Source organism: Abramis brama, assembly GCF_963993115.1.
Source record: "Abramis brama genome assembly, chromosome: 4".
In the NCBI taxonomy this organism is placed as follows: Eukaryota; Metazoa; Chordata; class Actinopteri; order Cypriniformes; family Leuciscidae; genus Abramis; species Abramis brama.
The window spans coordinates 31,035,303-31,096,250 of record NC_139966.1 but is presented as its reverse complement, the minus strand read 5'-3'; the positions used below and the strand labels follow the sequence as shown (position 1 = coordinate 31,096,250).

Genomic DNA, 60,948 nt, shown 5'->3' with positions numbered 1-60,948 from the left:
ACTAACGGTAACTCTAGGCTTGGAGTCCCTCTTATGACGTCACGCCCAGCCTAGTGGAAGAGAGAGGGAGTGCTTAAAACCACAGTAAAAAGTACCAACATTTCATATTATATTCAGCATTTTGGTATAAAAAACATACAAAACAATAGTGGGTGGTTCTCATCTTTATGTTTAATAAGCACATTGCATTATCTTCGTGAAAAAATGTAACCTGCAATTTACACTTTAACCCTTAAAAAATAACTGTCATGCTGGTGTATTATATAGCCCTCCAGTCCGTGTGGTTGATTCAATATGTTAAATTTTTATTATGCCCCCTTCTCTTTTATTTTGTTATTGATTGTTATTACTTGTGTTAATAATAATAAATAAATAAAAACTTTTAAGCCTAAAAATCCTGGATCATGTCAAATCGTCAACAATGAATTCCAGCTAGTTGTGTAATCCACATACAAAGAACGGACCCTAGATTTCACAGAATGAGCCCCAAAAGTAGCCATAATCAAGTTCAGATTGACAACCTGTTCAATCTACCGCTAAATTAAATAATGAACATTGCCCTGAATTTTTTAATTCATCTTTAGTTTGTCCTTTCATTCATATTGTGGTATTTCATAGCAAAACAGAAGTTACTAATACTAACTAATATTTTGAGTTGTTAATATACACAATGGAGCGACGGCTCAATACTACTGAAATTAGAAAGTGTCTACTGCAACTGCTAAATATTAGAAACTGTAACTGCAAAGTATAAAGAACACAGGAAAGCAAGTAAGAGTAGTGTTATAGAACATGGATGATCAGATGTGGCCCACATTCAGTGGCAGTGTGAACATTGCCTTAATTCCATGGATACATATTTAAAAGGTTTCCTTTAAGTGTAAAACTTTACATTGAGGGCAGATGAAATACTTCTCCAGTTTGAGTTATTACATGATTTTTAAGTTTATTTTTAACTGACATTTACAACAGTTCTCTCGAGTGAATCTTCTCATGGCAGTTAAGGTTAACTTTACAACTGAAACTCTTTCCACACTGAACACATGCAAATGGCTTTTCTCCAGTGTGAATTCTCATGTGATTACGAAGATATTCTTTGTGTGAGAAGCTCTTCCCACACAGTTTGCAGGTGTGAGGCTTCTCTCCAGTGTGGACTCTCATGTGGGAATTAAGGTTTTTTTTATGTGTAAAAGTCTTTCCACATTGTTTGCATGTGAAAGGTTTCTCTCCAGTGTGAAGTCTAATGTGGGAATCAAGATTTATTTTATGTGTAAAAGTCTTTCCACATTGTTTGCATGTGAAAGGCCTCTCTCCAGTGTGAAGTCTAATGTGGGAATCAAGGTTTTTTTTATTTGTAAAAGTATTTCCACACAGTTTGCAGGAGTAAGGCTTCTCTCCAGTGTGAAGTCTTATGTGGCTTTTAAGGCTTTCTTTTCTAATGAAACCTTTTCCACAATTTTGGCAGGTGAAAGGCTTCTCTCCAGTGTGAACTTTCGTATGGGAATCAAGTCTTTTTTTATGTGTATAAGTCTTTCCACATTGATTGCATGTGAAAGGCCTCTCTCCAGTGTGAACTCTCATGTGATCTCTAAGGCTTTCTTTATGGGTGAAACTTTTTTCACACTGAGAGCATGTGTAAGGCTTCTCTCCAGTATGAAGTCTTATGTGGATTTTAAGGCTTCCCTTTTGAGTAAAATTTTTTCCACACTGTTGGCAGGAGAAAGGCTTCTCTCCTGTGTGAATTCTCATGTGGACTTTAAGGTTTCCAAGCTGATCAAAACTTTTTCCACACTGTTGGCAGGTGAAATGACTTCTAGCAACTGTCTTTTGAGGTCTTTTTTGTGAGGAGGCCTCTTCGGTTTGTGAGAAACTATAAGATTTTTCTCCAATTGTGAAATCATGATGTTTCACATACTGATATTTCTCTTCCATTTCATTCAGTTCTTCACTCTCTCCTTTCAGCTGCATCAGGTCTAAAAAAAAAGAGGAGAGAAATACAAGTTAACACAAAGGACAAAGCAACAGATATAAAGATTTAGACATTTAAAGCATTAAAATCATCATGTATTCTATTGAAAGATGTGTTCCCTCTAATCTCAGAGCCTCTGGTAACCATATCGCTCTGGTTAAAACAACCCAAAAAAACTTTGAAGTAGGCAATAATTGAACCTCTTATCTTAAAACAAGATCCCGCACACTATTTGTACTTGCAAATTAGTGTTGTCACGATACCAAAATTATGACTTCGATACGATACCAGACCAAAATACCTCGATACCGATACTGAATCGATACCACGGCAAAAAAACTAAAACAGTAAAAGTAATTGAAAAATATGACAGAACTTAATCATTGTTTTATAAATTAATTTTAAAAAGCTAAAAACTCACATCACCAGTATGATCCTGCCCTGCTTTATGACCATTCCCTCCCCTTTATTAAAAATAATAATAATAATAATTACATGTCAGTGTGAACGTCCTTACCAAGATGTTTGCAACATTCACATTATTATCAATCATGCTAACATTTACAAACCTTTCACAACTCTGAACAGGTTGGGATGACCAAAATCTTATTTCATGAAACGAGTCATTTAATATTTTTTAAATGTAATTTTATAATTATAATATAGATATTTAATTTAATTGTATCTTTGTAATTAAAAATAAGCAAAAAAGCAAATTACAAACAATATGACAAATACTATAAGAGACAAATAAAATAAACAGTGCTTAATTTCTTTTTTGAAAGCTATAGACCTTCTGTAGCTGAAACAATAAGGTCTTCACTCTATAAATTAACTATAGACTGATTCTTAATAAATAGATTACATTTATTCAGTCAAGCATTGGGTGACTGTCTATTTTCTTTTGTTGTTGGATTAGCATTAATCACACAGAATATTACGCAGCCGGTCCGGCCCTTTAAGACCTGCACGTATCCAATACATTGGAACATATACGATTTCTTTTTACAAACGGTTTACGTTCGCTAAAGACATACCCGACTGTGTTTACGTGAATACTCGCCAGGACGTGCATTTTTACATATCATTTTGACTATTCAAACCTAATAGTCCGCGAAAGAGAACTGAAGTCGCGATCGTATGCTGTCTGAACGGCGTGTGCGCGTGCTTCAGGTCTGAGCCCGGCAGCGCGAGCACGTCCCGTGCTTTATTTTCTCATGCATACACGTTTCTTTGTCAAGTGCTGCGCGTATATATTTTACTGTTCTGCTTCCGTTGTTTAGTAGTGAATGTACACGTCCTGACTCCTGCTGTCACACAGCTACGCAAATTAAGAAATACTGCTCTTATTATTTACTGTCACTCTTAAAGTACCGGTACTAATAAAAGTTAATATCGTATCGTTTTTAATAGCAGGGTATCGCGATACCTTCCTAGTACCGGTACATCGTACAACACTATTGCAAATATATCAAAATTAGTCTATTAAGCCTTATATTTGGTCCCATGACCTTCATCAGGCATACACAAACAGACAAATACAAAATGACCCAATTTAATTATTGAGCAATCACTGCATTTTTTTGACCCCATCGTGACACATAACCACCAATAACAATCAATGACAATTTATCATATCTATAACATCACATAGAAAAATGAAAATTTACATCAATAAATATATTGAAAATACAAATACTATTGTTTTACAACATAAAATTAAATAACGCTTCAATTAAATCCATTGGTGATCAGTTCTGAATAATAACTATCCAGAATAGCTCCCATCTCAGGCCATCCTTAAAAATATTCTTGTTTGCCGTAACCCGACCGACCCTGTCAATTTAGTACCGACCCAATTATTTATTTATTTTCCCTTTTAGTCCGACCGACTTGCCAGTTGTAAAATTGCGTTAAGACCGACAGATTTTTTTTTAACTCTTCAGACAACTAATACAAATGCAATAAAATAATATTAGTTATTAAGTATTGTGAATATAAATTGCCTAGACCTACATACAAACATAAGCTACGTTCTTTCTTTTAAATAAAAACCCGTGGCGCGTCATCTATGATTATGTTTACACCATTGGTTTACGCATGTCACACTACGGCCTGTAGTTCGCTTCGTTTCATTCACTGTCAATGGTTCGCGCTTGGTAATGATGGCTGCGGCTTTACTCTAAAGATTATTTCATTTTTATATGTTGTTGAATATGGTTTATTAAAAAATAAACATGTGAGAGCGTTATAGGCTATATGTCATGTTTTAGTCAGATATGACGACGCTACTGCAACACGCATCGCCGCAGATGAGAAGCTGAGCATCAACGTGCTATCGCAAATCAAAGTGAAAGTAAAGCCGCCTTTCCACTGCAAATGACAAACGACAGCCGTCGGACCGGAAGTCATTCATTTCCAATGGAGAGTCATACGGGAGCTGCGGGGAGTTCCGATCATATGCGTATGCGGAAATTTCGGATCCGATTTGAGCTTCGGATGCGTTGAAATATCTGAACTTCTGCGGCTAGACCGTATGCGACCGGTCGACCGGATGTGATGTATTCTAATCAAAACTATGAGCACAAAGCTAGAATTGCCAATATTTTAATACTTTATTGTAAACGCTATTCCTGCAAAATGACGGTTATTAATAATAATGGCTGAAAAAATATTTGTATCATTATTAAATCAATATTTATATTGATTAGCTCTATAAAATCGACTGTTTTTTATATTAGATGTATTGAGGGTCATTCGTTTTGTGTGGATATATTCATGCATGCATTATATTCATTAAAAGCATTAATTTTACCATTGTGAATAGCCGAGGGTAACGGTTGCTTCACAACCAATTTCAAAGTTCCTTGCGACTGACACCAGGGGGTGAAATGCGACAATCGAATGCGAATGTCGTGCGCAGTGGAAAGGCGGCTTAAGTCTTTTCTCCTTGTACATGTTTCCCCTAAGAAACATTATCACTAGATTTCACTACGTTATGCCAATAATACTCCAATAAAATAGTTTTATAATTTCCTAACAATCTGAAGAAACGGCACAACTCCCAAAGTTAACTGAGTGAATTAATGATAACAAAGATGTGATAAAGTAATTTTCCTCAATTAAATTGTGACAAAGACAAGGGTGTTAAAGGAAAACTTCACTTCAAAATGAAAATTCTGTCACCATATACTCACCCTCAAGTTGTTCTTCTGCTGAACACAAAGAAAGATATTTTGAAGAATCTCGATAACCAGACTGTTGTTGTACCCCATGGAAGTTAATGGGGTACATACACTGTTTGGCAGAGGTGGAAAGTAACTACTTACAAATACTTTCGTTACAGTACTTGAGTAGATTTTTCCATTTTTTTCAACTTCAAAGTATTCCAAGCAAAGTATTCAACTTCGCTACATGTATTTTTCATCAAAAGTACAAAGTACTTTGACAAAGGTGCCGACCATAGACTGTAAAAAAATATGGACGTAGTGTCCGTGACGTCACCCGTAGGTTTCTGAAGAGCATTTTTGAAGCCTAAAGTAGGCGGAGCCGGCCGTCGCCATCTTGGCCTCGCGTCACTCCCGGATAACAGAAAATAGGCAAACAGGCGGGGCGTGAGTGGAGCTGAGGAGCCGAAATCACCTAGCTCGACGTCATAGATATAAACACTGTTTTATATCTATGATATAAAACTGTTTTATATCTATGATATAAAACTGTTTTATATCTATGATATATCTATAAACACTGTTTATATCTATGGCTCGACGTGATCGAGTTAGCTGATGATGTAAAGCCAATTAAAAGTTCCTGTTTTTGCCCTTCGAAATATTATATTATAATATTTAAAAGACACGGCTACAAGTGAGACTGTGTATTGTGACCCCCAATTTCCACCAGATGCGTAACGGCTGCGGAACGGCTCCGCTGCGTGACAGCTCCGTGTTCCGTCGTCCGTCAATACCCACCAGGTCCGGATTTGTTGCGGAACGGCTGCGGTCATGACTGACAGCTGACGTCACGAGGACCCACGAGATCTCGCTAATTCACGTATGATCGCGCGATATATAGTTTCTATAAACAGAACGTTATGAGGAATGGTATATTATGACGTTTTCAAGGTGTAGTGTAGGGAAATATGATCCGCCATGATCACGGTGTATTTTATTTAGAAAATTAACCGGATCTTTTATTTTGTTTTGGTTTGTTCTGTTTTTTTGATCGACTTCCTGTCCTGCGCACTCTGCCCTGTAGTGCTGCGGAGCTCTCCGGCATCCGGCAAAAATAGAAGCTCTGCGTATCTGCTCCGGAGGGCTGCGGATCGCCGGAGTCGGAACGCAGCTGTACCGCATTCAGTGGAAATACACTCATTGACTTTAATGGAAACCTATTGACTCCGCCGCCGTGCCGGAGCCGTTCCGCAGCCGTTACGCATCTGGTGGAAATTGGGGGTGATTCTGTACTATTCTGCTAACGTTAGTTGAAACTGTATTATGCAGTAACTTAATATTACTCTGAGAGTGTGTGTGTGACAGTGATTTATGTGCACATGTCAGTCACTCTTTCTTAAGGTCAGTCAGCACGGCATCGCTCGTCAAGTTCGTAGAGAGCTTATTCAGTCCATTTTAAATTCTGATTTTGGCCGCCTCTCAAATGGGTTATAGATATATTGCCTATGAAGTTCAAGTAAATGCGCTAGAAAATCTGCGCTCATTCAAGGATGTGCATTTATAGCATGGACGGAGAAAGCGCCGACGCCTGCATGATTTCATCTGACGGTACATAAGCATATTATAATCTATATCTGTTCCGTGAGAGCAGAACGAACGAGCCTTTATTGACGTTTTTAAATCTGAAAACTCCAAAAAGCAACGAAATTGTCAGACATCCATTAGTGCATGTTCACAGAGGAAAACTGAAATACAGCGCTGGTTGTTCTCTCGAACGATACTCGACGACAACAATCCTAAGCCGTGGGCGAAGTTAACGTTACTTAATGGGTGTATTCAATTGTATGAAATAATCCTGAAAAAAAGCACAAAACACGGCAGAGATGGCAAGTTCAGCAGCTAACACTTGCTGAGGTGAAGTGACGGCTAGTAACAACAGACAAGCGGCTAGCATTGACATCAGCGACAAGCCACCTGTCACTCAAGTGGCCACACCCTTAATTATGCAGAACTTTAAATATTAATCAACTAAACGGATGAGTTATAAAAAAATTCACCCCCCTCACAGTTGTCATGAAGGGCAAAAATAGCTGTATAGACCAAAGCCACATACAGACACCAGGCTGTAAACACGTTTTTTTCTGCTGTAAAATTTGGCATTTTAACATGGGGGAGATACAGATTTGACTCACTTTTGACATCAGCCTCAAGCGGCCAGTTTAACTCACTTCCGTGTTGGTTTCAAGAGAGAGACGGGGAGGTTGCCGCTTGGTGCCGACAGAGCAACAGGGCAAGCTGAAATTTGACAGACCCTTTTCAAACTACTGCAGTGGAGCCCTGCGCTTCAGCCAATAACTGACAGGTCTGACTCGGGCGCAAAACTACCAGTTCAGCTGTGGAGCGGGACGTTCAAACCGCGCTTTGACATTCAATCACTGGCGCTCATTTTTTGAATCAGTATCGCTAACGTTTCAATATTTTAGTGAATGTAAGTGAGCTATGCTCATATTCTGATTTTAACCCTTTCACGCATAGTGGTCACTACAGTGGACAGCTATTAAAAAAGCATTTTCTTGAATTTGCACGGGTTTTTATGGCAAAGTTGGACATCAGCCTCTTCATTGGACCGTGGTGCATCATCCTATAAATTGCAACCAAGGGGCAAGCCGTTGTGTTTCGATTTTTTCCCCCTCCAAACCAAGATGGCCAAGGGTCAGTCAGACATGCCAAGTTGCTCTGGAATATCCACCCATTCCTTCTATCCTAAGAGACTCTTGTAGGTAAAAAAAATATTGCAGCATCAAGCAATATCTAATGAGTCATATCACAGTAAAATTTTTCAAGTTTTGATTTTAGATTGAGAGAAAACTCTGATTAATCACATGTCCACTGTAGTGGACGTCATGCATCAACTGCTATATTTCAGCTACAATTCATAATTATAATGTGAATATTGTTTTTGAAATGTAAAACTTAATCTGCAGTGACTTTTTTTACTGTGAATAAATGTACTTGTATTATTAGAATGTAATTTTCATTGACATCGAAAAAAGTCATGTGATTACATAATGTATGACACTTGTAATGCATTACTTTACTTGTTAGATCAAAAAGTAATCTGATTTCGTAATGCATGTTATTGTAATGCATTTTTTTACTCATAACATCAAAAAGTAATCTGATTACGTAATGCATGTTTACTTGTAATGCGTTTCCTTACTCATGACATCAAAAAGTAATCTGATTATGTAATGTGCGTTATTGTAATGCGTGTCTTTACTCATAACATCACAAAGTAATCTGATTACGTAATGCATGTTACTTGTAATGCGTTTCTTTACTCGTTACATCAAAAAGTAATCTGATTAGGTAATGCACATTACTTGTAGTTAATTACTTGTTAGATCAAAACGTAATCTGATTAGGTAATACATGTTACTTGTAACACATTACTTTACTTGTAACATCAAAAAAGTAATCTGAATGTGTTATGCATGTTACTTGTAATGTGTTACCCCCAACACTGATCATTTCAGATGAGATTGAAAAAAAAACGTATCGCTAGGTTTTCTCAAAGGAGGGCTATGATAGAAATGTGCATGTCCATCTTGAACATAATCAGAATTATCAGCTAATAAGGGTAAATCTCCATACTCTGGTGCACTGGAGGGAGCATCTGAGTGGTTTCCACAGTTGTACCTTGACAGACTGTAGAAAATTCTGATGGAATCACGTCCTCATGTTCTGATATCAAATATACGCGAAGTGCAACTTGTATGAAGTTGTATGAAGCCTTTGCAATATTTTGCATTTATATTTTTTGTATATATTTTATAGTTTTCACATGATTTGATATAATTGTATTGATTAGTTTGTTAAATTCACATACTTTATCTGTTTGATTATTGTCTTTTATTTAATATAGTATATCTTAAGTTTAAACCATAACTGCATGCTGTCCACTCAAGTGGACATCTGAAGATCTCTTTGAAAAATTTGTAAAAAAATTTAATAAAAATCAATTCTTGTTTTTCATGCCCTAAGAGCAATAAAAACACATAGGAAAAAAATCCTGACTGAGGTTATCATAATTCATGCATGAAAGGGTTAAATTTTAATTATGGCAACTCCTGCAATGGGTCATCCCATTGATAATACCAGAGAACTTAACAGTTGTAGTAAGTCAAGTCAAGTCAAGTCATCTTCATTTATATAGCGCTTTTAACAATGGAGATTGTTTCAAAGCAGCTTTACAGAGATAAGCATATAATTTAAGGTAACAGAGATTGTTTTGGCTTTATAGCGGTTCTTTAATTAAGTTATTTTCCAGCTAAAGTTAGTTTTGATTGATTTGCTTCTGTCGCAACGATAATTTGTTATTAAATTAGGGGCCGCTAAGACGACACCATTCTCTCTACACAGACTTTAAACGCGAACCTGTGAGAAATGTTGATGGCGTTCACATGCGCATTTAGAATGGGTTCTATAGTTATGTGCGTTTGAATATACGTGCGCAGGTTTGGACTTCCCTACAAGCCAAGCCTAAACAAAGTACTTGTCTTTCCTTATAAATTTTGATAAAGAATTTTATTTTATTTTGTCGCTTTGGGGTAGGAACGTGAAACGAATTTTCCCGACAACGCCTTATCTGTAGAGTGGTAAAAAACTCGGCTCATAACATGGACTTTATTGCATGGACGGAGCAAGAACAATGTAAGTGTCTTAAATACATGGACACAGTTCAATTGAATGGTAAAGCTAGCCCTCTTTAACAATACAGTTAAACTAAATGTACAAAGTAGACTTTGTACAAAGCTGAAAAATCCTCAACAACAGTGAAATAAGATTGCATGATTTATCGGTCAATCAGATGCATGTAAAAGTGTAGTTTGTTACTATAGCAACAGTGGGCTCTATTGTATGGGCTTTATTAAATTAAAGAATTTAATTTAACATGTTAAACATTATCCCACTTAATTTTTTATTTTATTTTTACTGGCACTTTTTTATTCATACTGTTTTAAATCTCTTTTTTTTTAATCGCACCTCTCACTTAACCTTCTTTGCTTTCAATTATGAAATGATTCAAATGAAAACATTTAAATGATCTTACCTGGACTTACTTTTCAAAATTACATGTCAGTCGTGTTTGAAATCACTTTGTTGTTTCATGTTCCTTCTTAAAAAGAGTGAGAATATATTTGATTCAATTATATGATACAGGCTATGTTGATTAGCATTGCAATAAAGGGTTAGTTCACTCAAAAAATGTAAATTAGCTCATGATTTACTCACCCTCAAGTCCTCCTAGGTGTATATGGCATTCTTATTTCAGACGAATACAATCGGAGTTATATAAAAAAAATGTCCTGGCTCTTCCAAGCTTTATACTGGGAGTGAATGGTCCTACCTTCTTTCCTCCAATGCTGGCCCTGACTCCACCCATTCGAAGAACATGGACATGGATGGGGGGAGGGGGAGTATGTTACGACCATTTGATTGACAAACTTACTGTCCAATGATTCTAGGTGGTCTTGGAAATGATTGGCTGGAGTTTTTCGAGTCCTGCCCGTTCGATGCATATGGCTGCGTAAATCGATGCGTATGGCAGAAGTGATTATAGTTTATAAAGTTTTAAATATGGCTATTTTCTTTACATGAATGCACTTCTCTTCAGAAGGCCTTTATTAACCCCCTGGAGTAAAAGTAGAGTGCTTGAATCATGTATGAATGCACTTTTTTGGGCTTCAAATTTTCTGTCTGTCATTTTCTTCACTGTCATTATAAAGCTTGGAAGCATTTTTTTTATATAATTCTGATTGTATTCGTCTAAAAGAAGAATGTCATATACACCTAGGAGGACTTGAGGGTGAGTAAACACACAGGATTCTCGATGGATGTACTGTTACTTTGTTTTCTATAGTTAAGAACGTCTCTGGCTAATGTAACCATGGTTCGTCGGGCCAAAAGCGGGCGTGCTAGTGCGTGCCAGGGTCAGTCGCGTTTCCACTGTCACTTCTGGGGATTGATCGGGCCTTGTCAGGGCTTCCTTGGGGCTAACTCGGGCTTGAGGAGTGGTTACAAACAGAGGCAGAGTTTTCCTGAGTCGGGCTTTTAAAATCATTTTAGCTCAAAAATAAATTTCATGTTTGAATACCTTCTGTTTGTGATCCGATGTGGATTCTGATCACTGTATAAGGCAAATGCGCACTAACCATTTCCATAGTAAACATAGTAAATATGACTGATTGAAGAAATCAGACAAATCATATAGGCTATCACAATCATGTTTTTATTTTATCTGTCAGTACGTCTCGTCTCTTTATAACGGACTGTCTGATATCCATATTTAGCTCTGCATAAGTCATAAAATAAGCAACCTTTTTTCCGGGAGATTCCTCTGTTTCTCTGACTGAAAATATAACTATAGGCTATTGGGAGAGAGTGCTAAAGCTCCTCAGGTCGTATTTTTGGTGGCATATTTGTAGAAATTATCACTCTTTCTAAATGTCATTTAAATATGTCCTATAACTACAAATAAACAGAAACAGATGCGACTGAATAAGTAGCTAAGTGTCTCCTCTTTCTTTTGTGAAATAACTGTAAACCACTTTATTTCTGTGCGACTAATGTGCAATCTTGACACAAATTAATACATCATGATCAATGTATCACTTTTTATTGTAAACCTGTGGTAAAGCATCGATGCTTGGGTTTTAAATCTTTAAGTAAACAACAAAAATGCCAACAAACGGACGCTTTTATCATGTTCATTTTGCGATCTCACTAGTTTCCAGTGATTTCTTTCTGATTCGTTTTCTGATAAAATTTCCTTTTGTTGGTTAAATGATGGGTTGAAGCGCTGCAGAGCTTCTGGCCCAACGATGAAAACGCAACATGGTTTTGGGCTCGGTGCTACAGGTCCGAGCCAGGCTATGGTGATTTGCCACATCAATATCTTGACCACGTTTTAGTCCAGATTACCTATTTAGTCTTTAAGTATTAAATATTTGGTGCTGAGATGAACACCATGGCAAATACATAAATCTGAATGGCCGTTTGAAACATTTAAATATCTCAGGAACAGAAAGTAGCGCCACTTTGTTTACAGGCCAACCTGGGTTATCTGAATTAAAATTTTCATTCAGCACGTCTCATTCACTCGTTTCGCCATGCTTCTCATCCGTGTTTTTTTTTATTTTATTTGAAGGTTATTTTTTAAGTTAAATTCACATTAGGCTGTATCACTGTTTTCCATTCACAAATTGAAGATCTTTTAAAATTATAATGAAGACGTTTGTTACACCATTTAAGATATTTAAGACATTTTATTCGCTCAAATGCTCCTAAATACATTTTAAAGTTCGCACGCATCTATTTTTAGTTGCAAACTTGAGTGAAACGCTTGCACTGTCGAGCCCTGTAATGCCATGAAAACTTTTCTGAAGACAGTCAGTTCCCTTTACAGAAACATTCACATAAACCAACCCGTCGCAAATTATGTAGTCATGTAAATCCACTATATTTAAAAAAAATATGACTGTTGTTGTTTCACAAAAAGTAGTTTTAAGAGTTTTTAGGACATAATGAGTTTATTTAGACCTCCATGTGACTATTATATAAAATATAAAATAATTGTATTTTTTTATTTAATACTCTTTTTTTATTTTAGACTGAAAAACTTGTTCACCCCTGTTTATATTGCAACAATAAATAACTCACAAAACGAACTCTCTTTAATCCCACAAATACCATGTAGAGCCATATGATTTCCACGATGCAGAAAACACGGATGGAATCACGGAATCCAGTCACAAAAGGAACTTACTGGGAACTTCACAGAATTTGGCAATTTTGGAATGAATAAATCAAATGCTTTGAATAATTTTAAAAAAAATATTAAAAGTCTTACTAAAAATATAAAATATTTAGTTTACTTACATCATGTCATGTAACTGAGATAAGAGAATTGAGAACATACAAATGTGTAAATAATCAAATGTTAATTTTGAGCCCTGTTTTATGAGGATCTGAATGTTGTCTTTCATGTGTAGGCTAATGTTTTGTTTTGACCCTCTGAATTTTAGTTACTGTAAAGTCCATGTTTTGTTATGGTTGCATTTAAAAGTGGTAGAAATTAATGTTTTTCCTTGTTTCAGTACAGAATATTGGGTTTAATGTTACATATGACATTTTTCAAAAATATCATTAATTTCTGTAGATCCGGACATTTTAATAAGGATCAAGTTCCGCTTTGAGAATGAAACCAACCTGTTTGTTCCTCAGTTTCTTCTTGTTTCACACTGATCGCTTCTTCAATCTCCACTTCTTCACTCTCCTCTTTAATAAATGCCATCTTTGCTTGTGTCTCAGTATTTTCTTGTGGATCTCAGCTGCTTTACCAGGAGTTTTTTTTCTCTGTGTTTGGACACTGTCATGATTAAGATGAGAATAATTAACAGAAAGAAAAATAAATCCAAACTAAGTATGTCTCAATCAGCTCTAGTTCAGTAGTTATGTACACTGGTAATAGAGTCAGTCAGAGTGAGAGTTAATGGACTTAAATGACCAGATCAACCCCCCCAAAAAAAAAGAAAGAAAAGAAAAACAAGCAATAAAAATGAATAATTAAACCAACTCTTTGTGTTTAGAAATTTATGCTTAACATTTGATATTAATGGATATGTAGATTAAGCTTGATATATCACTTTCCTAAAAACATTGCAGTTGGTTTGTTAAAGTTGTAATCACACACGTTTCACTGAATCAAAGCATTTGCGAAGCATTTGATTCAATTGACTCTTGAGTTTCGAAAAGCTCCGTTTCTCCATCACTACTCGCCAGTGTCCGAATCGTGTTTATAAACTGATTCACGATATTGGGAGCGAAATGAGACGCTCCTTTTCTGTTTATGATGTGTGGATGCACTTTACGAACAAAAATAACGTTAGATAAAGCATTATAATGTTACATTCAACGATAAATAATTCATTTAGCATCGCTTGTCAAACCGATACAATAGGTTGGTTTCACGTGACGTCACGCTGCTGCATTGCGAGAGCGCGAAATTCAGATGGAGGGCAGGAAGTGAAATAGCTGAGGATCTGCCGTCTGAAAAATGCCAATGTTTTGTGTAGTTTACGGCTGCTCCAATCGTTCTAATCGAGAAAAGGGAAAGGGTTTTTATAGAGTACTGAAGATTGTCACTCATAAAGGTGAGAAATGTAAAAAGCTCACAGAACAACGCCGTAAAAAGTGGATTTTTAACGTAAGTTACGTCTGCGATCGGGAGGAGCAGTCTGTTAATGCCCGTGTCTGCAGCGATCACTTCGTCGGAGGTATGTTAGCTAGCCAACGTGTTTTTTGTGTCTGTTTATATAGCATTAGGTTGTTGTTAAATGCTCAGTGAAACTGTCAGTGAAACGTGACCCAATTCCGATTTTTTGCTCATATGTGACACAGATCCGATGTGTTCTATTACAGTGTAAACAGGAAAAAAACGCATGCATTCGGATATTTCGAGATCGGTTTCAGGCCTCATTCATATGTGGAAATAAATCGGATATGTGCCAGTGCGACTGTCATGTAAACAGGCAGATCGGATTATCTGAGGCATTAGGCAACGTCTCCGCGGTTAAAGCCAATATTTTAAACACAATATGCTCCCACCAGTCCTGAGATATGTGCAATGATGGCACTTTTCGTCCTCCTCCGCCTCATAATCATGATGATGTTTGGCGAACTTCGCATATATCGCAGAGCTAGGATCAAGCATATTTCGCGTTCGTCCATCTGTGTAAGATAATTTAACCCTTTAAGCATGCGCGATGTTTCAGATAGTATGGCAAGTGAAAAAACGTGTAAACGGACGGTCAAAAAATCGGCTAAAGGGACAATACGGACACTCCGCAACGGTTTCCTCCATAGACGTATTCTCCGTGTTTACTTCCTGCCCTCCATCTGAAATCGCCCCGCCTTCGCGCGTCATCATAATCACGTGACTGAAACCCACCTATTGATTAAACTTTTTTTTTTTTTAAATGGATTTAAATACTTTAAATGTTTTAAAACACAAACCTTTCTTCAGCTGAACCACAGCAGACGCACGAGTATGTCGCAGACTTATGATATCATCATGCCACAACAAAATAAAGGCCCCATTCACATGCTTAAACAAAGTGCATAGAATATGCAATAAAATAGATCCAAGAGGAATTCAGAGTTGATTTCTTTGTAAAATATTAACTACTATTGAAACAGTGTGTGATTATGTCTACAAGGCAAAATTGTAATTTTTAGGGTGAAAAAAAACCCCATTTATAGATATCATTGTATCAAAATGTAATTGTGACAGATGTGATTAAAAACCCTAGATTAAAGAGTGTATGAGTTCATAAATGAGTTCATACATCACGCGTCAGTGCTGAAACACATTAAAGTCAGTGTTTTTTCTCCCCAATATTAAAATGTGGACATATTAATTTCATTTGAATCTTAAAATTTTTTATTTTATTTTTTTTCCAGAAAATATCTAAAAATGACAATCTTCCAATAATCAGTAGAAAATAAATAAAAGAAGCTGCAAGAAAAATGTCAAGGATAAAATGTATTCATTAAATACCAGAAATTATTAATGAAAAGTTTTGCTTCCAAATTTATTTCTGATTGGACATGAAAAGAAACAACTGTTGATCTGTGTGTGATATATATACACACATATATACAGTGAGGAAAATAAGTATTTGAACACCCTGCTATTTTGCAAGTTCTCCCACTTAGAAATCATGGAGGGGTCTGAAATTGTCATCGTAGGTGCATGTCCACTGTGAGAGACATAATCTAAAAAAAAAAATCCAGAAATCACAATGTATGATTTTGTAACTATTTATTTGTATGATACAGCTGCAAATAAGTATTTGAACACCTGAGAAAATCAATGTTAATATTTGGTACAGTAGCCTTTGTTTGCAATTACAGAGGTAAAACGTTTCCTGTAGTTTTTCTCCAGGTTTGCACACACTGCAGGAGGGATTTTGGCCCACTCCTCCACACAGATCTTCTCTAGATTAGTCAGGTTTCTGGGCTGTCGCTGAGAAACACGGAGTTTGAGCTCCCTCCAAAGATTCTCTATTGGGTTTAGGTTTGGAGACTGGCTAGGCCACGGCAGAACCTTGATATGCTTCTTACAGAGCCACTCCTTGGTAATCCTGGCTGTGTGCTTCGGGTCATTGTCATGTTGGAAGACCCAGCCTCGACCCATCTTCAATGCTCTGAGGGAAGGAGGTTCGGCGCTGACATATTTCGCAGAGGATTTCACTGCCGCCAACGCTCTCGGCTTTCCCATTATGAATTTGTGGAATTCTCCACAGCTCATTTCTAAATTCATTTTTACTTTAATTTTGCTGCGGACCAGGTTAATTGAACATCTTTTTCTAACATCAGTCCAGGCACCTTTCATGATGGAAAACACCCGCTCTGAGTAAGCATTGCTCACGGGAATGCTCAGGACGAAGGACAACAGCTTAGAATACCGTGGGAATGCAGACCTGCGCTTGGGCCCAAAGCTCACCTACAGGGTGGCTGTGTGTCGCCAGTTTTGGCAAGACATCCTGCAGAGCACAATTCTCGTTGTAGAGCTCATCCATGTCAAGATCCTCATCCATTTGAAGGGCGGATACAACTGTGGTCAATTGCCGGTAGCTTATGTCTTGCCTTTCCTTAAGGTTGAAACACTGGAGGTTGAGCAGGTGCCCAGTTTCGGAGAAGTTGAACCATTTCTCCAGGTATTGCTCCGCGGTATCATAGAAGCTGATAAATTCTTCACGGAGCCTGTCAACCCTAAAAGTAACAGAGGACGCGAAGACACGGTCAACTTTTGCTCCGAAGAAAGCATCTTTTTTGTGCTGCTGGAGTTTGGTTCGGAGGCCGTTCATCAGCGCGTAGACTTCAACTGAGATGAGATTGTCACTCTCAAGACTCAGCACAGCACCAGAGAAAATCTTTAGAACATTTTGCAAGAAGAAGAGAGTGACCTGCAGCTCGCTGCATTCATCTTCCTCTCCATGCTCGTTACCCCGGAGCGCATCCCAGATGACACGGGGGCACTCTTCGCCTCCCAGCGACAAGAAGTAGCTCTGCACAGCTGGCCAGGTGTTGATAAGTCTGTCAATTGCAGGGAGCAGGCTCAACCAGCGTGTCGGGACGTGGCGCAACAATTTAAGATAGTCCATGTCAGCAAATTCAAACATTTCTTTGAGGGTGGCGACTCTCTTGGCAGAACAGCTAAAATGATTGAATGATTTAATCACTATAGACTCTACATCTGTTTTCAGCACATTGCTGGCACGTTTTACTGCATTAAGTACTATGTGAGCTGGGCAGTTTGCTGGCAGGATCTTGCTGTTGTGTTGTTTTAGATTTTGGTAAATTGAGTGCTTTCTGCCATAATTCACAGCCGCACTGTCAGCTGAGAAGGCCGATACGTTATGGATGCTGAGTTTGTGTTCTACTAACTTCTGCAGTAAGGTGTCTGTGACAGCATCTGCGCTCTCGGCTGCCTGTTCAAAGAAATCCAGAACCCTGTTTTGGATACCTTGCTCGGGGGTCCAGAACCTTGCCGCCTACGCCTACTATAGTCTACGTAGCCTAGGCTACTGCAGCTATCTACGTTCTTTTACTGTCTATGAATACTGTGGGTAGCCGACAGGAGCTGGCTGCAGGACGACCATGAGCAGTTTTTAATATTCTATCAGACTATAACTACTCGAGAGTCTGCTCTTGAGACTTTGTTCTAATTTTCGGGACAATTAGGGCAGGATTTCGATTTAGGGCAGGACTGCTTGGATTTCGGGACTGTCACGAATTTTTCGGGACGTCTGGTCACCCTATGTGGGAATCATCAGTCAAAGAGTCAAACCTTTCTTAAGCCAGGTAGCTACAGTTACTGATCTTCACTGGTGTTACCCATAAGGAAGGTGACAGTAACACCAGTGACAATTTTCATGAAAACTGCATTTTACAAAATGGCTGCTGCAAGGTATCAAACCACATTGTCAATCATGGTATACTCACTAAATTAAGTAGTTTAATCCATTTGTATTCTAGTTTTTTACAATTCCCAAACAATAAAGGAGATCATACCAGTGAGTTCAACTAAAAGCTTCATTTGAAATCATGAGATAATGAGAACATTTCTGATGACTGAAAAGAGACAGTGGACTTACCTGTGGGCTTCTCTTCATAGATCTCCAGAAAATTGAAAGAAGGAAGTCAAGTGATGTCATCAGTGTGATTTTTATTTCAAAATAAGAGTTTTGTTAAACAGTAACACCAGTGACACAAGTCCAGTGGACCACTACTTTCATTATATATTTTATAATATTTATTCAGCATTTTGTTTTTTAATGTCATTTAAGTCATATATTTGATAGTTATGTACACATTATTGTATTTTAAATACAAACTTTAAAAAAACAAAACAGTTTTGACCTCAAAATAAAGCACTTTCCCTCTGTACATGACTGTGGGGCTTGGAATTCTATATAGGGGCATTCTAAATACATTTTAATAGACTACATCATGCCATAAAAGCATACACTAAATGTGCATGTACGCTAGTCTAATCTACTAGACTACATCCTATAGTTTATGCGTGCACTCAATTGGTGTGTTTTTGTTTGTTTTTTTGTAAAGTGAGGGACATACTCGATAATGTCCGATCATTAAATCAACAATTACGGTATCATAGACGATATATCACACACACCTACAGCACTGGCCCGATTGTGTAATGCCTGGCTCACACTACAGGAGTTTTAAAATCCTAACCAATTTTGAAATCTGGTTGCAGCACACACTTAAGGAGAATCTTTGCAGATTTTCTTACCTCAAATCTTAAACATGCTCATACTACAAGATTTGAAAAATCACGGCGCATCACACACTACAAAATGTTACTAAGATTATCGTGCCAGAGGAAGCGCCTCACGTGATCTACGCAGCAGACGGAAGCGGGAAAGCGGATGTAAACTAAATGGATACTGTAACACAAAAACTTGCTGTATCAATAATGATCGTTTGTTGAGAGAAAAACCAAAAGCGGAAGAATAAACGAGTGTGGATGAGAAAATGGTGAATTAATATATTTAGAAATTCAGCACCTGGTACTTTTAAAACAGATGCGATTTCTCCCCAGCTCTTCTCTTTATCGGTGCGGTTATGGTACACTTTTGAAGAAACGTTGTATAGGCAGTCATGTTGTTGCCACATTTCAACAAGTCACTCCTCCATCTCCGAAGTCCAACGGATCCGTGTTGCAAGTTTCGCGGTCGCCATTTCGAAATGTCCGTCACTTCCGTCTCGTCGTACTGACGTAATCACAATCTTGCTCATCCCGATAAATATCAAACATGTTTGATATGATCGGGGCGAGCCCGATTTGTGTGAGAGCAGATCGGGAGGGGCAAGATTCGATCTGTGAACGCCTCACATTACCAGATAATCTGCGCCGAACATCGCAACCGATCGAGGTCCTCGACAAGATTTTTTCTCCGATTCTCGGGAGGGGGAAATCGGGCATAAATCGGCCTAAAACTCCTGTAGTGTGAGCCAGGCATAAGTGACAGTTCCCTCAACTGTCCCGAGCGTCATTCACACTGGCCCCGGGCCTTCGGGTAGTGCTTCTTGTCGAGCCCTGGTTGGGGACATTTAATTTATTATTCAACAATAATATTGATCTGCCTGCATTGACACCATTATATGAGAGCTGAACTGAGCTGGACGATGACATCACGGTTTTCTATACAAATAAAAGTGACTTGACTTGACTTTGATGTCATTCGTCACAGGTTACGTTTTGATTCTGGATTACCCTTTCAGTAAATTTATGCATTTGGATCCTCAACCTTCACGTCTCCGAGCAGTGCTTGATAATCTTCTTGTTTTCGTCAGTGAAAAAATGTTGTTAATAAATTATTCGTCACCAAAATTAACACTGATTTAGTGCTGTTTTGAACTAATTGTTTAAATGCATTTGCTTACTGGATCATTGGACTGAAAACGTTCCTAGAGTTTAGTGGCTTAAAATTATATGATTACAACAGAGAAGTGAAATCGTGTTAGGGGGTTAGAATAGAAATTTCCGCCTACCAGGGTTACAGATGCTTACAACCAACGTGACTATAGCTTACAATTGTAACTTTCATAATTGTAAGAAAGAAAGCAATTAATAATGTCACAATTCATTTTAATTTAATTTTGCTCAGAGGTGGAAAATGGCTTCAATATGAATTTCTGTGGTTTCTCACTGCAGGTCAATCTGAGTCAAGAGACAATGAAGACTCGGGATAAACTACAAATCCAGCATAGACAGGTTCAGTAAATTTCGGGGTGAATGTGTGTAAATGTGTGAGTGTGTGAGTGTCAGAGACGCTGTAGAAGGACAGAATGTTAGCCGACCAGTCCAGATACACTCCTACTGTGTTAGAGGAGGGTGAAGGTGCAGGTATGTCAATGTTCTTACTATTGTGCCAAAAAGTGTACAGCTTATCACAAAAGAAAAGCGTCCAGGACTTTTCATTGCGTCCAACCCGACATTCGCTCCCTTCTTTCCTGCAGATTTCTTTATATGTCACTGCTATATGACCAGAGCCAACCCATGTAACCTCCCAGTAACAGCGTCCGGTCAGACTCTCTCGACACAGTACCTGCTCATGGGTCACAAATCTCTCTGGATGATCAGGATATGGCTGGTGCTCTGCCTCAAATGTTGCTTTTTTGTTCCCTTCAGTCAGAATGAGTTGATTGTGTGCTGTGTTTGGATCCAGTGTGAGATCACAGGCATCTGAACATAGAAAGACAGATCAGAACATCAATGACATCATTAATATGTACGTGTGTGTGTGTGTGTGTGTGTGTGTGTGGTCCTGGTAAACCTGTTATTTGTCCCTACAAAGATGGTAATATCCGAAATTTTTTGTCCCCATGAGGAAACCAGCTTATAAATCGTACTAAGTGATGTTTTTTGAAAATGTAAAAATGCAGAAAGTTTTTTTTTTTGTGATTTAGATGTAGGGTTAAGGTCAGGGGATAAAATAAACAGTTTGTACAGTATAAAATGCAAAAGTCCCCATAAAACATTAAAACCCTGTGCGTGTGTGGACTTACATTTTCTCAGGCCTGGTCTTATCCTTAAATGTCCTCCATGGTCCAAACTAAAATGAGACAAAAACACACACACTAACAAATAATATTCAATAGACTAATGAAATGATTTTACTATTTTGGCACAGTGACATAATGGCACAATTAAAATGAGTGGTAAAAAAAAAAAAGAATACTATATATCAGCCAGATTTTGGCACAATCCATCCTGTATAGTGTGTCATAGTGGACGACTACGCGGAAACCCTGCTTTCTTGTCCAAGACAAGATCTTGGGAGTAACAATCGGATAATCTGACACAGAGACTATTGTAACATGTCTGAACTCTGCATTGGATGACACTCATCTTGCATGCAGGCATACAAGTCATGACACACACACATGTTGGTTTTTCATGTTTCATAGGGACTTTGTCTAGACATTATGATTTTTATACTGTATAAATTGTATATTCTATCCCCTAAGGCTGGCCACATACTTGAAGATTTTAAGCTTGATTTTGGGCACGATTTGCAACCCCCTACGATTTAAGGGGTGTGGCTCAATTCAAGGCTTCTCGCAACCTCTTTTTTGTCCCAAAAATCCTTAATTGTGTGGTGTCTAACTGAATGGAAGTATTAACTAGGTCATTATGTTAACAAACTCAGGCAGGGAAAAAGTGCAAACCAAGTCCAACTGAACACAACTGTGACACCAATTCTCACTATTAACCCTCTGGGGACCAAGCTGTTTTTGGGGTCCTTGAGATGTTCTGACATGCCTTGACATTTGTGCTTTTTTCAGTTATTTATAAACATGTTAATGGCAAAGGTGTAAATTCACTCTATATAGCACAAACAGGGCTACCATAATATGCGAGCAACGTGTATGTAGATGTTTGTATTTTTAAGAGAATAATGTTTATGCGTGGTTATTGGAAAAAATTAAAATGAAAGTTGCTGAATTAAGACCACAAAACACATATTAAATATGTGTCCACAAGACTTTTGACTAATGGATGTTGTCCCTTTGAGTTCTAGCTTCAAAATATAGGCCTACATTTTATCATATGTATTCATTAGTTTGAATATAACCAACATTGGAACATCTAACATCTTAGTCTATGAATTTATTTTTGACAAAAATAGTATTTTTTTTGCAGTTTAATACGTTGCTTATACAAATACATTTTATTTCAACATATTCCAGTCGATTTTTACTCATCTCAGTAGGCTATAGCAAAGCAGTTTATTCTTTCACACACAGACGCGCGATTCATATTTAGGCTAAACAGTCTTTACAAATATGTCCCCTTCATTCATCTCACAGAAAGGCGAGTCATATTATAGAAATGCGATTCATCTTTTTGCGGTTTACATAGGCCTACACTAACGTTATTCCATAACGTTATTCCACACGTGAGAAAAGAAAACAGCCTACCTCACTCCTCAGCGGAATCTGCTCCTCATTTCAGGAGATATTGCTCCTCATCAGCACTGTTCTGAGGAATCTTTTCTCCATAAGGTAGGCTATAATGTCTCACTCGCGAGGAGTCGCGACGCGCTTTGTTTACAGCTGATGTGGGCGTTTCACAGCTATGAAATAGTTCTCAGAATTTGCGTTTGAATAGCACGCGCTCTCCGGGGAGTGGTCACATTACTGTGAATTAGGTCGTAATGAGCTCGACAGGAGTCGCTCTCTTTTTATACAGATTACAGAAGCTGAGAATATTTGTTTTTTATATAAATGACTTCATTTAAAAGATGCGATCGCAAGCTTTATGCCCGTGGGTCTGTTTGCCTGTTTGACTGAATTTTCGCGGAGTTATAGATCATTTTCGAACGCGTTTCAAATGGGAGTTTACTGACAGAGAGAAGGCAGAAATCGCATCATGTTAATTTTTCTTTATTTGTCAAAAAGCAAAACACTTTATTTTTATTGTGAGTATACAGAAAAAAAATAGAAACTGAACAGGATCGATTGATGTACTACACGAAAATGAAAGATCAAAATTAACAGAGCATTTAGTGTTTATTTTCATTGCTAAAAAAAAAAAACGAGCAAAACGCGCGGGCGCGTTTGTGGTCCCCAGAGGGTTAACTAGTTGTTTAATAGCATGCATACTACTAGGATATCAGATGTTTAGTAGTAATTATAAAGCACATATTATTGCCTTATTCTGCCTACATCCCTTAATCCTACCCAATACCTAAACTAACCATCTACCTTACTTACTATTAATAAGCAGTAATTATGTCAAAAGTTGTAGCTGATAGTGAGAATTGAACCGTAAACTAAAGTGTGACCAGAAATTATACATACTGCTTTGGCTCTGAAGGCCCAATATCCTCATCTTTGATGATTATTTTGACTGTTTATGATCTTGTATCTTTTCCAAATTACTACTGCTGCCCAGATATAAATTATTAAACAAATACAAATTCAGCCCCACCCCCTATTATTCTCTATAGAGCTGGTTTACAGCTGAATTTGTGTTTGTTTAATAATTTAAAACTTTGCAACAAAATTATATTATTTTCCTGTTTATTACTGTGAAGCTGCTTTGAAACAGTCTATATTGTATGAAGTGCTATAGGAATTATGCTGCGTGACATAACACTGTATTTAAGCAATAATTTACTTAGGCATTTAAATTTAAGTGGGTAATATTCACAGTTTGTTCAACTTTAATTTAATCAACTGAGATTTACAGTATTAGCAATCTACTGTAAAACCAAATAAGGCTCTTACTGCTACACATACTTAAGTATCTTCAGTCTGTAGTTTGGATCCTTCAGTTTGTTGTTTAGCAGCTGGACTCCCGGTTCTCCTGGATGATTGTAGCTCAGATCCAGCTCTCTCAGGTGTGAGGGGTTTGAACTCAGAGCTGAAGACACATAACTGCAGCCTTCCTCTGTTACCATACAGCCAGACAACCTACAGACACACAGATAATCTACAGACACATTACCATTATGACTGACTGACTGACTGTACATTATCTCTTCTTTGTTCTTAATACCTTAGTATCTCTAGCTGACAGGTTGCACTCTTCAGTCCATCAGAGAGCAGCCTAACTCCTGAATCCTGCAGGTCATTGTTACTCAGGTCCAGCTCTCTCAAGACACAGTTTGAGGATTGTAGAGCTGATGACACAATTTCAAAAGACTGACCAGAGAGATTACAGCCAGCGAGACTGAAAAAGAGAAAAGCACATAAGAATTAAATTCTTAACCTCTTTCTACAATGGGTATTTCAATAATATCAGCTATATTGCATTCTGAAAATAAATGATACAAGATGTTTTACTTGGCATGACAACAGAAACTTTCATTCATAAAAAATCTTAATTGAAAGACAGGATTAAATCACTCACAGGGCTTTTCTGCAGTTGACCACAGCTGGTATCAGTCTTCTTCTACCCTCATCTGATGTGTTATATTTCTTGAGGTCCAGCTCATCCAGCACCTCCTCTGAAATCTGAAGCATGTAGGCAATTGTTGAAGAGTGAGCAGGAGAGAGTGTCTGATTTTTGTCTGATTTCACAAACTCCTGAATCTCTCTGGACAGAGTCTGATCTTTAATTTGCAGCAGACAGAGGAACAGATTGATGGATCTTTCAGTGGAGAGTTCATGTCCATCTTTGATCTTCTCTTTGATGTACTGCGCAGTTCTCTTGATGCTCTCTGAGCTGTTCTCTGTTTGTTTTAGTAGATCCTGTAAGAGTCTCTGATTGGACTCCAGTGAGACCCCCAGCAGGAACCGCAGAAACAGATCCAGATGTCCATTCTCACTCTCAAGGGCTTTATCTACTACACCTTTAAGCAGATTATACATTGAATCAAAAAACTTAAGGGTCTCCATGGTGCTGTTTAAATAACAGTAAAACACATGGAAAGCAGCAAGAAACTCCTGGATGCTCAAATGAATGAAGCTGTAGACTTTTCTCTGATTTATCACAGATTCCTCCTTAAAGATCTCAGTGCAAATCCCAGAATACACTGAGGCATCAGTGACGTCTATGCAACTCTCTCTCAGGTCCTCCTCATAGAACATCACATTGCCCTTCATCAGCTGTTTAAAAGCCAGTTCAGCAAGTTTCACAATCACTTCTCTGTTAGACTGCAGGAGTTTCTCTGTACTTCTCTCTTCATACTTCTGATTCCTCATGTTGATCTGAATCAGCAGGAACTGGATGTACATTTCAGTCAGAGTTTGAGGGATTTCTGCACTGAGATCTAGTTTCAGAATGATTTGAAACACAGTGGATGAGATCCAGCAGAAGATGGGTATGTGGCACATGAGATTGAGGCTTCTTGCTCTTCTGATGTGTGAGATGATTCTGGTGGCTTGATGCTCATCACTGATTCTCTTCCTGAAATATTCCTCCTTTTGAGGCTCATCAAATCCCTGAATATCTGTCACACGGTTGATGTATTTGCTGGGGATCTGATTGGCTGCTGCTGGTCTGGAGGTGATCCAGATGAGAGCAGAGGGAAGAAGCTCTCCTTTCATGAGGTTTGAAATCAATACACCCACTGATGAAGTCTTAGTGACATCAGAAACATTTTGAGCATCTGAGAACAGTGTCATTCTGCTTTCATCCAGACCATCAAAGATGAATACAACTCTGCACTCTTTATAAATCTTTGAGTCCACATCTTGAAGTTCAGGATGAAAGTCCATCAGAAGTCTGTGAAGACTGTACTGATGATCTCCAATCAAGTTCAGCTCTCGAAATGGAAGTACAAACATGAAATCTACATCCTGATTGGCTTTTCCCTCGGCCCAGTCCAGAACAAACTTCTGCATAGAGACGTTTTTTCCAATTCCAGCGATACCTTTAGTAAGAACAGTCTTGATTTGGTCTTTATCCTCACATCCTGGTTCAGGTGAGTTTTTAAAGATGTCATTGCAGTAGACTGCATTGTCTTGTGAGTGTTGTGTTTTTTCCATCTGTAAAAACTCATGTTCTTCCTTAACTCTTTCTCTCTCTCCCTCTATGATGTAGAGCTGTGTGTAGATCCTGCTCAGGAGGGTTTCATTCTCTTGGAGCTTGTTTCCCTCAAATAATCTCTCATACTTGTTCTTCATGCTGGTTTTGTGCTGGTCTTTGACTCTCTGCAGGTATCCAGTCTCCAGCGTGTGTGTCTGCAGGACTGCTTCAGTTTTGTCATGTCTGATATGGGTCTGATAGTGGGATGTAGATGGGGGCACAGATCTAATCGGTTCATATATCTCCTTCCTGTTGAAATTAAAAAGAAAAGAGTAACAAAATGACAGTGATTACAGTAACCATTATAGATCAATATGATATTGATTTTAGATTGTATGCAAATGCTTAAGTACATTAGTGTTACTTCACTGAGTCTCTTAAATCACTATTTATATGAGTTGTACTACAGTGAATTTGCAATTTCATGTTTATACTAACAGAGGGTCAGAGGTCACTTGTTCATCACTGAATTGAAATGGGTGATCCATGGATGTGTTGCTCTTCACAGACACACAGCTGGGTTCTGCGGACTCTGATCTCTGTCTCCTGCTGATACTGACAAAAGAAAAAATGGCATTTTAGAGTACTAGCTAAACCGTGAATGCACCAATTACATATACTGTACATAGATAAAATTGTGTGTTAAATGCAAAAATAGTGTCTCACCTGGGGTCAGAGGTCACTGCATCACTGAATTCAAGGGGAAGATTCATCATGGACTGATCACTCCTCAGTGACACAGTTTCATTCAGGAGATGGAGAACTCATTTTAGAGTCAGCGTCCTCTAATTCTCATTTCCTAAAAATAGAGTTTGTTTTAGAGCTTTTATGTTTTAAAAGTTTTCTGTGCTATATTCTATTATATAAACGCTGTAATGTTAAAATGTTTTAACCTATAATATAATATAATAATAAAGCAAACATACAGTTTAATGTAGTATAATCTTTATATTAAAAAAGAGTTTATGTTCTATTCAAAACATCTCTTTTTCAGATCAGGGGTCTTTATTACTGCCTTTTCTTGTTTTGCTTTTTTGTCTTCGCAGACATATTTGTTTTTTCTTACATTGAAGACACATGTGACTAGGGTTGGGAATCGTTGGGAAATTGTCCGGTTTCGGTTCTGCCAAACGATTCTGGTTCCGATTCCATTAAAATTGTTAAACAACTAGCCTAATAAAAAAAACACTTCACTTGTTTCATTACTGGATGAATCAGCGTTTTTGAACGAGTCTTTTGAATGAATGATTCAATGACAAATACATTTTTTAAAGCTGCAGTCCGTAACTTTTGGCGCTCTAGCGGTTAATAAACACTAAAACTGCAAGCTTCTTGTGGAAGAACACTGTAGCCAGAGCTCCTTCTCTCTGTCTACGTCTATGACGAGTCATGCAGGTACTGGGCTACTTCGCAGCGGTCCCGATCAGTGTTAAGTAGTCTGAATATAAACAATTAAAGTTATTATATAGGCTTACCATAGTGATTCAGGATAATACAAAAACACGGTTTGGAAAATGCATTCATGATGTAGGCTACTCGCTCATTACATTTTGTAAATTTTGAACAGAAAAAAGGTTACAGACTGCAGCTTAAACAGTCACTTGTCTTATGAACGCTTTGGAGCATCCGATGTAATCGAAACACTCGTTATATGAAGCAACATTCAAAAAGTAATTTACTCTACTTTGGTTGCAACCGTAGACATCCGTGTTTCAGTGCATTCATTACTATTTTAATATTCATGAGGTGAGACGTTGCTATTAAAGGATAAGCACTCAGCACTTCGCCCACACATCACACCAGAACCGGTTCCGCACGGTTCCGGTATTTAAAAAAAAAACACTACCGATTCTCAGTTCCCAAACCTAAATGTGACTGAACTGAATTTAGTATTTCTGCCAAGACAGACCAACTCCAATTTCACATGACTTTGACCAAAACTGCATCAGCAGAGAGGAACTTAAAAGTAATAACAGACAGTGAAGACATCATAGAGAACTATAAAATGTATTTCTCAGCCTTCATTTTCTGATCTGTGCTCAAAAATCAGACATTGTTATATGTTAGGTTTGCTGTAATATATATATATTCAACATTCAATGTGAAAGTATTATAATATAAAATATATTAAAACGTCAATGTTAGATGCGATTGATCACATTTAATTACAGAAAAATGTGATTATTTAGTTAATTGTTTTAAATTGATTGACAAAGTTCTGTACAATACACATAAAATAATTTCAAACAGGTTTCTGTTATTTTGGTATTTTGAGGTATTTTGTTTTACTCCGGTACATTCATCTACACTTTTCTTATGGTTGGTTCAGCTTTCAATGTTTTGCTACAGCAGTGTTTGAATGCAGTAACTGGAAAGCCTGGACAGTTTAAAAATACTGTAATTTAGTATAGCGATTATTTTCGTAAAGACGAAAATATCAAAAGTAATTTAGCACGAAATATGAACCAGGTTTTAAATGTCATTAATTAAGATCAATAATCTAAATAGCAGGGCCCGTATGTATAACATTTCTTAGAAATGCTCTTAGTAAAAGATTCTTACAAAAATTCTTAGTAAAAGTAGGACTTGTCTAAGACTTTTAAAAAAAACTAAAAGCAACTTTCAGTAACTCTAACGCCTGGTGTACACCGGACGCCGAAGCGACGCGGAAGCTGCGCGGAACGGAAAATCACGCGCGGTCCGGCGCCTGCCTGTTCACACCAGACGCGTATTCTCCGCGGTGGTCGACAAGCGCTTCTGCTCAGTTGTTTACATCATGGGTAAATAACCTCATAAAATGAATACACCATGTTTCTGTAACCAAGAAGTTTGTACACTTCTTTTATTAATCCGTTGTCGAGACACACACGCAGCCAGAGAGAGAATATGGTAGACAGTAGTAGTGTAGATATACCGTTGAAATATACATCCTCTCTTCAAATTTATTAAATCTATTTTGTTGTGTTTTTTCTTTGTTTGTTTTCATCTTTCTAGTCTGTTTAGATACACAAATATGATCGCATTTGTCACTCGCGGTATTTTAATTTTTGAAAATTGCTTATATTGCATTATATTCCTGCCGGAATTGACGCGGATCACTCGCGGCTCGCGCAAAAAATAGACCAGACGCCGAAACTGGCGCTTCACGGCGCGGGCCGGCCGCGGCATGGCGCGGCGCTCCGCGTCTGGTGTGAACGACACCATAGGTTAACATGGGCGCCGAAAGGAAGCGGCCTCCGTTCCGCGCCGCTTACGCGTCGCTTCGGCGTCCGGTGTGAACCAGGCCTAAGACTGATTCTTAAGTGCTGACTGAAGTGGCACTTAAAGAGGCTACATGCGATTTTCTGAAATTTAAACTCGCGACTGACACCTGTGGCCAAAAAACGGAACTGCTCTTCCTTTCTGCTCGCTCTTGTACGTGCACACTTCACAAGTCATCCGCTGCAAAGAAGTCAACATTATGTTTACAGAGGTAAGAACAGTCAAATACATATATTGTTTGAGAAACTAAGTTTGTTTGCTGACTAGCGGTGGTGGCAGAGTGATCTGAAACGTTTAACATGAACGCGCTTGACGTCACATCCGCAGACAGCGTGCGAAAAATCCGATCCGACAGAAAATAGGAAAAATAGGATACAGGCTTATAGGTGCACCCACTGTGAGCTGACAAGGTGTCAGTATGCTCATCAGGAGATGTTTGAGTCATAAATGGTCAAATAAAAAGGCTATTGTTACGTTTATTTTGGGGAAAAAGTTGCATGTAGCCTCTTTAAGTGTTGTGAACTAAGTACTACAATGATGTCAGCCCAAAATGGCCGCCCTCAACCACTCAATCAGCCAATAGTGAGCCTGCAAGGGTGAGGTCACTGCAGCATGACACCAATCATTTAATGTATTTATAATAAAATAATTTAATGAAGACCGAAACTTTGATATTTACATTTATTAAAAATATATATATATTGCTTTGCATTGTGCAAAATTATCACAAATTAATTTTGACACTACAGAATCCTTTTCTATTGATATGCCAACAAGAGTTCCATCAATGGCTCCAAACAACTCCAGGGAAGCCCGAAATACTCATAAAAGCGGCTTGCTTTTGCCGCATGGTTTGAAGATCAGTGGGAAAGTCAATGAACAGCCATAGAGTAGTGGCCAAAAGTTATTGTCCAACATAGGAAAATTGACATTCACCCTTTATTCAAATAATATAAAAAATGTGTTAAAGATTTTGTAAGCATATGTGGTGTAGTTGTGCTTGGAGTCACTTGTTTTTATTTGTGATAATACAATGAAACATGCCAAATTCTGTGGACATTCTGTCATTCAAACAAATTATGAACACATGAAAAAATATGAGGGGACCAATGAAATATTAATTAATGATTATGTAGCAGACAATGTATGCTTTTTTTTTTTTTCCTGTGAGCTTTTTTGTTTTTCTAAAACCTGTAGCTGTAGTTTGCCTTTTTTGCCAAATAATCTTGTCAGATAAATACCTTCACTAAGTTTAGTGTTTTGTTCTTCCCTCATATTTAAAAATATATTTAAAAAATATATATAAATATAAAAATATTTTCCTCATATTTCGATGGTTTAAGCAAACTTGTAGGGTCATTAAAAAAAAATGCACATGCAATTCTACACCAAAAAAGTTACCATCCTCACATACCTTCAAAGGTATCGTTAATTCTCAAATTATCAGATTTTCCAGGATATGTACCCAGGACTCTGATTTCCAATTGGCCCAGAAAACTCTCTTCCAAGCCCTTTGCAGGAGGGACTACTCCAAACAGCCACTAAGACAGATCTACAAGGAGCATGAACAGATAAACAAGGACCAAAAAGACAAATTACCCATAGACAACCAAATCATAACACCAGACATTCACATACTCCTCCACTGCAACCAAACTCTCTTTTTTTCTGTCTATAGACATCTTATACTGTAAGTTGTATATTCTTCATTAGCAAAGTTAATTGAAAGAAAATCAAAATACTCAAAGTTGCGTGCCACTAAAAGTCACATTAAAGGGTTACTATATAAAGTGTGTAAAACATGATCAAATTGTTGTGGGTGCCTTCATTTTAATTAATCATATTAAAATATGTTCGTTATTAATTGTCAAGATTGATTGTAATTTTGTTTAATGGCCATGTTTTCAAGTCTTTTATTTTAAAGTGTTCCCATTGTCATTGTTACGACCCAAGGTCTAGGGTTCAGGGGTGAAACATAAAGGAAAATAATCAAACAGATTACTTAAAAAAGTTCTCTGGTTCTTATTTTTATTGAGGTTTAGAGGAGAAACAAGTTTTGCCAAGAGTTTAGACAATGTTTGGGAACGCAAAAGTAACTTCAGGTCTAGACCAGGCTAAAATAATAAACAAAAAGTAGACTACTTTAACCCAGAAAACTAAATATTCTATCAGGGACAATAAAACAAAGGAAAATACAAGAACTTTCCTAACTCCTTAACTCCTTGTTATCTTGTTTAGCTTGTTTGCCCTTGTATTTAAGCCCTGCGTTTTAGTTTAGTCATGGGCCTTGTCCACACGGACACGGGTATTTTTTATAACGGTGGCTTTTTTTTTTACGCGGTTCGGCCGGTCGTCCACACGGAAACGCAGTATCAGGTCACTGAAACCGAACATTTTTGAAAACCCCTGCCAGGGTGAGGATTTTCAGAAACGCCGGTTGCAGTGTTGTCGTGTAGACAGTAAAACCGGGGTTTTTGCTTCTGATTCAGGCTTCTGATTGGCCAACGTGGCTTTACGATCACCGCCTGCGGGTGTGGCATGCTCTTGACAGCGCGTGATAGCATGTTTTTTGCGTTTTCATGTAGGCGGAGATTTCTTTTAAACTGAGCATGTGTGGACGGGATTTTTCTTTTTAAAACGCAGGAGGAAAAACTAAAAACTAAAACTATAAAAATACCCGTATCCGTGTGGACTAGGCCATGGAGTTCTTGGTTTTGTTTAGTGCTGATGTTGGTTGTTCTGTTCCCGAGTCCTGTTCCCTAATCTGTGTTGGTAAAGTCTGGAGTCTATTGAATAAAGTGTGCTGCATTTGGATCCTGCTTCCTCCTTGTCTCAACCGCAGCGTAACAGTCATGTCTAACAAATGCCTTAACTCTTTGATTTCTGCCACCAGCCTTTGCCCAAAGGTAATTTTCTCTTTTTTACGTTCCCCTTTTTAAATCTGACTATGATGCCCACAGCAGTCTGTACACAGTAGGTGCTTTCTCCAGAAAATTACTGAGAATATATAGTAGTGAAATACAATATATTGATATGATTCTACAGTTTATTTTATTAACCCTAGAATGCATAAAGGGGTCAAAATGACCCTGTGTCAAACTGTCATTCCCAATTTTACAGTTGAGCAGTGGATCCTAAATTTCCGAATGTCCAGAGAGATGTTTCAGAACATCTATTGGCGTCTGAAGCCAGCGTTGGAGAAAACATACACAAACTATCATCTGTCCTGAGAACAGAAGTGTCATACATCTGTTTGGAGTTGGCATTTCAACTGCATGTGACAGCGTAAAAGACTTCTGCTCCTCTGTTGAAAACATCCTGTTGCGTGAAGTAATTCCCATACCAAATGAAGAGAAGCAGAAAGAACTGTCCCTTTTAGAGATGCATGGATCAGTTCTAAAGTCACCGAATCCGCTGTTAAAAATAAATCATCCACGCAAACCTATGATTTTCTCTGATTTAAATATCCACATCCGATTATCAAATTACAATTATTAAAATTCTCAGAGTTAAGCCTGATGATATGGTAACATATTACATTGAACTAGCAGTGCATTATCATTTATTTAAAGTAAAAGTTCTTCTTCCTTAACAGCCTAAACAGCTTTAATTCTGATTTTGACAGCGAGGCAGAGAGTGACAGTGATGAGGACCTTCCCTCAAACCTTGAAGCTTTTGACAACATTGAAGGTGAAGAGACTTCATCCACAACACCAGTCCATGTTTTACCCATGTCAAATAAGCCAGATGAGGTAAATTACAGGTATTTTACAAATAAAGCTGAACTGTAATGTGTATATGCATATGACTTGACTATAGCATTTAAATTAAATACAGGTTAAATATCTTTCTGTGCTTGGAGGACCAAACTATGGGGAAACTTGAATGATGAGGAAAAAAATGCTTCCTCAGAAGTGTGGTCACGGTACAGTCTCGAAGGAAGGGGAAGAGGAGACTTTAAAAACGTCCTGTTTATCGAGTTCAACTAAGAAAAAAAATCAACAGAAGGGAGCATTAAAGTGACATTCTACATGATTGGTAATACAAAATGGATGAATACCTTGTTTGTTGAAATGTACTTGTTCATCTCAAAAAGCTTAACTTGTACTGTAAACATTTTAGGGGCAATAATGAAATCACAGCCTGGGTCCACCAGTATGGATGCTGAGAGCCATATTGCAGAGACCCTTAAACACGCACCAGGCCAGGTTAGGAGAACGGCTAATGTAAGGATTGGCAAAGTATTATTTGTGACTGTTTTAAAACCATATGGCCTCTTGGCCAGTTAGATTTGATATTTCTCCTTTTTTCCATGAATGGGGACACAATAGAAGAACACAAACTGTTAGGAAACACAGCGTATATAGGGAACATGCATCCATTTATGGTCACACATGTGACACCAAAGTGTGACAAAAGGCTAGGAGAAATCCATAACACCAAGTGTTGTTGTGCAGGATATTTTAGCTGCTTGTGTTTTGAAAAACTTGTCTGCAGGACCCATTACTGGAGTCTTTGAGGACCATCCTCTTGGATGCCCCAGAGATCGGGATGAAAATGAATAAAAGAATAGAAGGTGAGTACACTTACAATAAGCAATGACATTATTATTTTATTGTTTGTTTTAAGGTGTGTCCTTTAATCTTTACACCTTCTACCTATTTATTTATTATTCTCAGGTAGGAAAGGAAAGTCGAACCTGGACAATACTATAAGTATTCAAAAAATACTTACAAACTGTTCAGCAGACTTCCCTGTGGTCAGTTCCTGCTTAAGGCTTTTTCAATTACCACTCTGGTAGACAATATCTTGCCAATAATATAAGTTTTATTAAAGTTAACAAAAGTTATATAAACATACAATAGTTAGGTTACCATAATAAGTTTCAATTAAGGTACAATCAGCTGGTATCAGGCGTCGAGGGACACTGCGCTATTCAGTATCCGTCAATTCAGTCTCTCTCTCAGTCTTTTATACGCAGACTTCCCAATGCAGGTTCCAGACTCTCCTCTGACGTCATCAAATGGAGTTCTGCCAACTCCTTCACCACAGCCCTCAGTTGCTTACGGCGTATCCTTTCACAGTGCCTCCGTCTTCTCTTTCTCTTCTTTCTCCTCTTAATCGTCTGTAACATATACCTTAACTAATACATTTTCCATTTATCATAAAAACTATTTCTAATACATAAGTGCTTTCTACTCTAAATCAGTCAATACATACATTTCATGCAAGTAAGTAGTTTTCTTAATAGTGAAATCACACAATACATATTCTGTGCAGTATTAGTAATTGGGTTACATATATCTACTTAAGCAAAAGCATTATTATTACTCAGGTTATATCACTTTAAAGCAAATCAAGCATTAATCAAGGCAGTATAATTGCAAAATCATCATCTCCATTAACATGTTCATTGTAAAAACAGATAAGTAATGCATTTGAAATGAAAATATCAGATTGAGTTGGTGAAACAGGGAACCCATTTCTTTTCTCAGGGAACAGACAACCATTCTTTTCGATGCCCCAGAGATGAAGGAAAATAAAAAAAGAACAGAAGATGAGTACTGTGGCCGGTTGCTCAATAATGAGAGAGTGAATCTATTTGCAGCAAATAGAACTCAAAACAACACACACTTATAGAAAAAAGAAAAAAAACAGGAAAAAAACAACTGTTATAATCATGACGAGGATTGACCATGAAATGAAAGAAACATTAAATAAAATTAAATAAAATTTAATTTAATTCACAAATTAAATTCACAGACCAAACCAATCACATAACCAACGACAGGTTACAATCTAACCATGAGTAATCATAAGCCCCTTTAACACAGAGCGTTGATCCCATAAAATTGCCATAAAATTGATAGAGTGCCTTCTGTGTGAACGCAAACACATCCCATGATCGATTATGGGAAGGGGTCCTAGTAACGCTGCAAATTAAATTAATTAATTAACAAGTGCAATTTACAAGTACACTTAAACAGGTCAGAATTGTTTAATTGTTCATTGTTAATCTCAATACCTGCCCGAATTGGCCTCCCACCCAACACAAAACATCGGCAAAATAGTCTCAATCGTTTTGTGCTGGTTAGAATATAAATAAAAGAGATATATTGATCACTTAAAGATAATCACTGTAAAATAGATCCCTTAATTGGTCACAAAGATCCAATGTAAGTTAGCCTTTCAGGTATTTTTTGCACCTTTCTGATATGAGGTAGCCTGACGTCGTCATATTCAGATTCTAGTCAGAATATGAGTCTGATACTGCTCCATTGGGCTGTGATTATGGGGCGTTTCAACCGAACCAGGAAAGAAAATGCCTCTGTACTCAATTGTATAGACCTACAACCAATCAGAGCAACGGAGTAAGAAATGTATGTTGAGCGATGCAAAGTTGTCAACAGAACTCAACTGCACGCACGTTGGAAGAAGTAAAAGAAGACGAGTGTAGACTATCTTTGCCGGTCTTAAAAAGAATTTAAAGTCCCACTCCGATCATATTTTGAGCTATTTTTAAACATTCTCAGTGGTCTTTAAATGATGATTATGCCGTTTTTAGCCAAAATCACAAAACCTGTGCCGTTTTCTGGGACTTTGCTTCAGCAGAGCGGCAGTAGCTCATTAGCAATTCGCCTCTGCGTTGTGGGGGGAGCCGTTGGCACGGAGACGACCCTCCCCGTCGTTCACACCGCCGCCGACTTGAGCTTCCGAGAAAACGGAGGAGAAGCTGATCATCGCCGTTGCAGGGTTTCCTATCATTATCGGATTAATTGCAGTTTAACCATCAGAGTGAAAGTTTATCATTTGCATGTGTTTTTAAGTCCTGCCAGTTTAACAGGGCGCGCTTGACAGGGCATATAAGAACGCAGAGAGATAGCAGAGAGAGAGAGAGAGAGAGAGAGCCTCGGCCGCGCGCGCGCACTCACTATTAATAATAATAAATAATAATGTGACCAAAACGGTTATACAAATGCTGTCATTATAAAAGGTTTCTAGTGTCAATGTATTGCTTGTTTATTTTGTTTACTTTTCATGGTGTGACACTTCTCTTCTCCCATGATCGAACATAGAATGCTGCTACGTCAGAGCGGCCAAAGCGTCAACAAGCTTCCTCGTACTTTTTGACAAGCGTCCTTGACAGGGCGGCCAGAGCTTCTTTGCCGCTCAAGTCGGCGGCGGTGTGAACGTACAGTTAGCATTGCAACCCGCCACCGCACATAGGTGTTGATCCGCCATCGTCTTCTCTACTCCTCAGAACCTGAGCCGCGCGGGCGGGGGCGGAGGGGAGTATGAGCTTGTGGCACCGCCCAGTGGAGTTACTACGTCACAACTCCAGTCTATTTTAGCTGGCATTTTAGCGTCTGCTACTGATTCACAGCCATTTGAATGCAGAAATACTCAGAAATACAACTTTGAACTTATTTTTCTCAAGATATGTCCTCTAACATCAGAAAAATGCCACAAGAACATGTTAACACCTAGAAAAACATGATTTTCATCGGAGTGGGTCTTTAAGGATGCATGGAGTACTTACCAACATGATCATCATTTTTGAGAGAAATAGTAACGGTGAATGCATACGAACAAGTTCTCCGTTTAGGATTACAACTCAACAATACTGCAAACAAATCTTATCGCAACCCAAGTGCTCTTTGGTGACGTGGATGATTACGTTACTGTTGATCATCTGTCCAGCATCGTATAAAGCCCGTCCTGACAATTAGAGTGGTCCGAACAGCTCTGGTTCGAGCATAGTTGCTTCACAATGGATCAAGTCCAGACCGAACTTCCCGACCTCAGATGTTATGCACGGGGCTAAGTTCGGCTGGCATCCAGGCTAGATATGAGGGGGACTCCAGAGCTGTCATTGCCCTCTGCTTCACTCAGAGCAATGTAAGAAATTATGTGGACGTCAAAGATCTCAAAAATAAAGTTTATTACAGCATAGCAGTGGCAAGGTACACAAAGCACTTTGGTTTCACCGGCATCAGAATGAACCCAGAACATCCAAATCTCAAACCTTTTATCCTGTTACAGTTTACCACTCTTGTACTCCACTCTTGTACCACTCAATGTAAATGAAATTGCTTCTGTTTTAACAGCTGTAGTCTGTATGTTAATGAAGTTGAGACACCCCATTGTCTGAGATGGTTCTCTGTGTCCCACACCCCAGATAGCAGACCAACATTGAATCTACATTGAATCAATGTTAATGCATTAACCAAAAGATCATTGAATCAATGTTGAAATTTAACATTGATTTTTAATCAGGTTTGCACCCTGAAATAATGTTATTTCAACGATGAAAAATCAATCAATATGGTCATAAAATCAATATTATTTCAACCATAATTAAATCACTTATTTAACATTGAATCAACATAGAAACAATATAAAATCAATCTTGCTTTATGTACAGCAAGATTCTATGCTAGTTTATCATGCTTGTACTGTGCTTGAATTTTTAAATGACTCCTTTCAGACAGAGACCATGTAGGGTTGCAATTAAATATGGTTTTTAATCAAAATGTCATTCAAAGTAAACTACATCCTTCAGTTTACAAGCAAATGTATTTATTTATGCCCAAAAAAACTGAACAGGAAATATCACATTCAGAAAAGAAATGGCATTTCGTGGTGACAAAGACAAAAACAGCGCAGTAAGTTACGGTAAGAAAGAATGAAACATTACTCTGATAAATATTTCAAGTTCAATTTTATTTATGTAGCACATTTAGAACAGACCAAAGTGCTTTACAGAAGAACGATATAGCATGCATTATATAAAAAAAGATATAACATGCATTATAAAATAAAACAAAAATAAGAGCAACATAGCTGAGTAACCATAAAACAAAAGAACAAGAACAGAACTCAGATATAAATTAATAAAACCAACCAAAGAAAATAATCAATATACTAAATAAAATAGGTAGGTTTTAAAAGAATTGAAAGTAGAAGGGGCTGCTCTAAGGCAAATGCTAGGCAAACACTTACCTCTACTTGAGTAGAATACCATACCGTAATTCTAATTAACTCAGGGGTTTCCACCACGAGCAATAGGCCTACCCCCAAGCCGTTCAGGGGCGTAACGGAGCCATCTTTGTACCGAAACAGAAAAAAATAAACTCTGAGGCTCTGAGGCCTTTTTCCTCTGCTTTTGCCTGCTGTTGTAAGGCATCTAAACAAAACAAAACACAATTAGAAAATATTTAGAGATGTGACTAATTATAAATTACAAATGTACTACAAAATTAAGTGAAACTTGAAATTTTGAAAAACACGCTGAATTCAAAATCAAGACTATTTTAATGAATTTTAGTACAGACCCTATTACAGCTGTTATTTCTATATTTTTACCCATTTTTGGAAGTCGTGGAAACGCTATATCATCATGGATAAAGATAAATAAATAGCTAGCTATTATTGGAATACAAAAATTATATTAGCCGTCGTGCCCGTCATTTAGCCCAACTATGAACTCCCGCTTCTTTGCGCCTTTTTTGACTATAAGGGTAAGTTCGCCCAAGAATGAAAATTAACAATTTACCCACTGTCGGTTTTACCCACGATGACGTTTGGTAAAAGACAAATTGAAGTTCAATATATTATTAGGGAAAATCCCGGCCGTTGGTTTGTGTTCATGTTATTAATAAATTTAACATAGCAGTTCATTCCGACTCACCCAGGAAAAGCAAACAAGTTGTAAGAAATATAAATAAATAAAAATGAGAAATGAAAGATTAGAGATTTAAGATTAACTTACCTCTAAAAATCACTCTGTCGTTGAATGCTTCGCGTCTGTCTGTCTGTTTCGCGCTTGAAAATCTGTTAGCCGCATTTGAATTCTGTTGACTGTTATGCCACGCTTCGATCTGATTGGCGGTTGCCAACCAATGTTAGGATTGTCTACTCTAGGCAACCAGTGGAGAAATTTAAGCTGACCAAAAATCAACATTGATTCAATGTTTGTCTTTTCAACACTGAAAAACATTGAATTATCAACATTGATTCAATATTATTTTAGCATTGATTTTTCAACATTGATCCAATATTATTTAGCATTGAATTTTCAACCTCAACCAAAATGATGATTCTGATGGAATTTCAACATTTAATCAATGTCACCTTGCTATCTGGGACCCATTCCCATTCTACAATTGACCATTTGTTCAGGATGTGATCAACTCAAATGGTAAAGAAACAATATAACTTCTCTTCCTTTCTAACCCTTTCTCTTCTCTATGATAATTAAACCATTTTGGGGATGACCTTATTCTAAAATATATTTTGGAGTGGAATCTGGGTCGAGGCAGACTACAATTTCTAACAGCCACAACAATAATACTGCTTAACAGCTCTCTTGCATCGTCAATGGATTGTGATGTAAGAAGCTGAGCCATTGACCTCACAAAGAAATATTTAATGTGATGTGTTTTTTTCTTCAAGCAGTCCCACTGGCAGATCATCTTGACGCAGTGTGCAGCAAACAAAACAAGGTGGCACTTTTGCTGACTGTTCGCCGAGTAAGACACCACAACACTCTTTAGATCAAGATGAGGAGTAAAAGCCTTGAGCAAAGCCAGAGAAAAGTCACTCACAACCTCTTTTGGAGTTGGTGCACCTGCGCGTATCCATTCTGTCAGCCAATGTGTTATTGCATTAACATTTTGTCTCTCTGTCTGACAGCATTTGCACCACTGGGACACTTGAGATCCCCTGCCAGCATGCCCTGGTGGTAAGATGATATGGCCAGACATGGCATTTGGTCTCTGTAGTTTCCTCATTCTTTTTTCACGCAGGTTTTGTAAAAACATATTAATGCATTAATTAAAATATTAAGTGTTTGTCAGATTGAGTTGGTGAAACAGAGAACCTGTGCTTACTGTATATTCAAGAACCATACTAACACTTTTTTTCCCATGCAACAATTTTTGTTTGCAATTGTCTGTTAAATATTTTGTGTAAAAAAATTAAATAAACATAAACGTTACTTTTCATGGCCTTAGTAAATTATCCAGTGGAAACCAGTGGAACCTCAGATGGATAAATAATTGTACAAATTTATTTACAAAAAATTATTATTATTTTGATTGTTTGATATTTTAGTAATTTTTTTTTTTTTTTTTTTTTTACATTTGATACTGATTTCTTTTCTTCTTCTTCTTTTTTTTATTTTTTATAAATGTATTCATGCATTTGTTTACTGATTATTTTATTGATTATTTGTTCATTGCCTATGTAATGGCCAATGCTTTGGCAATACTGTACAAGTCATGCCAATAAAGCTCATTTGAATTGAAAAAAAAATTGAATTGAGTGTTTGCTGCCTGGTGAAATCACAGTTGGTGGGTAATGAAGATTGTCCACTAGCAGTAGGTTCTAACTGCTCACTCTCCTCATATTCCAGTCCTCAGCCTCTTCTAGGTAAAAATACACAAATAGTACTTACTTATTGGCAAGTAAAGTGTGTTAAATATGTATTGTGCTGAAATCTAGTAATGCATTATAATACAAATGCAAACGTTTTTAGGTTACGATGTCAAAGTAGGAATTGCTCTGCCTTGGTGCGTTCACTATGGGAGTGAAAGTGTTTAATAGCCAAGTTTCCATCCACTTATTGCACTGTTTTGTTATTGACAAAGTGAATATGCATTAAAAAAAAGTTTGCGAAATTTGCTGTCTTTTTGCAAAAGATTATCGATTATTGGCATTTCCATCAGCTATACGGTAAACATTTTGATGCGTTAAACCCTTTTTTGCAAAACAACAACAACAACCTTGGATTGAAACCTGGCTATTGACAAGAATTGCTTATATAAAAACCTTTATTGAGGGAAAAATGGGTGAACCTTTAACACTCTTACTAGTGTTTAGTAATTTACCATGGAGTCTGCCTTCTTTAACTGGACAAATAATGACCTGCACAGTCGTCATCTCAAAAAAATATCTGTTGTCACTTTGTCTCTGATATGAGCCAGTAAAATAATCACATTTATTCTCATCCAGATATCGCTGCATGCAGTAATAATGCAGTAGCATTGTGAGGTACTTTTGCACAGGCTCCGCCCACGACTGTTGACTGACACTGCAGTTTTAGCATAGACCTGTCCTGAGTGAGCTGTACACAGTCCGCCATTGTTTCGACACCGGAGTAGGTCAAGTCAAGTCAAGTCAAGTTTATTTATATAGCGCTTTTCACAATACAGATTGTATCAAAGCAGCTTCACAGTATTAAATTAAAATAATACATCAATGTTTGTTTCTAGTGGAAAACGTCCACGTTTGGTAATGCTGATCAATAGTATTGTTGATTGATTAATTAAATTAAATATCCCCAAATATCCCCAACTGAGCAAGCCAAAGGCAACAGTGGCAAGGAACCGAAAAACTCCATCAGTTGACCTAATGGAGAAAAAAAACCTTGGGAGAACCCAGGCTCAGTCGGGGGCCAGTTCTCCTCTGGCGTTTATGAACTAGAGGCCGGATTTAACTATAAGATTAAAAGTATTATATGAATGCCTGGCTGAAGAGATGCGTCTTTAATCTAGTTTTAAACTGGGAGAGCGAGTCTGAGCAACGAACAGTATCAGGAAGACTATTCCAGAGTTTTGGAGCTAAATGTGAAAATGCTCTCCCTCCTTTGGTGGATCTGGAAATCCTAGGTATGACCAAAAGCCTCGAATTTAGTGATCTTAAAGAGCGCGATGGATTATAGGGCGATAGAAGATCCGTTAAATAGACTGGAGCTAAGCCATTTAGGGCTTTATAAGTCATTAGCCATACCTTGTAATTAATACGGAACTTTATAGGTAACCAATGTAGTGATGATAAAATCGGTGTTATATGATCATATTTTCTTGGTCTAGTAAGAACTCTAGCGGCGGCATTTTGGACTAACTGTAGCTTGTTTAATGAGGACGCAGGACAACCAGCTAATAAAGCATTACAGTAATCTAGTCTCGAGGTCATGAATGCATGAACTAATTTTTCTGCATCAGAAACTGATAGCATGTTACGTAGCTTAGCAATGTTTCTAAGGTGGAAAAAGGCTGTTCTTGTAACATATGAAATGTTACAAGAATATATAGGTATAGACAAGAATGTCCCCTAAGCCAGTGGTTCCCAAACCTGTCCTGGAGTACCCCAACACTGCACGTTTTCTTTGTCTCCCTAATCAAACACACCTGATTCAACTCATCAGCTCATTATCACATGGGTTAATGAGCTGATGAGTTGAATCAGGTGTGTTTGATTAGGGAGACAAAGAAAACGTGCAGTGTTGGTGGTCCTCCAGGACAGGTTTGGGAACCACTGCCCTAAGCGATTGAGGTGTTTTGTTTTTGGATGTAAGAATGAACATAGAGCCAGTCATTATTTACTCCCGACATTGGAGCTGCTGAAGACGCTGTGGATTACTTTTGTTTTTGAAGGTCATGCGCTAAATGATCTACCTAAATGCGTTTATTTTTGCAGGAAATCATTTTACACCAGACTGCATTGTGAACGAGGGTCTGTACAAAGCAGGCTTTGCTAAAACGTTGTTACTCGAGGATGGATCTGTACCAACTGTTCGTGATCCAGCTAACAGACTCCGGGGCGATTGGCCTATAGCTACTGATCACGGCAGTAATGAAAGGTAGAGCACACACTTTATTACAGTTCATCAGAGTTGTTTTACAGATATAAAGTTTACCAGTTTATGAAGCACCCACTGAAAAGGCATAAAGTCTGTATATATTTGTTTACTGTTAGTTGTAAAGAGTGGTTTTGTGTCGCTGTGTATTGTTGATGATAATGCAAGAGTGAGAGAGAGTTTATGGATAAGACTTTAATGTGCACTTCTTCTAATGTGTTTATTCAGCTTTTATGGGGATTTAGAGTAAAATGGACGCTTCATCTTTTGTGTGATGTACAATAAACTTCATTAAACTCATCAGTACATTTTTGGCCATTATTCGGATGGGGTCCACTACAATAGGCTTGTACTGATAGTGGATAAAAGCAAGATGACAAATAAGTTATAACAGTAACATAGACTAACCATTTTCTGTACAACAACAATGTTCCGTACAGATGAACTTTTACCGCCGATTGCTGAACAAATACTTCCAGGTAATACACAAAATATATATTTGTGTCGTCTTCATTTCTCCCTCTTTCATCCCCGATCAAGACAGAGACACCCCAGCCGTTTGTTCCAGTGATATTTCAGTAAGTTTGCTAGGTGCGCTCACTGCGCTTGAAAATGCAACCTACACTTCAGACAGCTGCTTGAGTGGGAAGACAACTAGAGCAGCGAAAATTAAATCGAAATGTACATTTATGCTTTTCACAGAATTACAGTCTTTATGAAATTAATATTATGTAACACAAATGTTAAATATATTACCTTTTTGTTGACTAACGTTAAATGCTTTGAAATGGGAATTTTTAAACGATTGCGGACGATGACCGTTTGCCTCCACTCTCAGGCAGCTGAAAGGCTGTCAGCACAGACGCTGTTTGCCCATCATCCTATGTATCATATTTTTAACAACAGTGTGAAAGTGAATAGCACATAACAGGCACAATTCCGGTATAAACATGAACATCTATTGGTACCATATGCCAGTGGTTCTCAATTCCAGTCCTCGGGACCCACTGCTCTGCACATTTTGTATGTCTCCCTTATTTAACACACCTGAACCAGATCATCAGCTCATTAGGAGAGACTCCATGAATTGAACTGAGTGTGTCAGATAAGAGAGACATACAAAATGTGCAGAGCAACGGGTCCCGAGGACTGGAATTGAGAACCACTGCCATATGCGTCACATGATTAAACTTACTTCATCGTTTTTAAATACATTCGTTTTGACAGTCCACACTACAACACAAAAACAGCATTTTCAAATTTATCCACTTTGGACAGTGTTTTCAAAAAGGTTAGTTTTCATTAATAAAAACACAGTCTCATTGTAAATATGGAATCGTCCCATATTTAAAGGTAAAATGATGCGTCCTGTATCAAATCAATACGGGATGCGATTTTTCCTGTATTTTACATAAGACCCGCATAGTTGAATAAACAAATAAGGATTTTGCAGTGTGATTAATACTAATAGTAATTATAATGAAATTATACCTACCCACAGGGCCGTAAACGGGCGTAATGAGTGGTTTTTAAAACCATGCTGAGCTCACGTCCACGATATAGATCTGAATAGAAATAAAAGCTATTAATGATAATAATTAGCTTCCAGCAGATGGCCGTACGCATCGATTTACGCCAAAAGAGTAACACTTGTACTTGACGCACAATGTAAGTGTGAGGTATTGTCTTTATTATGCCATTTACTCTTGCTATTTAATTTAATTATTGATAATGGGAATCTAACATTTGTCTGGAGTGGTGGGAATCAGGAGGCTGTTGGTGCAACTGCAGGGGAAGAGATGCAAATGGTGAACAGTTTCCTCTCTCGTTGTGCCCTCACAACTAAATACATGACCAAATCTGGTATGTGATCCTGCTTTATTACATTCATAAACATCTTGTTCTTTCAGTTATTCTTTCAGTAGTCTTGCATTCCTTTGGTCTTTATAAGCAAATACAGAAGAGAAAGCTTTATTTTTAATTTGAATTTAATTTGAATAGGTAGGTAACATTGAATATGTTTTAAAAATATTTCTCCACTAGACATGTTAACGCAAACGTGTAAGTTTCAAGTTTGAGGGGGTTAAACCGTGACATCTACACGTTTTCCAAAGTGGACCAACGTGATTATTTCATGTCTTGCCGTGATACCAGGCTGGGCCAAAACGGAGCGCCTAGGCAAAATAAAACCATAAAGATCGACATGATGCCACTTCAATAACAATAATACAATTCTAAAATAATTTGGTACAAAAATTAAATAAAGACAAGCAAACAATTTAGTCAAAACTACAACAGCACTCTAGAATAAGGTTTACGTTGAATAAAAGTAGTTAGGAAACTTTTCCCTCAGCCAAACCGATTGCCCGGTAGATATACACCAAATACGAATTGTATCTTATGTTGATCCACTACAGAAACACCATAGGCAGCACCATATTTCAGAAGGACTTGCCAAGGCAAGGCTGCCCTTTGGCATGTAACTTACACGAGCGCTGACCGGTGATCGCATGGATCTTTCAACTCCGAAACTGTTTGAGCAAATTTTCAAATACACTCCTATTAAAAATAAAGGTTCTTAAAAGGTTCTTTGTTGGGGTATATAGTTCCATGAAGAACCTTTAATATCCAAGGAGAAGAGCGAGTTCGGCAAAAGGTGGATTCGAACTCGGGTCGAACGCGTCAAAAGCTACTTTCACGCCCTACGACCTATGCCACTGTAGATATTTAGTGCGGGCGTCTTTTTGCCAAAAAGACAGGCACTTAGTGCAAATATACGCTCCGTTATCGGAAATGTAAAAAAAGAAGGATTTTTTTCCACTCGCTTGGGCCCTATAATGCCCATTGGATAATCCGGCCCTGGGTGCCCCCCTATTGGCTGGTGCCCCAGGGCACTCGCCCAATCCCGTCTATGGATAATCCGGCCCTGCCGGTGATGACGTGTGTCCTGACTCCAGAGTTTTTATTACGAGAGCCTGACAAGTAAAGTGGTACGTTTGAACTAATTTAATAAGCATAACATAACAGGATGAGTTATCTTAACTTGTTGATGAATACATTTTTTTTGTGTGTGTGTAATTTCGAGGTGTTTCTTCCCGCTCCCTTCACTTCATTGAATGTACGCGCTGACAGGATGGCTGCGTTTTCTTTGAAAGTCTGACAGAAATCGACGGTATTTGTGCCTACATAAAACTATTTTAGATAGCCAAACAAAATATCAAGTATTATGTATTGTTGTTGTTCTAAATGGTGGGAAATTATCTCATTTAATGGTTTTCTGGGCCCTGGAGGTGTTCTGACATGCTCTGACATTTGTGCTTATTTCAGTTACTTGTAATATTTCCATGGCTAAAGTCTGATTACACTGTATTCAATATGTGTAGTAAAGACAAGAGACATGCAGAACGTGCAGGATTCATATTTAAACAAGTCTTTGTGCGGTTTAATATTCACAGACACTAGAGTCCATGTCGCAATTTGATTTAAGTATGCTGACTTATTTTTTATTTATTCGTCCAAAATTTGATTCCGTGATATTCCATCGTGTTATACAGTTAATTAGGGCCCAAGCCCTGAAAGGGCGAATATATCAAATATATATTTGGTCCATATATCAAACACGCTTGCATGTAATAATATGAAACTCAGTACACATATAGATCTCATCGGGCCGAACAACTTTCATGCTCTAAGTTTTACAAAAGCCCAACAGGAAGTCGGTTGTTATACGTTGTTTGGAAAACGCATACAATGGAATGTGAAATACTCCTCCTAGGGAATTCATCCGATCGCCGCCAAACTCGGTGTGAATGAAGTCAAGACATTGAGGATGAATTCTTGCGAACAGATTTTTGATATCTCGAACGGTTTGGCCGTGGCGAGGAAACGAATTTATGGCGAATAATGGGACACAGGAAGTGTGTTATAACTTCTGCATACATTATCTGATCTTGCTGAAACTTCAGCAGTGTATTCGTTGTAAGAGGCCGATCACATGGATGTGACCTTTGTGAGTCAAAGTTATAGCGCCACCAACTGGCAACAGGAAGTGTGTCACTTTCAAAATGCTTTGAAATCACTCTCTTATTTTTACCCGATTTGCTTAAAACTTTATGTGTATAATGTAGACACACGGCAGATGTAGACCTGTGAAAGGATTATTGATATCTTAGATACTGTTGCCGTGGCAACGCATCAAACTTTAATATTCTTTTCGGATGCTTTTGAGACTCTTCACATGCTTGAAAATGCATGAAACTCGACAGACACATCACATTTATTATCCAGTAGACATGTGGAAAGTTTCAGAAACGGGCGTGGTGGAATGGCTCAGTAGCGCCACCTTTAGTCAAAAATGGGGGCTTAGTTTTTCCTAGAATCACACAACTTGGTAGGTGTATTGTTCTCATCAAGCAGGACAACTTAATAATTTACAGTCATTACCTCAGACCCACAGGAAGTCAGATATTTTGGTTTGAATGTGGATTTTCTGGAGAATTTTTTCTCTCTCTCTGTGTGTCTGTGTGTGTGGGGGGGGGATTTGTCTATTCCATTTAATCTTTGTTTTTCAAGGTTTCAGGGGCTTTTGGAGCCCTTAACGTGCTCAAAAACTCTTGAAACTTTCCACACAGGTCAGAACCCACGGTCATCAGAGCCGGGCTGAAGCTGGTACCCGGGCGTGGCAGGGGGGCTCAACAGCGCCCCCTTGGACACGGTCTGAAAACTTGGTCCATATATCAAACACGCTTGCATGAATTAATATGAAACTCGGTACACATATAGATCTCATCGGGCCGAACAACTTCCGCACTCTAAGTTATTAGCTCCGCCCAACAGGAAGTCGGCTATTATGGGTTGTTTGAAAAACGCATGCTGTGGATTTTGATGTACTCATCCTAGAGAATTCATCCAATCGCCTCCAAACTCGGTCAGCATGAAGTCAAGACATTGAGGATGATAAATTCCGGACGGATTTTTGATATCTCGAACGGTTTGGCCGTGGCGAGGAAACAATGGCGAGAAAAGAGAAACACGAAGTAATATAACTTCTGCATACGTTAACTGATCTTGATGAAACTTGAGCAGTGTGTTCGTGGTAAGAGGCCGATCAGATGGATGTAACTATTGTGAGTCAAAGTTATAGCGCCACCAACTGGCATATATATATATATATATATATATATATATATATATATATATATAGGTTATATATATAAATATAGCTGCGAGCAGCGATTGCGGGCCCAAGCCGGTGGCACCGCCACCCTGGTGCCTTTAGTTACACTAAAGCCACCGGGGTGGCGGTGTCACCGGCTTGGGCCCTCCGTTTGGTCCTACTTTATATTAAGTGGCTGTAACTACTATGTACTAACATCAAAATTAATAAATTGATACAATGGACGTATTGTGTTCATACATGTTTTTACATTGTACTTGTATTTTAAAAATACCTGTATGTAATTACAGCTGTAATTAATTAATATTAATATTAATTAATGTAATTACATTTGTAATTACACTGTTGACCTCTTACCCGTATCACACCTCAATAGCAATACAATACAATACTATGCAATACTATACAATACAACATGAACACAATTATTATTTTTCGATGTAAGTACATGGTACTTAAAGTCACTTAATATAAAGTGTGACCTTCCGTTTTTGTGAATGGATTACGGAATTCCGTCCAATTTTTTTGTATTGCTGAAATCATAAGGCCCTAAGTATGCTCTTTTTAGATATAATATTGTTTAAACAAAATAATATATATAATACATAAAATATATAAAATACTGTATGTGTTTGTTTTCACAGGATCCTCCACACCCAACCCCAGCCATTGTCCTAAAGGACTGCGAGAATGGGAACCCTTTGGCCAGTGGCAGTGTTTCCATTAGGATGGATGGAGAGGACATGGTTGAAGATGATGTATCAAATCTATAATGTTGCTTACCCAAAGTGCCTGAGAAAAACAATGTCGTTTTTGGAGGCTTTTGTTTTTAAAAGGAGTGGACCTGTCCCTATTTGTGTTAAGAGAGTTTATAATTCTCTGTAGTACAATTCTGTCTTCTGCTGTTTCTCTTACAATTAAAGGGATAGTTCACCCAACAATTAAAATGGTCATTTACTCAGCCCTAAGTTGTTCCAAACCTGCACACGATTCTGTCTTCTGTTGAACACAACAGATGTTTTGAAGAATGTTGATAACCAGGCAGTTGACGGCAGCCATTGACTTTAAGTATTTTTCTCCTTCTAGTGAAGTCAGTGGCTACCATCAACTGTCTGGTTACCAACAAAGTCAATGGCTGCCGTCAACTGCCTGGTTACCAACATTCTTCAAAATATCTGTTGTGTTCAACAGAAAAAAAAGAATCGCGTGCAGGTTTGGAACAACTTGAGGGTGAGTAATTTGAGGGTGAGGGTGATCACAATTTTCATTTTTGGGTGAGCTATCCCTTTAATTGTAAGCGAAACAGAAACCAGGCATTGTTAACCATGTTCTCTCCATCCATCCAACTATCTCTTTAATACTTTCATTTGTTTTAATACTTTCATTTGCACTGTTTTCATTTGGAGTGGACTGTTTATTTTAGAATCTGGTTTATTGTTGAGTCTGGTTTCTGCAGATTTATAGTTTATTGTGGAGTCTGTTTTCTGCTGATTTCTGGTTTATTGTAGTGCAGGGGTGCCCAACCCTGCTCCTGCCGATCGACTGTCCTGCAGAGTTTATCTCCAACCCTAATCAAACACACCTGAAGCAACCAATTAAGGTCTTCAGGATCACATGAAAATTAAAGGCAGGTGTGTTTGATTAGGGTTGGAGCTGAACTGTGCAGGACAGTCGATCGGCAGGAGCAGGGTTGGGCACCCCTGTTGTAGTGTTTATGCTGTTTTCACGTTTTAAAATTGTGCAATTTTATGCAATTCATGAAATGTATACATTTGGCACAATGTATAAAGGCCATAAAAATGAAATCATTTTTATTCCTGCATTTTCTTTGTATGTTTGTTTACTATGCTGCCCTACAAAGGCAAAACGCCGTAACATCATGTTTGGTCAAAAATGAGTTAGTGTCATTTTTGTGGTATTTGAGACTTCCTTTATCATGTGAATAAATATCGTGAGTCAGTCTGATTGTTTTAACGAGAAAATAAAGGGCTATGACAACCGTAACTTCCAAAACCATACGAGAAACCACAGCAGAATGCCGTAACAGTTGTTACGGCTCTTTGCCTTTGTTCCAGCACGCTGAAGTTGAGTTAAGGTGTTCTGACTTTGTTTAGCCTGGCATCAAGAGAGATGTTACGGTGCTGCTGTGATGTTACTGTACTCTGGCTTTGTCATACTGTCAAAGTTTGCCGCTCTTTTATTGTCACCAAACCACGTAACATACACACGACACATCTTTTGAAATAAAGTGTAGACTGCCGAGTGCTTGTTTTATTTATATTATTACTCTGTGATAGCGTAATGGCCCATTACTCTCGTGGAAAATGTTGGTGGAGATGGCCTTGAAACGCAGAGATCAAGAGCAAGGTAAGAACATACCAAAAATTTTATTATAAACATGATACATTTTCTGCTTAATTCAGCTAGCTTGCGAGAACAACTACCACCACTTTGCTGGCCAGACAAACTGCTCCAAGTATGCAATCAGAAACAAAGCAAGGTGAACAAGCTATACTTAGATGGTATGCAAGCTAATAGGTTGTCATAAATGTTGTTATTTTCGTTCAGGGCGATGGTTCAGATCTGTCAATGTCAGTGACAGCCCGGAGCTTGCTAAATTTAATCTGTGTCACGTAAATTAGTGCTAACGTTGACGCTGACACTCGCCTCACATCAGACGCCGAAAACCAATTATTAAATACACAGGCATCCTACCTTTCCATGCAATCCGATATAATCCATGAAAAATCCATAATCCATAGCAATGCACGTCATCTGCTGTATCCACAACAGTCCATACGTGTTTGAGCCATATTTCCTTCTTGCAGGTGTTAGACTCCGCCAGCCTGCCTCCAACACCACCGGGGCCCTCGTCCTAGCCACTCCGCCTGCCTGTCTGCCTGCCTCCAACACCAACGGAGCCCTGTCTACCTTGACCCCTCCCGATGAGGGAACCATGTGGCCAGAAATACAGGAGAAATGTTCAGAGAAATTTAGTGAGGAATGGCGAAAGAAGATTTGGGCCATGTACTGGAACATGGACTACACCGAAAAACGTGCATTTATGTTCTGTAACATAACCCAGCTACCAACGGCAAGATTGTTTGTCGCAAAAGGAACAAGTCGACGCAGCAGGTCTTTTGTTTACAGGCTTAAAAATGAGGATCAGGTTCCACAGCAGATCTGCAAGAATTTATCTTTGGCCACTTTGGGGTACCACCCAACAAATGACAGCCTGGTCCTGTCGGTGATGAGAAGTGATATGCGAAATGAGAGGATCCCAAAGGATCAAAGAGGGAGACACACACCGGGCAACAAACTGGACCTGCAGCCATTGTTGGATCACATTGAGTCTTTTCACCCTTCCGTCAGTCATTATCAGAGGGAACATGCTCCCCATCGCCGCTACCTCCCTAGTGACATTAGCATCAAACTGATGTATGCAGACTGGCTGGAAAAGGACAACAGGTGCTCCTACGAAACCTATCGCAAAGCAGTGTGGCAAAAAAACATCAGCTTCACAAAGCTTGGAGAGGAGGAATGTGAGAAGTGCTTACTGCATGAACAGCATGAACATGCTTGTGATGATGATGTCATGCTTGTGATGATGCAATGTGAGCGCTGGCGCAAACATAAAAATTCTGCTTTGCAGGGCAGACTCGCATATCAGGCTGACGCAGAGAAGGACTGGCAGGGAGACAAATCAGTGAGGAGTGTGGACCTCCAGAAGGTTATTATGTTGCCACGCATGCCTGGAGTTAAAACTACCATCTTCACCTGGTGTATAGTGGCATACCATGAGACCTTTGCTTCAGTGGGGAAGAAAGGGAATAAAAAACACACCATCTCTGTGGTCTGGCATGAGGGCATGGCAGGCAGAAGTGCTCAAGAAATAGCATCAGCTTATGTGATGGCATTGGAGAAAGAGCGAGATGTCAGACACAGCATCTACTGGGTGGACAATTGTGCATCCCAGAACAAGAACTGGTGTCTGTTGAGTACGTTAGTCTGCACCATCAATGCTGCCACCTCGGACAGGGAGGATATCACATTGAAGTACTTTGAAAAGGGACACACCTTCATGAGCGCCGACAGTTTTCACCATGGGGTAGAGCTGGAGATGAAGAGAAGGCCTGGCGGTGCTGTCTATGACTATGAGGACTTTTTTAGTGTAGTGGCCACTTCCAACTCTGGAAAAGTGGAGGCTTTACATATGAAAAATGCCAATGTACTGAATTGGAGGGATGGCCATTCCACCACGAAGGTCAAGACGACCCACAAGTTGAGCGAAATGGCTGAAATTCAGCTGCGACGTGGGTCAAGGAGTTTATTTTACAAGCTCACCCACACAGATGAAAGCTTCATTGAATTGGACTTTCTCCAGAAGAAGTTCAGCATGAATGTACCCTCTCTCCTCAGGTCACATGACCGGGGGATTGAAGAGGGCAAGAAGATTGAAATTATTAAAAAACTGTGTCCTCTTATGCCTTCCAGCAGAAGGGCCTTCTGGGTATCGCTGCCTGTGAACATGTAGGATGAGGAATGAGCAGTCTCTAATCTCTAATGTCTTGGTCTAATGTTTAATTAATTATTACTCTATATCTTGCATTTAAATAAATATACCTCTGTATTCAATTATAATTAAATTATCTTTATTGTGAAAATATTTCTTGCATTTATTCATACTGTACATACTGTACTGCAAAGTAACTTATCTGTCATACCGTTTAACTGTGTTAGTGTTGCCGCACTATCCTGATCATTATAGCACTAAATAGGAACAACCAAAGGTCTTCTATATAATTTAAAACACATACCATGATGACTAGACCTTGGTTAGGTGTTCTTATAATGGATGTAAGTATGGGGGACAGCAAGCAAATATTGATTATATGTCAGTTACTGCCTTTTGCCTTTGCACGACTCCTTATTTTTGGCACATGATACAAAGGCAGAGTACAGTAACTGCCAAACAAGGGTCAAAGGTCAATTGTGAGCTCAAGATTTTTTGCATACAAACATTTCTTCATTATAGCAACTAGTTGTCAAATTTTGGGAGTCCTACCTATAATACTTTTGTCTGGACAAAACAGAAACTTTAAAGTCATTTTTCTCAGTTTCACACTCTAGCAAGTTAAGGTCTTTTGCCTTTGCAGGGCAGTATGGGTGTCATAAAGAACCTTTTTTTCATAAATGGTTCTTCAAAGAACCTAATAAAGTGACATGAAGAACTGTTATAGGTTCTTTAAAGAACCTTTGAGAAGGGTTCTTTGCAGTACCGAAAAAGGTTATTTATGGCACTAAGAAAAAATAGGTTATTCAAGGAACCTTTCAGTGAAAGGTTCTTTGGGGAACCAAAAAAGGTTATTCTATGGCATCGCTGTGAAACCCCCCTTTTGGTTCTTCATGGCACCTTTTTTTTAAGAGTGTAGGGGCTAAACTTTAAATTCGACAGCAGCTTTGAAGTTTAAACAACTATATTCTAGCCTCAAAAACTCTTAAAACTACATTTCGTGACACAACAACAATAGTATTTCCTCCATCATTACATAACATCTGTTGGTACCAACTGAATTCTGGGTTATGGCCCGTATCAAGTCCGCACAAGTCACCTCTCGATAAAAGGGGTGGATCAAGAACATGTCTCTGGATTTGAACTTGGCTGGACGTGTCCTTTGAATTGGAACAGTACTTGGGCAGCAACTGATGACGTTTCACAAGTCCACAAATACAGACAATAACGGAAACGGCCCTGCTCACACGCTAAAATGACAACAACAACAAAAATGCGTAGAATAGTAAAAGAGATGTCAGAGGAATTCACAGTGGAATTCTTGTGAAATATTAACTGCTATTGACAGTGTGAGATTGTTTGAAAAGGATTGAATTTTGATGTTGTGTTTTCAAGGTTTGAAAAGTGCTTAAATTTTGGATAAAATGCTAAAAAAAAAAATTGGATAAAAAATCACAACAAATACCTATCTGACTGAATAGTTTGTTTATTAAATGGAGAAATAAAATGTAGCCCTTCAGATATTAATTTGTGGAATATGCAGTGAACATAGCCAGTAACTGTAACGTTAACTACCCGCAAATTAAAACCTGCAAACGTTAGCCCAGTGCATAATAACAATCGTTGATTGCTGAACAGAAATCGTGTCAGATGGAGTGACTATAGTGACAATTTGCCCACCCATGGAACAGTGACAGTTACCAGATAATATTACTAATAATTCAAACTTTGTTAACGCCATTCATCCTCTGCATTTAACCCATCCCTCTCAGGCAGGGAAATGGCTAATAAAATGAATGTAATGAATAATTGTCACTTTCGACTAAAATCATAAATCGTAGCATTGATTACATGTGTGTGTAACGCTATTTTAGACATTCACCCTGATAGCAATAGACTCCAGGGTGGATCCGCCCTCAAGCCGCCAGGTCCACTGTTCTTTCAGACTCAATTCGGCCATGCGCACAGAACATGCCCCGCCTCCTGACAGCACACTGTCAACTCACGGACTCGCTACAGATGCTGGGCGGACCCGCTGACCAAACGTGCCTATTTCAACTGTCGCCATCATCACTGAGCATTCTCCGCACTGTGGAAAAGCTACAAACAGCAGGTCGACAAGCACGGAACACGGTAAGAATAGTTAAAATATGCTTTATTTGTACATTTACTTAGCCTGTAACATTACCGTTCATACCGTTCAACATACTGATGATTTTATTTCTGAAATGATTGTGGCAAACCAAGTTAGCAAATTGTCATTAGCATAGATTTGAGTAAAAATATATTTGATAATTAATAACTTTGAGTAAAAAGCTTTTTGGATGGTATTCTTTCTCTCTGGGAGGTTAGGTGATTTAATTACCCACACAGCAGGAGACTCCTAGGTGGATCCGCCTTCAAGTCGCCAAACCCGCGTGACTGTCACATTCGTTTTGGTGCCGCCCAGAGGATCAGCTCCGCCTCCGGGCGGCGCCGTAAATTCTACTGTCAAACAACGGATCCAGAGCGGACCCATGTTGGATCCTCGGACACGGACGCGCCTTTACCGTAACGGTTGAACTACAGCACACCAAGAGCCGATATCAGTCGAGACTTTCTTCGCTGGGACACGGTTGCGCTGAACCCTCTTTTGAGTAAGTATTGATTATATTGCGACATTCACAGTAAACATTGTTTTTTTAATCATCGTGCATACTAATGATTGTAATGACGTTGTTTGATATTAGGACAACTTTAGCATGTTCACTTGTGGATAATGGTTTAGCGCTAGCTTCTAGCTAGCTGTGCATTAATAAGTTTGCATTTTGGCAATTTTGGTCTCCGTGTAGTGTGTCTATCTGCCATCCTCTTTATAATGAAAATTAAGCTTCGGCATTTTAATCACTGTTTGAGTCGGTTCAGACAACTAATGGGTATTGGCGCCTGTTTGAACGTCAAAAAGTACGGGCTTATCTGCTAATGTTAGCTACCGTCTATTACCTTGAAACCATCCAGCAAATTGATGGTACCGTAGGGTGATTACATACCATAAACATAAACATATCTGTCTGTTTGATTACAGGTGCTGTGAGAAAAAACACAGTGACACGGTCAGCCACGGAATCAGGTGGTTCAACCTGGCGGCAGATCGGGCAAGGAGGAGACGTGTCCCGCCTCCATCCACACAAACTGAGTAACAGGAGAAATGATTAAACATTAAACCATCTTTTTATTGAACTTCTTGTCGTTCACCAGTTATTCATTTTCTGATATTTTAGCTGTGCATAGACTAGTGCAGCATTTCATTGAAGTTGTAGCCTAATAGATAAAATATTTTGTTTGCAACGACCTAGGCCTATAAAGCACTAAATTAGGTTTTGACCACAAAATGAATGTAGATTAGCCTAGCCAACATAGGCTACTTAACAAAAACAGAATAGGCTATAACCTATAACTTTCCATAAATGTAAATTTCAATTTTATATGTCCATTGAGTAGTGATTACTTTTGTAGAGTAAATTGATGTCTTGTATTGAAACTTTTCTGTTAGGCCTATTTACAATATTGTTAGGTTAAAAATACAAGGCAATGCAGATTTAAGCTTAGGTCTATATTGCTGTAGTAGCCTAGGCTATGCCTAGTGATAGTTTTGTTTTTATCCTATTGTTTAGTTTATCCTATTTTATCCTAGAGCAAGAACAGAGGGGATTTTGAAAATGAGATAAACGGGTCCAAAACGGACTCGGGCCAGATGAGCCAGAATTTTTATGATCCGTTGCGGGTCTGCGGCGGATATATGTATCAATTTGCGGGTCCCAAATGGACCCACTGCGGATGTAAGGTTTTAATCGCGGAGTTTTAATCCACGGTGAGTCCGCGATCCGCCTTCGTTGCGGATCCGTCACTGCGCGCAAGTGGACGTCGATACAGGTTGATTTTTATCGCGTATTTTCTCCACTCCAGTAAAATGTCAGGCGAGACATCATGTTAGGCCTAACGTTACCTACTTTTTTCACTGAATTTCTGGTATAACGTGTCTATTTTTGTTTACATTTTGACAGTTCCACCACCCCATGTAATGTTAAAATAATTAATATTATATGATACTGTGTGTGTGTGTGTGTGTTTGTGTGTGTTCTGTTTCAGCTTACAGTTCGTTCAAGTGCCACCAGTCTGTTTTTGGAGTTTCATCTTTTCCGGACATCTGAGTAAATTAAGATTAAATACTGTTTCAAATTGATTTAGCCAGATATTTTGTCAAATACTGACACTGGTCCACACTACAGCATTTAAATTGTCAAGGCTTATAAATTTGCAAATTATCAACTTGAAGATGCAGCACTGGTCCAATCGGGCAGGTGACAGTTCCTGCAACTGGCCCAAGTGTCTTTCACGCTGGCCCCAGGCCATCGGGCAATCTGCTTGTGTATTGTGTATTACAGGTGCTGTGAGAAAGAGCCATGTCTCCCGTGCCGCCACCGATGACGAGATTACAAAGCATGTAATATGGTGGTTCAACCTGGCAACCGATAGGGGAAGCTCAAGGAGTCGTCCCACTGTCAGCATCCTGACCCAACAGTAGTGTTTACAGTAGAGAAAGTGAAAACAGTAGTGAATAATACAGTACTTTTTCATTTAGTGAAATGTTGTTTTCATTAAATAAAACGATGTTCTTACAGTTTATGGTAGAATTTAATTTTTTCTGTAATGTCTATTCAATGTATACATGAATAAAAATAAAAAAGGAGTAAATACATTTAAAGTCTGTAGTGATCTATTTTTTTTTTTTTCATAGTTTTATTGTTATTGGCTAAAAATTATGATTTTCAGTTTTTAATGATTTCTTTTTTTTAATATATTAATAAAGGCAGATATATTAATAACTATTCAAGCTTTTATAGAGCAATCCAGTCTATCTAATGTTGGTCCACCATTAGATTTTGAAATACACTCACCTAAAGGATTATTAGGAACACCATACTAATACTGTGTTTGACCCCCTTTCGCCTTCAGAACTGCCTTAATTCTACATGGCATTGATTCAACAAGGTGCTGAAAGCATTCTTTAGAAATGTTGGCCCATATTGATAGGATAGCATCATGCAGTTGATGGAGATTTGTGGGATGCACATCCAGGGCACGAAGCTCCCGTTCCACCACATCCCAAAGATGCTCTATTGGGTTGAGATCTGGTGACTGTGGGGGCCATTTTAGTACAGTGAACTCATTGTCATGTTCAAGAAACCAATTTGAAATGATTCGAGCTTTGTGACATGGTGCATTATCCTGCTGGAAGTAGCCATCAGAGGATGGGTACATGGTGGTCATAAAGGGATGGACATGGTCAGAAACAATGCTCAGGTAGGCCGTGGCATTTAAACGATGCCCAATTGGCTCTAAGGGGCCTAAAGTGTGCCAAGAAAACATCCCCCACACCATTACACCACCACCACCAGCCTGCACAGTGGTAACAAGGCATGATGGATCCATGTTCTCAGTCTGTTTATGCCAAATTCTGACTCTACCATCTGAATGTCTCAACAGAAATCGAGACTCATCAGACCAGGCAACATTTTTCCAGTCTTCAACTGTCCAATTTTGGTGAGCTTGTGCAAATTGTAGCCTCTTTTTCCTATTTGTAGTGGAGATGAGTGGTACCCGGTGGGGTCTTCTGCTGTTGTAGCCCATCCGCCTCAAGGTTGTGCATGTTGTGGCTTCACAAATGCTTTGCTGCATACCCCGGTTGTAACGAGTGGTTATTTCAGTCAAAGTTGCTCTTCTATCAGCTTGAATCAGTCGGCCCATTCTCCTCTGACCTCTAACATCAACAAGGCATTTTCGCCCACAGGACTGCCACATACTGGATGTTTTTCCCTTTTCACACCATTCTTTGTAAACCCTAGAAATGGTTGTGCGTGAAAATCCCAGTAACTGAGGAGATTGTGAAATACTCAGACCGGCCCGTCTGGCACCAACAACCATGCCACGCTCAAAATTGCTTAAATCACCTTTCTTTCCCATTCTGACATTCAGTTTGGAGTTCAGGAGATTGTCTTGACCAGGACCACACCCTAAATGCATTGAAGCAACTGCCATGTGATTGGTTGATTAGATAATTGCATTAATGAGAAATTGAACAGGTGTTCCTAATAATCCTTTAGGTGAGTGTATTTCTGTAGTTTTGGCCAGATTACTAGTTTTGAATGAGGGATCTGAAAGGTTTCCTGACAAAAATGATCCGCGGCGGGTGAGCTGCTTTATCAGCGGATATATATATAGGGTCTGCCGTGGATCTGGTCTGGATCCGCAATCCTTATCTGTTCCGGATTCGTTGTGCTGTGCAAGTGGACTCTGTTCCGGACCCGTTTTGCGGATCCGTTCCGGAGCTTATGATACCTCCGCTGCAGATCCATTCTGGAGTCAGTTTGCTATCTGGGCACTCACCATTTTCATCAAGCTTGACTTCTCCAGAGTAGGGCTATATGACTCAACAATGTCAACGGGACAAACTGTTGGTCGCGTTCCAAGGATTTTGTCCAGTTCGTCGTACCATGGAATTTTTTCTTTCTCTTCTCCTGAATTTCCACTCTTGCTTAGAGCATCGCGCACTTTCATATAATGTTGCCGAAGTTTTTTGACTTTAACGCGGCACTGTGCGGGAGACCGCTCATATCCCCTCTCTTTCATCTGTTCATTAAACTTTCTGAACACATCAGTATTTTTATGCGTCCTCTCCAGAAGATGTGCTATATAGGCATCTGCCCAAATGTTAATCAGGCAGCTTGTCTCTTCGGAGCTCCAGGTCAAACCATGACTCAACAAACACAACACTTTCCCATAATGCAGCTCCGACTATGGAAGCCTGTTAACTCAAAGGCGCAGTGTTTTCTGCAATTGGGTATTCATGTTCACATATTCATATTCGGTTCATGTTCACACCGTAAACGAACTCTTTTGGCATAAGTCGACCTGCCCGTAAACAAAATCTTTTGGCGTAAGTTGACCTACGTACGGCCATCTGCCAGAAGGTAGTTATTTTAGTCGATAAAGTTTAAATATGGATATTTTTCTTACATGAACGCATTGCTTCACTTCAAAAGACCTTTATTAACCCCTGGAGAGCCTTTTCAAGCACTTTTATCATGGATGGATAGGCTCTGATGGACTTCCAAAATCATTTACCCATTTACTCCCATTATAAAGCTTGGAAGAGCCAGGACATTTTTTAATATAACTCCGATTGTATTCGTCTGAAAGAAGAATGTCATATAAACCTAGGATGGCTTCAGGGTGAGTAAATCATGGGCTAATTTTCATTCTTTGGTGAACATCCCTTTAAGCAGTGGGAAACTGGCATGTTTGCTCTCTATGAAGTCCATTACATCAGGGTTTGCTACTGCTGTGATCTCACGTGAGTGACAAAATGGAAGTCAAAAACATGAAAATGCCATTTGAAGTGCTTCAAAAATGTCAGCTATGTGACAACTGAAGTAAGACAAACAGGAGTTTAGAGTTTCAATAGAAAGAGAATATTAAAACTCATATGTACACTATTGGACAGGACTTTCCGACTGCAATTGGAGAAAGAGAGGAAAGTGAAATAGAGACCAACACCTGCATGGCCATTGGCCCAGGACATAAAGAGGATATTTTAAAGAATGTTGGTAATCAAACAGCCATAATATGAAATAAATACTATGAAAGTCAATGGCTACAAGTCAAAATACTATGGAAGACAACTGTTTGATTACCATCATTCTTTAAAATATCCTCTTTTGTGTTCAACATGTGGAACACATTTTAAGTATTGCAAAACAATTTTTTAAAGCAAATGTCTCATAACCACTTCATGATATCTAATGGCTGTTTAAAAGAAGACTTTGCTTTAAGTAAAGTAACAAAAGTTGACAAAGACCCCTTATAAATATTATGACCACATTATTAAGGGCTTTGTTTAAAAGAAGACTTTGTTTTTGTCGCTTTACTTTATGCAAAGACCACTCATAAGATGTAATATGATACTGTGCAGATCGTTTTGTCACGGTTCATCGATCCATGTGTTCATTTTGTGTATCTGTTTGGTTGTTGTGGGTGTGGGG

The 60,948-nt window shown here is 38.4% G+C and overlaps 2 protein-coding genes across 2 annotated transcripts; both read right to left on the bottom strand.

Annotated features, from left to right (window-relative positions):
- Positions 1-255: 255 nt before the first annotated feature.
- Positions 256-14,431, bottom strand: LOC311081284 (uncharacterized protein). Its single transcript, XM_084111753.1, has 2 exons — positions 13,411-14,431; positions 256-1,973 (listed from the first exon to the last, which is right to left on the bottom strand). Exons 1-2 carry the CDS (start codon positions 13,493-13,495, stop codon positions 964-966), a joined length of 1,095 nt encoding a protein of 364 aa, XP_083967879.1. The 5' UTR covers positions 13,496-14,431; the 3' UTR covers positions 256-963.
- A 4,066-nt stretch (positions 14,432-18,497) lies between these two features.
- Positions 18,498-31,089, bottom strand: LOC311081796 (NLR family CARD domain-containing protein 3-like). Its single transcript, XM_084112472.1, has 8 exons — positions 30,951-31,089; positions 26,942-27,074; positions 26,714-26,830; positions 24,656-26,524; positions 24,302-24,475; positions 24,043-24,216; positions 21,304-21,350; positions 18,498-20,980 (listed from the first exon to the last, which is right to left on the bottom strand). The coding sequence occupies exons 2-8, from the start codon at positions 26,989-26,991 to the stop codon at positions 20,451-20,453; spliced, it is 2,961 nt and encodes a 986-aa protein (XP_083968598.1). The 5' UTR covers positions 26,992-27,074; positions 30,951-31,089; the 3' UTR covers positions 18,498-20,450.
- Between the last annotated feature and the right edge of the window lie 29,859 nt (positions 31,090-60,948).

Bases quoted from the DNA above. Each gene is read 5' to 3' on its own strand.
- LOC311081284 (XM_084111753.1), bottom strand. From the start codon at position 13,495: ATGGCATTTATTAAAGAGGAGAGTGAAGAAGTGGAGATTGAAGAAGCG. The intron at 1,974-13,410 runs GTTGGTTTCATT...CTTTTTTTTTAG, and splicing joins AGAAACTGAGGAACAAACAG to ACCTGATGCAGCTGAAAGGA.
- LOC311081796 (XM_084112472.1), bottom strand. From the start codon at position 26,991: ATGATGAATCTTCCCCTTGAATTCAGTGATGCAGTGACCTCTGACCCC. The intron at 26,831-26,941 runs GTGAGACACTAT...TTCTTTTGTCAG, and splicing joins GCAGTGACCTCTGACCCCAG to TATCAGCAGGAGACAGAGAT. The intron at 24,476-24,655 runs GTGAGTGATTTA...TCTCTTTTTCAG, and splicing joins GTCAACTGCAGAAAAGCCCT to TCTCGCTGGCTGTAATCTCT.